At 40.3% G+C, this 72,089-nt stretch overlaps 2 protein-coding genes and 1 pseudogene across 6 annotated transcripts in view; 2 read left to right on the top strand and 1 right to left on the bottom strand.

The window, feature by feature from the left end:
- ZNF189 (zinc finger protein 189) overlaps positions 1-9,171 on the bottom strand; it is an 11,566-nt gene extending 2,395 nt beyond the window's left edge. Inside the window, exons 1-4 of one of the 5 annotated variants that reach the window (XM_040240758.1) lie at positions 8,811-9,162; positions 8,011-8,095; positions 4,206-4,297; positions 1-328 (exon numbers count right to left, since the gene is read on the bottom strand). The exon at positions 1-328 is cut by the window's left edge and continues 2,395 nt beyond it. In XM_040240758.1, the coding sequence (XP_040096692.1) occupies positions 1-328; positions 4,206-4,233 (356 nt within the window). In that variant the 5' untranslated portion in view covers positions 4,234-4,297; positions 8,011-8,095; positions 8,811-9,162. Of the gene's footprint in view, positions 329-1,094; positions 3,419-4,193; positions 4,298-8,010; positions 8,138-8,810 lie in introns of those variants that run through there. The other 4 variants (XM_040240742.1, XM_040240734.1, XM_040240750.1 and 1 more) reach the window with 4 other exon arrangements.
- A 179-nt stretch (positions 9,172-9,350) lies between these two features.
- MRPL50 (mitochondrial ribosomal protein L50) lies at positions 9,351-17,065 on the top strand. Its single transcript, XM_040240713.1, has 2 exons — positions 9,351-9,494; positions 16,276-17,065. The coding sequence occupies exons 1-2, from the start codon at positions 9,403-9,405 to the stop codon at positions 16,661-16,663; spliced, it is 480 nt and encodes a 159-aa protein (XP_040096647.1). The 5' UTR covers positions 9,351-9,402; the 3' UTR covers positions 16,664-17,065.
- A 14,203-nt stretch (positions 17,066-31,268) lies between these two features.
- On the top strand, positions 31,269-60,954 carry LOC120861536 (annotated as a pseudogene).
- Positions 60,955-72,089: the final 11,135 nt, after the last annotated feature.

The raw sequence follows: 72,089 nt of genomic DNA, 5'->3' as shown, positions 1-72,089 counted from the left end.
AAATGAGCCTTGCGGACAAAACCCTTTCCACATTCTTCACATTTATGACATTTCTCTTCTGAATTTGGTCTCTTACGGATAATGTTAGTGTTTCCTCTGAACATTCTTTGTTCCTGGGTCAAAGATTCCCTTGGTATTTCCCATAAGAAGATTCCTCTTTGTTTATCTAACCTACCAACAAGTTCAAAGGTTTCTCTATGCATGGGATCCTGGTCAATTTCACTTTTGATTCTTGTAACTATTATACCCTGTGGTTCCATTTCTTCCCCAATTTCCTCAATTTCTTGTTTCACAGTTGGCTCCTCATCCTTATCTCTGTTCAAAACATCTGGAATAAATGGAAAACAGAAATGTCAGCCTAGTTCTTTGCCAGCAAGGAGAAACTGTCATAAAAATAAGATAATTAAAATAATCTACCATGTGCATAAAATGTCGTTCACTATATCACAGCACCCTTGTGATGATTACATTAGTTCAAATACATAAAGCATTTAAAACTACCTGGCAAACAGTACAAGCTATATAAATATTATTTAGTATTAGTTTTCTAATAAAATGAAATGTTTTCCTCAAAGAAAGGGTAACAAAAATTAAGTAACAGTAGGATAAACTAGCTATCAGGAAAGAAAGGACAATGTGGAAAAAAACAGTAGGTTCAGAAAAACTTAGGATGAAGTAGCATTATTGTAATGTGAATAAGCCAAATAACTGACGGAAAAGAACACATAAAATGATGCTGAGAAGGAAAACAGACAAAAACCAGAGGAAACAACAATTCATTCATTAATAAGAATTTATTGTGAACAAAAGCATTCCAGGCATTGTATTAATATAATGAATTAGAATTTAGAGATAAGGCAAGAAGCCTCTTAACAAGTGGAATAGATGACAAGTACAAATAGGGAAAGAGTAGAATATGACAAAGAAAATACTAAGTAAAATAGTTCCTATATGGAGATAAATGGCTTTAAAAAACTGAGTTGAAGTGATATGGATTCTATTATATAGAAAAACAGGAAAAAAAGAACATGTTTAGAGCTAATGGAAGAAACTAGGAAAAAGAATAGTCTGTGGTAGTTTATGACTTCACCTACCACAGATACCACATTCTTCATGTATAGATGAGTCTCGTTCCTCTAAAGATATAAGACCCACATTGGAACTATCCATTTCTAACTGGGAGTCTGCATGACATCTGAGAAATGATAATCTTGCATGCATTGGAAGAAAGATAACATAATGGTCTATAATAAAACAGAGTAGCATATGGTCTGCCTCTGACTTCTTTTCTGATTTTCTATCTTTTGCTGCCTGGTGAATAACTCCATGAGAAGATTCAATCACCACTAAATTCTTATTTGACCCTAACAATTTCTCCTTTTTTATACCTCCTTTTTTCTTTCAATTTTATAATCTTCTAACTGTGGAGTCATCTTTGAATTTTCTTTTCACTTACTTCAAACCAATCATTATTTAATTCCAAAAAAACCCCTCTTCTGTTATTGCCCTAAGAAACTTTATTTTTACTTAAGGCTACTTACAGTACTGTCTCTCAAATTCATTTTCAGTAGAGACTGTTTTCTTTCACTCAAAGAAAAAGGATGAGAACTGCCTCACCAATCTGCCTCCTACCTAAAATTACCTGCACTGCTACATGAAGATATATCCCATTCTGATCCAAGGCTAAGTCATCTACTCTCTCGATCCCACTTGCCTCTGGGAACTTGTTCAATTATTACCATTTTTTCCTCTTTCTTCAATCTGTATTCTCCATAGAATTCTACATACACCTTCAGTTCAGTTCAGTCTCTCAGTCGTGTACACCTTCTTACCAACATACAAAATATATCCAACTTTATCTTGAACCTGAAATCCTTTTCTAGATGAAAGCCAAGCTTTGAAAAAAAAATCTTAACACTGTACCTCTCCATTTTCTAACTATGTTTTCCACACTCAATCTCTTCCCATTCAATCTACTTGATAATCTACTATAAAATCTGGTTTCTGTTTCTAGTATCTAGAGAAACTTCTCATTAAATCACCAATGACTTTCAAGAAATAAATGCAATGGACATTTATTAGTCCTTATTTTACTTGCAGCATGTGATATTCTTGACTACGGCCATTCCTTTACACTGTGTTTGGTTTCTATGCTATTGTATTCTAGTTCTCTTCGTACTTCTTATTTGGCCTTTTCTAATACATTTCCCTCATGCATTTCTCTTCTCCTCAATTGTTTAAGGATATTACTATCCATGTTTATATCCTCATCGTGCTCTATATACACACATTCTCTGAATGTTGCCACTTAACTGTCTCAAGAAGGTCTCACAAATAACATGACCATCATCACTTGTTGTCATGTCCATCTCCATCTTTAATCATGTTCCTTTCAGAAGCATTAACTGTCCATCACAGCAGGAAATCATTCTAGATTTCTGCCTTTTTCTTACTATTAATCACTCACCAAAATCAATGATTCTACTCTTTAGCATTTGCCCTCTCTGTTTTCCATAGATTACCGCAAAAGCCAATTAATAATCTTTGGCTCTGGTCTTTAGGCTGCATCTACTTCATTAAATCCAGAGAGATTTTCATGAAATGGAATTCTAATCATGTAACTACCTACAGATCCTATTATCTCTAAAATCAAACCAAATCTCTCTATATTATGAGGTCTCTAAGCTTCAACTCACTCTCCTTCCCATGCTCTCATACTTTAAGTGTGTAAATTGCTTATGCTTTAGTCATTTATGGTATTTCTTTGCATATCTCTTTTATGAACTATCCACTAGCATTGTTTACTTGAGGATCTCTTGGTTTAAGATTCAATGCAATGCAATAGTTCCTCTATAAAGTTCCTTCACTTAATCCACTAGATGATTTAAGTGTTCTGTTTTTGATGACCATCCCTTGTCTATAACTGCATTATAGCTATTATTACACTGTACTTCAGTTTGTATTTTCCATTGGATTACAAGTTCTTTCTGAGACTTTGTATTAAAGTCTCTTCATAACATTTACTCAGTGGATATTTTTCCAGGGTTTTACTCAAAGCAGTAGTACAAAATTACGTTATTTGCAGATGGTATGACTGCCTCCCCTTCATGGATCGCACCTATGTCATGGCAAAGGGGTTTGCATAACTCAATGCAGCTGGAGCTATGCCATGCAGTGCCACCCAAGACAGACAAGTCATAGTGGAGAATTCTGAGAAAATGGGTGGCAGAGGACGAAATGGTTAGATGACATCACCAACTCAATGCACATGAATCTGAGCAAATTTTGGGAGACAGTGAAGGAAAGGGAAGCCTGGCATGCTGCAGTCCACAGGGTTGCAGAGTCAGACACAACTTAACAACTAAACAACAATGACCACCTACCCAAAATTCCCAGAAGAATTAAATGAAACATAATAGCTATGAAAGGATTAAGATATAAAACAAATAATGGTTCTTACCAAGAATAGCTAGTTAATAAATATTATAGGAAAAGAAATATGCTCTTCATGATATTAAAAACCATAAGGCCTAGGGATATATCTAACAAGAAATGCAAGATCCATAAAAGAATCCATTCAATTTTTCTGAAGGACATAAGACAGTTAACTAGAATCAACCAATTGCCAAAGAGAGTCAATATTATAAAGCTCTTACTTCTTCCCAAACCAACTAACAACTTAACTATTCAAACCAAAATCCCATGAACCAATTAAAAAAACCCAATGAATCTAAATTTCAACTGGAAGAATGTAGAAAACTAGTTAAGCACAACTGACCCTTGGACAACATGAAGGTTAGGGGCACTGATCCTCCACTCTGTTGAAGATGTACATATAACTTTAAAGTTGGCCCTCTATATCAATGGTTTTGCACCTACAGATTCAGTCAGTTGCAGACTGTATAGTACTATAGTATGTATTTAGTGAAAAAAAATCACAAACAAGTAGACGCTCACATTTCAAACCCATATGGTTCAAGGGTCAACTGTATAACCTGAAAGAGAATATGAGTGACTTTATCTTACTAGACGTGAAATATAATATATTGCTAAAGTAAATAAAACACAGAGGCACTAGCATGAAAACAAATAGGTCAAATAGAGAGACATGTAAAACAAGTGAATCTAGGCTTCCAAACAGAGCAGCCTGGAAATGACTAGCCATTAGACCTGGGCTTGGTAGCTATAACCACCTTCTGAGGTACCTGCCATGCTTGTACTGTATGTTCCCATCCTCTGGTCAAAGCTAATTTTTCTAGAGTAAACAGGTGCCTCAAAGTGCAGTTCTCTCAGTTTTCTAGGAAAAAAAACAAAACAAAACAATGAGAGAATGGGGAAGGACTTGCATTTTTAGGCCAACCACAGTGCTTTATAATTATTTATTGAATGAATGAGCAGTTGAATAAATATTTGGAAAGAGACTAAGGTCCAATCTGGCTCTAGCAGTCTGGAGAGAAGTTATCAAAACTGAAGAAGTCTATTTTAATTGAAAGAACTGAAAGGTCAAGAACTGAGAGATCAAACTGTCATCAATGTAGTTATTGCAGGTTTTAAAGAAAAATCAACATGGAAGAGGCAAAATTACAAAGCTAGACGAGTTGTGTTAAGTAAGTAACAGGACGAAATGCCAGAAAACACTACACTGGAATAGTTGAGTAACTGTAATCTCTCATCAAGGGAGCACAAATCAAGGGGTGGATACAGAATTTATACAGGAAGATGAAAAGATTGTGGAGGAAGAAATAGTAACTCATGAAAAGCTGTATTTCAGCTACAATAAAGAGAGCCTGAATGCAGGAGTTCACAGATAGGCTCACTGCTATTTTACAGTACTAGGCACAGGCAAGGCTGGGCATTCACCTGATATTATCAATCAGGACACTACATGGGTGGAAAAAGCTGTCAGTGACTCAGAGATACCATAGCATAATGGAAAAAAAACCTAGCATCTGATATGGCTGGAGACTGAAGTCGTATACTGAAAACAACAGATGAGGCTAGAAAGCTACATGGGAGCTATATACGGTGGTTCCAGTATACAGGACAAGAAATTAAGATTTTTTTTTTTATCCTTTAAGGTGTCAGAAATCACAGAAGTTGTAAGCAGTTAACTAACACAAAATCACTTTGGTAGCAATAAAGAGAATATATTAGAAAAAAGGGAGACTGGAGGCAAGGAGCTAGATTACAAGCTAGTGCAATAATCTTGTCAAAAGATACTGAGTCTTAAGTATACTCACTCAGTCACCCAAATATTTAAGAAGCATATAATATATGCCTGGCTCTGTGCTAAGTGCTGGAGAAATCAAATGAAAGAATACAGTTACTATCCTCTTGAAGATCAGTCTCCCTAGAGAAATAACATGATTATGGTACACTATAATAATTCAACAATGGAAGTGTATAAAAGACAGCACAGAGAATGGAGTACTGAATTCTCAAGAGGAGGCCCTGCTATCTTGGTAGATAACTTGAGATCTGCCAGATGTGAGTTACTTATGTGGTCTTCAAAAGGAGATGACTAAGAAGTTGGAGTTCAACAGAGAAGATAATGACAATGATGATGAAGGTAACAACTGACATTTATACATTGTACTTAATACATGTTTGTCAGTGTCCTAAATGCTTTACATGTATTAACTGAGTTAATGCTCACAATAACCCTAACATTATTATTATTTCCATTTTTATATAAAAAAAGAAAACAGGTACAGAAAGGTTAAGTAATTCACCCATGGTCACAAGTCTTGTAAGTAGTGGAATTGGGATTTTTATTTAGGCAGTTAGGCTCCATATTTTCTCTCTACTTAAGTAGAGATAAAGATTTGGAACTTATCATGACATACTTGATTACCTGAGTGTAAATAAGATCTGTCAAAGTAGGTTTATAGACTGAGAGAAAGTCTGGGAATGCAAAGAAATAGAAGGAAGCAATAAAGAGTTTCAAATATCTATAAAGAAATGGAAGTCCCAGAAGAATCTACTGTATTTGACAACTGGGTCATTACTGATGAACGTTAAACAACTGAAAGTAAGTGGCAGAGGTACAAAAAGAGGCTTAGAGATAATCGGAAGTAAAGAAGTAGAGAATACACATTAACTACTCTTACAAAAATCTGGCTGTGAAGCAAACAAGTAGGACGTTACAGGAGCAGCAAGAAAGACTGTGGCTCAAAGGAGAGCTCTGGCGCCATGAACATACCTATCATCAAATTACACGGGGTGGGAGCGGCGGGGCGGGGGGGCCGGAGAAAAGACTGATATGTTCTTGGAGAATGTGCAACCTTATGTGTGCAATGAGGCGTAGAAAACTTGAGAGTTCATGTGTGGTGGTCTCTGTCTTCTCTGTGAAATAGAAGGTGAGGTCCACCACTGAGTGATGAACCCAAGGAAAACTCAAAGTTTCTGAAACAGTCACTAAAAGAAGCAGGGGTAGGAGCAACTCAATGATAAAAAAATTTGCTGAGATATAAAAAGTGGTTTTTATTAAAAAAAATCCTGGGTTTTTATATCCAGAAGAAGGAAACCACCTGTATATATGCAGGGCATCAATTCTTTCAGTTACAGAACTTCTCTTGCTGTGTTCAGCAAATCAGGTAAGAGAAAAAGGCAGATTTTATAACCAGTACAGGACTTCAAGTTTGCAGAATGGGTAGAACATAATGACAAAGTGGCAAGAGAGCATGCTGGTGATCACTTTATATATAGGTCTATGGGTTAGCGGAGAAGGCAACGGCAACCCACTCCAGTACTCTTGCCTGGAAAATCCCATGGACGGAGGAGCCTGGTAGGCTGCAGTTCATGGGGTTGCTAGGAGTTGGACACAACTGAGCAACTTCACTTTCACTTTTCATTTTCATGCATTGGAGAGGGAAATGGAAACCCACTCCAGTATTCTTGCCTGGAGAATCCCAGGAATGGGGGAGCCTGGTGGGCTACCGTCTACAGAGTTGCACAGAGTCGGACACAACTGCAGCAACTTAGCAGCAGCAGCTATGGGTTAGATGAGAAGGTGAAGCAAGAGGGAACTAAGAGCCTGGGGGGAAAGAAGGAAGTCAAGGAACAGGAAAGATTAAGAATAAACAGGTTCAGTAGGAAAGGAGAAGAGGTAGACAGGTAGGAAGTTACAGTAAGCTCCACATGGGCAGAGATCATGTCTGTTTCGTCGATTTGTTTACTTATAGTCAATAAACATCTACTACTGAGAAAGAATAAGGTATTAGTCAAAATACAAGATACTGGGGTTTAAAATTTGCCTGTTATAACAAAATTAAGGGTGTGATCATTGATGTGAGGTGCTTAATAGGAATGGAAAAGCAGGGTCCTTGAAGATACAGTGAGGCAGAAGTAATACCGCATGATGGATGGTGTGGCTTAACAAAGAGGAGATTCCAAAATGTGACAAAATCTATGTGTGAGACACCAACAACAACAAAAAAAAAATTGCCAGATGATAGTGTAAAGAAATTAAGAGGGTAGAGCAAGATAGCTGAGACCTCAAAAGAGAAATTACGTTTAAAGGTGGAAAACGAATGCTTTGGGAACAGTACTGAAAAGTTAGGAGAACAATTATTTTTCCCTTTCAGCCCTGAGACAAAGGATGGGGAAGGAAGAGGATGTGGGAGAATAAGCCGCCCCTGCCAGAGAAGTAGTGTCCTTGGGAAAGTGCCAGGTTTCAGTTAAGGCCAGGAGGGGTAGGGAACACCATGTGAAGAGAAACAGGGGCTCCAGAAGGCAGAGTGAAAAGAGGTGGGAGGAAAGCAGTGGGAGGATGAGCTAGGAGGGAAAGTACAGAGCAATATGGGAATGAGATTAAGAGGATGGAAGCCAGAAAAGCTTGTATTTTGGTCACTGCAAGGACGGTAGGGATGAGAGCCATGGAAACAATTCATGGCTGAAAGGTCTGAATTGGAGCCTTGAAACAAAGCCATTTGGTATGGTACTAGTTCATGTGTTCTGCTTTCTTACAGTTTCTTAGCTATTCTGATCCAAGAAACAGCAGATTCTTACCCAGTGAGACCAGGTTTCCATAATTCTCCATCATGACATCTTTATACAGGCTTCTCTGAGCTGGATCCAGATAATCCCACTCCTCCTGGGTAAAAAACACAGCCACATCCTCAAATGTCAGCAAGCCCTGAAATAGTATGATTTCTGCAGTCAGTTTTGTTGTCTCAAGGACAATTCTACCGCTGAAAGTAGCAGAAACAACCACTTATCAGGGCCGGGTAGGCTAGGAAGAACATGATAACTAAGAGTTACAAATGAGGCTCAATTCTGGGACCAGACAGAATTCGGACACCTCAAATTAGAGGAAAACACAGCTGGATCTCTGTCCTCTGTAGTGAGGAGCTTAAGGATAAGTTCTACCCAGTATGCCCTAATAATTTAATTTTAGTAAGCTGCACTAAGGCCTTCCCAAGTTTCCTGCACCTCATCGCCCCGTTCCAACTCAATTACGACCCTTTTCAATTCAATTAGGTTAATTTTTCTAAGCGTCTACTTTGGGTCCAGGCATGGGGCAGGTGTAGCAGACACAAGGGAGGATGAAAAAAGCTAACCTCACCTGGAAGAACTCATAAATGAAAACGCTAGTTTGGAGCATTACTAATTTTCTTTAGATTTAGCAAGTCGCTCTTGAAAAAAGGAGCCACTGAGCAGTGTGATCGCGAGGGGCTCCCCAGTACATTAGGGGGTACTTCATTGCACCGCGCTGGCCTTAAAGACCCGAAAAGGGGGTGGGGGCGGTGGCGCGGCCTGGCGAGCTAGGTAAAGGCGAGAGAACGGGGATACTCCGAGGGGCGACTTACCTTTGGCTGTGGCGGGGGACTCGGCGAGGCCATCTCTCAGACAGAATATCAGGGCAGGAATCCCGGGTGGCCGCACGAAAAGGAGGCTCTGGCAAGGCCTACCCGGCTGCTGAATATTAGGCCCGAAGAAAGCGAGGCCTCTAGGCTGGATCTGGCCAGGTCTTGCCCCGAACGGTCACGACCCCAGCAGCAGGTCAGAAGCGTTACTTGGCCGCCCCCACCCCTCACCCCCTCCCCTGCCTGGCTGTGCAGCCTTCCAGGCCTCGCTAGAGCCTCCTCTCGGTCTCCACTTCCTGCTGCTTTCAGCCAAAGAGCTCTGTGACCGCCCGCCCCCGGACCAGAAGGCGTCACCGGGAACCTTCCCGGGACGCCCCTCAACTACAACTCCCGTCATGCTCTGAGAGAGCGCTGGGGTCCAGCCTGCTACGACCATGGCGACCGAACTACGCTTCCCGGAGTGCAAAAAGCGAGGGAGCCTGGGTTAGTCTCAACCGGAAAAGGACACTTGCCACTAAGCTTACATTTTATTGGCTGATCTTCGCGGGCCGCTGCCGCCTGGGGGTGGAGCTCTGTCACCAAGGTCTCCCCGAAGATGGCGGCGCTCTGGGTGGCCGGCGTTGGCAGAAAAAGCTTCACAGGGGTAGCTTCAGGGGCGCCACGCAGAGCATTTTGGTCTCGACTCAGGTAAAGCGGAAGGTTAGACCGTGGGTCATGTTCACAGAAAGTAAGGAGAGGAACTGAGAATGATGAACGTAAGACGGGACCGTGGTCCTGCGCCTTACCAGGGAAAGGACGAGAAAGTGCGTGAGGGTTCTGAGTTCAGAAGCTTCAGCTCGTTTCCGCGAGTGGTGGGGTCCACTTACTTCGTGTGCCCTCCGTTTACTCGTCTTAGAACAGAAATACCGCCCCCTTCTCCTTCCGTTTCACCTGTTAATTTATTAGGTAAACCATACTTACTGACCACGTGTTCCAGACGCGGAGTATAGTGTGGTGTCGGGAAACAAATGACTGTTTTAGGACAGGCAACTTAGAACATGAATGTGAAAGTGTTCGCTGAACTAAATTTATTTGGGGTGTATTTATTCCCAAGAAAGATTCAGGGTGCAGCGTCCTCTTTTTGTCCGCTCATTGATTTACTCAAATAGCTATTAAACAACTGCCCTGGCCCAGCATTTCTTTATATAGGATGCAGCCGTGAAACAGAGTCCCTTCACGGAGCGTGAGTACTCTGGCGAGAGAAAACCGAGCCAGCACCGGAAGGAAATAGCAATATTTTGCTAAAAGTCAGAAAGCAAGTTAATGACAGGGCTGGATCTGGAATCCCGGTCTCTTAACTCTCCCATCTGCTGCTTTTTCTGCAGGGCCAAGTGAAATTTTGTGGCTTAGTGTTAGGACTTGACTTAGACAAGTGAGTTAGGACATGACTTAAGACATGTGACTTAGACAAGTGAAATGTCTGTGACAGTGTTAGGAGATGAAGATTTGTAGGAACCTCAAGAAACAGTGTAAACGCTCTTAAGTTTCCAGGAAAAACTTCTTCAACCCAAAGGGATTTTTCTCATCGGCTCATGTTTTATTAGCTTTCCTTCTGTTCCATTTTGTTTTGATTCTTTTTTTATATGTGATTTGTTTATTTAATTTTTGGTTGCACTAGATCTTCCTTGCTGCTTTCAGACTTCTGTAGTCACAGCGAGTCGGGGCAGCTCTTCACTCCCTTGTGTGGGCTTCTCATTGTGGTGGCTTCTGTCTTGTGGGAGCACAGACTAGGTGCCGGGGTTTCAGGAGTTATAGCATGTAGGCTCGGAAGTTGTAACTCCTGGGTTCTACAGCATAGGCTCAATAATTGTGGCGCATGGGTTTAGTTGCTCCTTGGCATGTGGAATATTTCCATAGCAAGGATCTAACCCATGTCACCTGCATTGGCAGGTGGATTCCTATCCACTGCACCACCAAGGAAGTCCTTGTTTTCCCTATATTTTGGTTAGTATTTATTATTATCTCTTAAATCTCCTTCAAGTTTGTTTCACTGACTCATTTAACAAGTATTTTTAGAGTGTCTACTATCTAAATGTGAGGAATGCAGTTGTAATAAGATAAACCAAATCTTTGTCCTCATAAAGCATGTTTTGGTGGAGGAAAAAGTGAACAAGTATAATTTCAAAAAGTGGTAAATTATGAAGAAAACTAGAGCAGTATAGGCATACCTTGGAGTTGCTGAAGTTTGTTTCCAGATTGCTGTGATAAAGCAAGTATCTCAGCATGTTATACAGATTTTGGGGTTTCCCAGTACATTTAAAGTTATGCTTACACCATACTGTAGTGTTTAATGTGCAATAGCATATTGTCTAAGAAAACAATAAACATATCTTAGTTAAAAAATAGTTCATTGCTAAAAATTGCTAACTATCATCTGAGCCTTCAGAGAGTTATAATCTTTTTGATAGTGGAGGGTCTTGCTTTGATGTTAATGGCAAAGGATAGTTCAGGGTATTGGTTGCTGAAGGGTGGGGTGTCTGGTAATTTCTTAATGTAACACAAAAAGGAAGTTTGCAGCATTGATTGACTCTTCCTCTCATGAGTGATTTCTCTGTAGCATGTAATGCTGTTTGATAGCATTTTACCCACAGTAGAACTTCTTTCAGTATTAAAATCAATTCTCTCAAGCTCTGCCCCTTTATCAACTAAGTTGGTGTAATGTTCTCAGTCCTTTGTTGTCTTTTCAACAGTCCTCACAGTATCTTTTCCAGGAGTAGATTCTATCTCAAGAAACTATTTTCTTCACTCGTTCCTAAGGAACAACTCTTCAGTGATGAGGTTTTATCCTGAAACTGAACGTGTTAGTTCCTCAGTTGTGTCCGACTCTCTGCAACCCAATGGACTGTAGCCTGCCAGGCTCCTCTGTCCATGGAATTCTCCAGGCGAGAATATTGGAGTGGCTAGCCATTCCCTTCTCGGGGGAATCTTCCCAACTCAGGGATGGAATCTGTGTCTCCCGCATTGCAGGCAAATTCCTTACCGTCTGAGCCACCAGAGATTGCAGCAATTCAGTTATGTCTGAGGATTCACTTCTAATTCTAGTTCTCTTGCTATTCCTTCTATATTTGCAATTACTTCTTCACCGATATCTTGAACCCCTAAAAATCATTCATGAGGGTTAGAATTGGTTTCTTCCAAATTTCTGTTTCTGTTGCTCTTTTGATCTCTTCTCATGAATCATGAATGGGCTTCTCTAGTGGCTCAGCTGGTTAAGAGTCTGCCTGCAATGCCAGAGACCTGGTTTCGATCCCTGGCTTGGAAAGATACCCTGGAGAAGGGAACGACTACCCACTCCAGTATTCTGGCCTGGAGAATTCCATGGACTGTATAGTCTGGGGTTGCAGAGTTGGACACAACTGAGCAACTTTCGCTTTCGTGAATCATGAATATTCTCAATGGCATCTAGATTGATGAATTATTTGTAGAACATTTTCAGCTGATTTTGCCCAGATTCATCAGAGGAATCATTGTCTATGGCAGCTATAGCCTTAAAAAATGTGTTTCTTAAATGATAAAACTTGAAAGTAAAGCTCATTCCTTTCTCCATGGACTGCAGAGTGGAAGTTGTGTTGGCATGCATGAAAACATTAATCTTGTATATCTCCATCAGGGAGCTTACTTAGGTGACCAGGTGTGTTATTAAATGAGCAGTAATATTTTGAAAGGAGTCTTTTTCTGAGTGATAAGTCTCAACTGTGGGCTTTAGATATACAATAAAACTTGTAAGCAGATGTTCTGTCTTCCAGGCTTTGTTGTTGGATTTATAGAACACAAGCCTGGTAGATTTAGCATAATTCTTAAGGGCCCTTGGATTTTCACAATGGTAAATGAGCATAGATTTTAACTTCAAGTCACCAGCTATGTTAGCCTCTAGCAGCGTAAGCCTGTTCTTTGAAGTCAGGCATTGATTTTCTTCTGTCTATAAAAGTTCTAGATGGCATTTTTCAATAGAAGGCTGTTTTGTCTGCATGGAAAATCAATTGTTTAGTGTAGCCACCTTTGTTACCTTAGCTAAATTTTCTGGATAACTTGGTGCAACTTGTAGTTGCTGTGTCACCCTGCACTTTTATGTTACAGGGACAGCTTCTTTCCTTAAACCTCGTGAACCAACCTCTCCTGTTGTTCAGTCACTAAGTCCTGTCCGACTCTTTGCTACCCCATGGACTGCAGCATGCAGACTCCCCCATCCTTTACTTTGTCTCAGAGTTTGCTCAGATTCATGTCCATTGAGTCGGTGATACTATCTAACCATCTCATCCTCTGCCACCGCCTTCGCCTTTTGCCTTCAATCTTCCCCAGGATCAGGGTCTTTTCCAGTGAGGCAGCTCTTTGCATCAGGTGGCCAAAGTACTGAAGCTTTAGCTTCGGCAGCAGTCCTTCCAATGAATATTCAAGGTTGATTTCCTTTAGGATTAATTAGTTTGATCTCTTTGCAGTCCAAGGGACTCTCAAGACTCTCCTCCAAAACCACCATTTGAAAGCATCAGTTCTTCAGTGCTCAGCCTTCTTTATGGTCCAGCTCTCACATCCATACATGACTACTGGAAAAACTATAGCTTTGTCAGCATAGTGTCTCTGCTTTTTAATATGCTGTCTAGCTTTGTCATAGCTTTCCTTTCAAGGAGCAAGTGTCTTAACTTTCATGGCTGCAGTCACCATCCACAGTGATTTTGGAGCCCAGGAAAATGAAATCTGTCACTGCTTCCACTTACAGCTTTCTCACCTTTTCAGCCTTCATTGAATTGAATAGCGTTGGGGGCCCTGATCTGGACTAGACTTTGACTTAAGGAAATATTGTGGCTGGTTTGATCTTCTGTTCAGACCATTAAAACTTTTTCCACATCAGGAATAAAACTGTTTTGCTTTTTAATGTTTGTGTGTGCATTGGAGTCATGCTTTTAATTTTCTTCAGGAACTTTTTCTTTGCATTCACGACTTGGCTAACTGTTTAGCTGGAAGTCCTAGTTTTCAGCCTAATTTGGCTTTTGATATGCCTTCACTCAGCTTAATCATTCTAGCTTTTGATTTAAAGTAAAAGATGGGCAATTCTTCCATTCACTTGAACACATAATTATAGGCTCTTGTGGGGTTAATTGACCTAATTTCAGTATTGTTGTATCTCAGGGAATAGGGTGGTCCAAGAAGAGGGGGAGAGCATTTGGTGGAGCAGTGAGAACACGCACAATATTTGTCAGTTAAGTTTTGTCTGTAGGAGCATGGTTTGTGACACTTCAAAACAATTACAATAGTAAATCAAAGATCACTGGTCATCACCATAACAAATAAAATATTGAAAAAGTTTGAAGTCTTGTGAGAATTCTGAAGATGTCACAGACACTAAGTGAGCAAATGCTGTTGGAATCATGGTGCGCATAGACTTGCTGGTTGCAGGGTTGCCACAGACCTTCAATTTGTAAAAAAAACACAGTATCTATGAAGTGCTATAAGATGAAGTATGCCTGTATAAGTGATTACTGAGATGAAGGGAATAGACTACATTTCATTGCGATGAGTTGTGAAACAAGTAGTTTCAAGAGAAAATGGGAGGTCAGGAGGTACAGAAGTTGTGTAGGCAACTCTTGAGAAGTTTGTTGTAAAGGCAGCTGGAGTGGAACATGGAATCTGGAGGTTATTTCCTTTAAAGATGGGAAATACTACAGCATATTTGTGTGTCATGAGAATAGTAGATAGGGAGAAATGATAAAGAATTGACGTAGAAAGAGGGATCGGTAACTAGAAGAGTCTTTGAATAGACATAGAGGAATAGCATTACAAATCATTTCCTTGACTAATGTCCATTTCTGATACCCTCCAATTTCTGTTGGGATGACTGATCCCAATCAGATGACAGCTCCATAGGAAGCAGGAGTTAGTTTATGAACAGATATTAAGCACTGAAATAATATGTAAAGACAGACTCCCTCACATTGGCCCATGTGTAATAGTTATACAAGCTGTTTTAAAGGACTCCTAAACACATCTCTGTATTCAAGTTTATAATCTGACACAGTGATTCTTAACTGGGGACAGTTTTGTCCACCAGGGACATTTGACAATGTCTTTTGGTTATTATGACTGGAGGACAGGAGTGCTACTGGAATTTAGTGGGGAGAGGCCAGGGGTGCTGCTGAGCAACCTATAGTGAACACGACAGCTTCCCACAATAAAAAATTACCTAGTTCAAAATGTCAGTAGTGTTTGTGCTGAAAAATCCTGATCTAGTAAGAGAAGTAGAATGTAAATAAAATTAAAACTCGGGTGGAATGAGGTGTGCTCTGAGAACAATATTAAGTGGTGTGATATATGTGGAATCTTAAAAAAAAAAAAAAGATGAACTTATTTACAAAGCAGATAACAGACTCACAGACATAGAAAGCAAACTTATGGTTACCAAAGGGGAAAGGAGGGGAGGGATAAATTAGGAGTTTGAGATTAATGTACACACACTACAATATACACATGAATGAATGAAATTGCTCAGTCGTGTCCAACTCTGCAACCCCATGGACAGTAGCCTACCAGGCTCTGCTGTCCATGGGATTTTCTAGGCAAGAATACTGGAGTGGGCTGCCATTTCCTTCTCCAGGGGATTTTCCTGACCCAGGGATCAAACCCAGGTCTCCTGCATTGCAGACAGACGCTTTACCATCTGAGCCACCAGGGAAGCCCTACACACATATATATTCAAAACTGAATCACTGCTGTACACTTGAAACTAACACAACATGTAAATCAATTATACTTCACTTTTTTTTTTCTTTTATAATTTATTTTTTATTTTACTTTACAATTCTGTATTGGTTTTGCCATACATTGACATGAATCCACCATGGGTGTACATGCTTACTTCACTTTTTTAAAAAGTGCTATGAGAATCAGAGGAGCTTACAGTTACATTTGATTGAGGAAATCAAGTAAAGCTTGAGAGAAGAGTTTTGTCCTAAAACTTAAAGGATGGATTAAGAATTCTGTAATTGGAGGTGAAAAATAGATACTTCAGGTAGGATGTAACTTGAGCTAATGTGATATCAGAAGAGTGGGAAACAGAAGGTAATTCAGTTTGAGTAGGGCATAGAATGTATATAAGATATTAGTGGGAAATGAGGTTAGGTAGATTGGGTTTGGATCTGGGAGGACCAGAAACTCCAGAGGATTTACCGTCTTCATCCATTCCTGGAAATTCTTAGGGCATGTAAAATCTGAAATTAGCTTTTATTTTCTCTTTGTGCCAGTTGAGTTCAACTATGAATTTATAAGGGCAGAGACCTATTTAATTCTTCTCTCAACAGTACCCAGAAAGAGTTAAGTAATAAGTGTGCAGTATATTGATTTAGATTGTTGGGCAAAATTAGGTCTGGTGTTGGTCAACTCGTCAACTTCGTTCATGCAGTGAACTGAAGATTCACTTATTTGTTTTTGATCCCTCCAGAAAAAAGAAACAGCCAATGGTAGCTGAGACAGTAGAAGAGGTGAAGAAAGAACCTATCTTGGTGTGTCCGCCCTCACGAAGCCAAGCATACATACCACCTAAAGATCTCCAGAGTCGTTTGGAATCTCATGTCAAAGAAGTTTTTGGTTCATCTGTTCCTACCAGTTGGCAGGAGATCTCCCTGGAAGATGTTCATATGAAGTTCAGCTTCTTAGCACGTTTAGCTGATGACTTGGGCCATGCAGTGCCTAACTCCAGGCTTCACCAGATGTGCAGGGTTAGAGATGTTCTTGATTTCTATACTGTGCCTGTTCAGGATAAATCTAAATTTGATGAACTTATTGCCAGTAATCTGCCTCCCAACTTAAAAATCACCTGGGGTTACTGAACAGTTCAAAGGAAGATCACATTGAAATTTTTTTTTTCCCTGGAAAGGGGGCTGTTTATTAGACTTTTTGAATCTTTACCATGTGAAATGCTGTCAGAACTGGTCTCTACACCCACTTTTCTCTGTGGAAGAAAGTTAATCTTTTTTTTTTTTTTAATTGTCATGAATTGACAAATAAGATTTTTTCACATTTGCGGAAACTTTTAATGGAATCAGGTCATTCATAATTTATGAAAATATATATTACTATACAGATAAAATAACATTTGTAAAAGAAATAAAAATCTGTGTAGTATATTATGAAAGTTGTTTCACTACTTGCTTTACTGTACAACTAGAAATAGAAAATAATACTGTTCAATCTAGATAAATCTCTTGGAATTAAAGTAGATTTGGAGCATGTTTTTATTTTTTTTTAAGGTGAAATTTGCTTTCCTGCCTCATCATTTTCTTGTTGTTATTGTTTAGTTGCTAAGTTGTGTCCTACTCTTGTGACCCTATGGACTGTGACCCACCAGGCTCCTCTGTCCATGGGATTTCCCAGGCAAGAACACTGGAGTGGTTTGCCATTTCCTTCTCCAGGGGTCTTCCGGATCCAAGGATCAAACTCAGATCTCCTGCATTGCAAGTAGATTCTTTACCACTGTGCCATCTAGGAATCCTGTCATTTTCTTCAGTATTGTAAATGGAGAAGAATTCAGTTCAGTTCAGTTCAGTCGCTCAGTCGTGTCCGACTCTTTGCGACCCCATGAAATCGCAGCATGCCAGGCCTCCCTGTTCATCACCATCTCCCAGAGTTCACTCAGACTCATGTCCGTCGAGTAAGTGATGCCATCCAGCCATCTCATCCTCGGTCGTCCCTTTCTCCTCCTGCCCCCAATCCCTCCCAGCATCAGAGTCTTTTCCAATGAGTCAACTCTTTGCATGAGGTGGCCTAAGTACTGGAGTTTCAGCTTCAGCATCATTCCTTCCAAAGAAATCCCAGGGTTGATCTCCTTCAGAATGGACTGATTGGATCTCCTTGCAGTCCAAGGGACTCTCAAGAGTCTTCTCCAACACCACAGTTCACAAGCATCAATTCTTTGGCACTCAGCCTTCTTCACAGTCCAACTCTCACATCCATACATGACCACAGGAAAAACCATAGCCTTGACTAGACGGACCTTTGTTGGCAAAGTAACGTCTCTGCTTTTGAATATGCTATCTAGGTTGGTCATAACTTTTCTTCCAAGGAGTAAGCATCTTTTAATTTCCTGGCTGCAATCACCATCTGTGGTGATTTTGGAGCCCCCCAAAATAAAGTCTGACACTGTTTCCACTGTTTCCCCATGTATTTCCCATGAAGTGATGGGACCGGATGCCATGATCTTAGTTTTCTGAATATTGAGCTTTAAGCCAAATTTTTCATTCTCTTTCACTTTCATCAAGAGGCTTTTTAGCTCCTCTTCACTTTCTGCCATAAGAGTGGTGTCATCTGCATATCTGAGGTTATTGATATTTCTCCCAGCAATCTTGATTCCAGCTTGTGTTTCTTCCAGTCCAGCGTTTCTCATGATGTACTCTGCATATAAGTTAAATAAGCAGGGTGACAATAGCCTTGACGTACTCCTTTTCCTATTTGGAACCAGTCTGTTGTTCCATGTCCAGTTCTAACTGTTGCTTCCTGACCTGCATACAGATTTCTCTAGAGGCAAGTTAGGTGGTCTGGTTTTCCCATCTCTTGAAGAATTTTCCACAGTTTATTGTGATCCACACAGTCCAAAGGCTTTGGCATAGTCAAGCAGAAATAGATGTGTTTCTGGAACTCTCTTGCTTTTTCCATGATCCAGCGGATGTTGGCAGTTTGATCTCTGGTTCCTCTGCCTTTTCTAAAACCAGCTTGAACATCAGGGAGTTTACGGTTCACGTATTGCTGAAGCCTGGCTTGGAGAATTTTGAGCATTACTTTACTAGCATGTGAGATGAGTGCAATTGTGTGGTAATTTGAGCATTCTTTGTCATTGCCTTTCTTTGGGATTGGAATGAAAATTGACCTTTTCCAGTCCTCTGGCCACTGCTGAGTTTTCCAAATTTGCTGGCATATTGAGTGCAGCACTTTCACAGCATCATCCCTCAGGACTTGAAACAGCTCAACTAGAATTCCATCACCTCCACTAGCTTTGTTCGTAGTGATGCTTTCTAAGGCCCATTTGACTTCACATTCCAAGATGTCTGGCTCTAGATTAATGATCACATCATCATGATTATCTGGGTCGTGAAGATCTTTTTTGTATAGTTCTGTGTATTCTTGCCACCTCTTCTTCATATCTTCTGCTTCTGTTAGGTCCATATCATTTCTGTCCTTTATCAAGCCCATCTTTGCATGAAATGTTCCCTTGATATCTCTAATTTTCTTGAAGAGATCTCTAGTCTTTCCCATTCTGTTGTTTTTTCCTCGATTTCTTTGCATTGATTGCTGAAGAAGGCTTTCTTATCTCTTCTTGCTGTTCTTTGGAATTCTGCATTCAGATGCTTATATCTTTCCTTTTCTCCTTTGCTTTTTGCCTCTCTCCTTTTCACAGCTATTTGTAAGGCCTCCCGAGATAGCCATTTTAGGAAGTCAAGAAACACCTGGAGTAACAGGCAAATTTGGCCTAGGAATGCAGAATGAAGCAGGGCAAAGACTAATGGAGTTTTGCCAAGAAAAGTCACTGGTCATAGCAAACACCCTCTTCCAGCAACACAAGAGAAGACTCTACACATGGACATCACCAGACAGTCAACACCGAAATCAGATTGATTATATTTTTTGCAGTCAAAGATGGAGAAGCTGTGTACAATCAACAAAAACAAGACCAGGAGCTGACTGTGGCTCAGATCATGAACTCCTTATTACCAAATTCAGACTCAAATTGAAGAAAGTAGGGAAAATCACTAGACCATTCAGGTATGACCTAAATCAAATCCCTTATGATTATACAGTGGAAGTGAGAAATAGATTTAAGGGCCTAGATCTGATAGATGGAGTGCCTGATGAACTATGGAATGAGGTTCGTGACATTGTACAGGAGATGGGGATCAAGATATCCCCATGGAAAAGAAATGCAAAAAAGCAAAATGGCTGTCTGGGGAGGACTTACAAATAAATGGAGAAGAATACTTGCCAACTATTAAGAGCTATGGGCTTCCCTTGTAGCTTTGCTGGCAAAGAATCTGCCTGAAATGAGGGAGACCTGGGTTGGTTGAATTTCTGGTTAGGGAAAATCCACTGGACAAGGGATAGGTTACCCACTCCAGTATTCTTGGGCTTCCCTGCTGGCTCAGCTGATAAAAGAATCCGCCTGCAATGCAGAAGACCTGGGTTTGATTCCTGGGTTGGGAAGATCCCCTGGAGAAGGGAAAGGCTGTCGACTCCAGTATTCTGGCCTGGAGAATTCCATGGACTATACAGTCCATGCGGAGAAGGCAATGGCACCCCATTCCAGTACTCTTGGCTGGAAAAATCCCATGGGCGGAGGAGCCTGGTGGGCTACAGTCCATGGGGTCGTGAAGAGTTGGACACAACTGAGCGACTTCACTTTCACTTTTCACTTTCATGCATTGGAAAAGGAAATGGCAACCCACTCCAGTGTTCCTGCCTGGGGAATCCCAGGGACAGGGGAGCCTTGTGGGCTGCCGTCTATGGGGTTGCACAGAGTCGGACACGACTGAAGCGACTTAGCAGCAGCATACAGTCCATGCAGCTGCAAAGAGTCGGACATGGCTGAGTGACTTTCACTTTTGTTAAGAGATATAATCTTTTGGTCAGATATATACCAGATTTTATATCAGAATGGTTATTCTCTTTAAAGGAGATGATGTTTATTTCAAACCTTGTGGCCTTGAATGCTCTATGAGTATCCACTAGAGTGATAAATCTTTGCAGACTCATGGACTTTTAATTTGTGGAAATTATATAGCTAACCAGATGATTCTGAATGATAATGATAAAATGATTAGGAATTATTGTTCAGACTTGAGAGGTGGCTAGAGAGTAATCACACGAGAAGAAGGAATTTCTTGTATTTTGTCTAATAATTCTGAAAGAAAAGTGACAAGTTTTTAAACGAAATTTACATTTATTTTTTTCCTAGGGTGACTCCTTTGAAGAGGGCAAAAATTAGTTGGTTATATAAATTCTGGCATGTTTATTAGAAAAATAGGTTACAGTACAGTCATGCCCTGTAAATACCATCAGTGGGTAATCAAATTTTCAGTAACCTCTACACTGAAGATTCCCTGGTGGCTCAGACAGTCAAGAATCTGCCTGCAATGCAGGAGAACCAGGCTCAATCCCCAGGTCGGGAAGATCCCCTGGAGAAGGTAATGGCTACCCACTCTAGTATTCTTGTCTGGTGAATTCCATGGACAGAGGAGCCTGGCGGGGTACAGTCCATGGGATTGAAAAGAGACACAACTGAGTGACTTTCACACTACATTGAATAACTTCAGAAGTTTCTACAGTGCCAAAATGTCTAGAGCCCTGGAACTTAAACATTAGAGCTGTTGTATCCCTTCTGCTTTGTGGAATGGGTTCAGGGTGGAAACATTTGGATTCTGTGTACAGGATTTGATTATCTCATTTCCCACACAACTTTTATGTCTGATCTGGAGATAAAAACGTGCAGAGGCAAGATGGAAGCAAGGAATGAGCAGTGTGGAAAACACTTGGTTTCAGCTTTGTTGTTGCTCAGTTGTGTCCAACTCTTTGCGACCCCATGAACTGCCAGACTTCATGCAAATATGGCTAGAGAAATTACTCTTGTAGCCTGGAGTAGTTTCTCAAACTTTAATGTGCTTATGAATCAGTTGGCATCTTTTTAAAATACAGATTCTGATTCTCTAGGACGATAGCGGGTCCTGAGCTTGTTTAAAAAAGTAGGTAATTCTTAGTTTTGAGTACCATGACCCTGTGTGTGCTGTGTTGTGCTAAGTCACTTCAGTTGTGTCTGACTCTTTGCGACCCCATGGACAGTAGCCTGCCAGCCGCCTCTGTCTGTGGGATTCTCCAGACAAGAATACTGGAGTGGGTTGCTGTTTCCTGTTCCAGGAAATCTTCCTGACCCAGGGATCGAACCCGTGTTTCTTAGGTCTCCTGCATTGGCAGCCGAGTCTTTTCTTTTCTTTACCACTAGCGCCATCCTAGACACTGGTATTGAAGTGGGAGACAAGTTGTGTTGCAGGGAGGAAGCCAATTCTGACTCCATGTTGGAACTGTTTCTTTGACTTGCTTTTCATTGCTTTTGTTATTATAATCATACAGAATGGTTTGCCTCGGAGAATCCTGACCCTCTGCCTGACCATTAAACTAAAGTGCGTTTGTTCAGAACCCTGTCCACCTATGGATGGTAGGAAGGAAGAAATGAACACATCCCCTGCCTGAGGAGATGTTTGCAAGATTAATGGCCTTTTTACTTTGCTTCCTCATTTCTGATCTATAAAAGAACCTGGCCTCCAGACCCCATAAAATGGTTATTTTGAGGCACTAGCCTGCCATCTTCTCAGTCTGCTGGCTCCCCAATTAAAGTCTCTCTTCCTTGCCTCAATACCTCATCTCTCGGATTTATTGGCCTATCATGTGGCAAGCAGAGCGAGCTTGGACTTGGTAACAGTTGTCGTTCAGTCACTTAGTCCTTTTGCACTCTTAGTGACCCCATGGACTGCATGCAATATGCCAGGCTTCCCTGTTCTTCACTCTTCGAAGTTTACTCAAATTCATGTCCATTGAGTCAAGTAATGCTATCTAACCATCTCATCCTCTGTTGCCCTCTTCTTTGCCTTCAATCTTTGCCAGCATCGGGGTCTTTTCCAGTGAGTCGGCTCTTTGCATCAAGTGGCCAAAGCATTGGAGCTTAAGCATCAGTCCTTCCAGTGAAACTCTAAGAATATTCACAGTTTTATTCAGTGAAGCAGAAATAGATGTTTCTTTTGGAATTCCTTTGCTTCCTCTTATGATCCAACAAATGTTGGCAATTTGGTCTCTGGTTCCTCTGCCTTTTCTAAACCCAGCTTGTACATCTGGAAAATCTTGGTTTTATACTGCTGAAACCTAGCTTGTAGGATTTTGAGCGTAACCTTACTAGCATGTGAAATGACTGCAATTGTATGGTAGTTTGAACATTCTTCGGCACTGCCCTTTAGTATTGGAATGAAAACACCTTTACCAGTCCTGTGGTCACTGCTGAGCTTTCCAAATTTGCTGACATTGAGTGTAGCACTTTAACAGCATCATCTGTTAGGATTTGAAATAACTCTGCTGGAGTTCTATCACCTCCACTAGCTTTATTTGTGTTAATGTTTCATAAGGTCCACTTGACTTCAGACTCAAGATATCTGGCTCTAGGTGAGTGATAACCACACTTCGTGGCTATCCTGGTTATTAAGATCTTTTTTGTATAGTTCTTCGGTGTATTCTTGCCATGTCTTAATCTCTCTGCCTCTGTTGGGTACTTCCCATTTCTATCCCTTATCGTGCCTATCCTTGCAGGAAATGTTCCATATCAGCTCCAGTTTTCTTGAAGAGATCTCTAGTCTTTCCCATTCTGTTGTTTTCCTCTACTTTTTTGCATTGTTCATTGAAGAAGGCCTTCAATTACAAATTTTGCCCCCTGAAACAGTAGTCCTGGAATTTTTAGCTAACCAGGAAGGATAAACTGCACATTCACCAATAACTCTAGAGGGCATCCCTGATTTATTGCCCAATATAATATACCAGAATAATGACCTTTAGTTTCATGGAAAGATTAAATTAGGTTTGCTAACTTAACTAGTTCACTAAAATAAAGACATGCTATAATTATAAAAGGTTTACATTTTTAAAAATTAAATGATGGCTATATAAAAGTGTTAGCAATTTTATTTTGTTGGGCTGTTGAGCTCACTATGAATGTTTATATAAAAACTATAAGATTCAGGATTAATAGAATGATCTTACATAAACAGTGCCAGTGCTAAATAACAAAGATTCAATGGATTAGTGGTTCTAATTGGCTTTATTAAATGATTTAGGAATCAGGCAGTATCCCATCCAGCAATAGAGATGTACTCTGTTGAGCTTCAAAAAGGGAAAGGTTTTTAAGGCAGAGAGGGAGCAGAAAAAAGGAAATTACTAGCAATAAGTGTATTATTTTAGGCATTCTCCTTAAGGGGAATGGATAGGGTCTATCAAGCTGGTTAAAGGTCACATTCCTGGGGAAGTCAGATCAGTCACTCAGTCATGTCTGACTCTTTGTGACCTATGGACTGCAGCACGCCAGGGTTCCCTGTCCACCAACTCCCAGAGCTTGCTCAACTCATGTCCATTGAGTCAGTTATGCCATCCAACCATTTCATCCTCTGTCATCCCCTCGTGCCTTTAGTCTTTCCCAGCATCAAGGTCTTTTCCAAAGAGTCAGTTTTCATCAGGTGGCCCAAGTATTGGAGCTTCAGCTTCAGCATCAGTCCTTCCAGTGAATGTTCAGGACTGATTTCCTTTAGGATTGACTGGTAGGATCTCCTTGCAGTCCAAGGGACTTTCAAGAGTCTTCTCCAACACCACAGTTCAAAAGCATTAATTCTTCATCACGTTTTTTTTATAGTCCAACTCTTACATCCATACATGACTACTGGAAAAACCATAGCTTTGATTAGATGGACCTTTGTTGGCAGAGTAATATCTCTGCTTTTTAATATGCTGTCTAGGTTGGTCATAGCTCTTCCAAGGAGCAAGCATATTTTAATCTCGTGGCTGCAGTCACTATCTGCAGTGATTTTGGAGTCCCCAAAAGTAAACTTTGTCACTGTTTCCATTGTTTTCCCATCTATTTGCCATGAAGTGATGGGACCAGATGCCATGATCTTAGTTTTCGGAATGTTGAGTTTTAAGCCTACTTTTTCACTCTCCTCTTTCACTTTCATCAAGAGGCTCTTTAGTTCTTCTTCACTTTCTGCCATAAGGATGGTGTTACCTGTATATCTGAAGTTACTGATATTTCTCCCGGCAATCTTAATTCCAGTTCGTGCTTCATCCAGCCCGGCATTTCATGTGATGTACTCTGCATGTAAATTAAACAAGCAGGGTGAAAACGTACAACCTTGATGTACTCCTTTCCCAATTTGGAAACATCTGTTGTTCCATGTCTGGTTCTAACTGTTGCTTCTTGACCTACATACAGATTTTTCAGGTGGCAGGTCAGGTGGTCTGGTATTCCCATCTCTTGAAGAATTTTCCACAGTTTGTTGTGATCCATGCAGTCAAAGGCTTTGGTGTAGTCAGTAAAACAGAAGTAGAAGTTTTTCTGGAACTCTCTTGCTTTTTCAGTGATCCAATGGTTGTTGGCAATTTGAACTCTGATTCCTCTGCCTTTTTAAAATCCAGCCAGAACATCTGGAAGTTCATGGTTCATGTACTATTGAATCCTGGCTTGGAGAATTTTGAGCATTACTTTGGTGGCATGTGAGATGAGTGCAATTGTGTGGTAGTTTGAACATTCTTTGGCATTGCCTTTCTTTGGAACTGGAATGAAAACTGAACTTTTCCAGTCCTGTGGCCTTCCTGGGGAAGGTTGAATCTATAACGAGATTAGATAATGTCTTGGTTTGCTGGCCTGGGGCCTAGCACAAATGACTTCATTTTGAGCCTGTCTCCTTTTTAACAGTAGTATATATTTGAAGAAGCATTAAAAGAAACTTCTCCCTTGCTTCTTTTTGCTTTTTTTTGACTGCACTGGGTCTTCATTGTGGTGCACAGGCTTAGTTGCCCCTGGGCACTTGGGAACTTAGCTCCCAGACTGGGGATCAAACCACTGGTTGAGCTCCTGGCATCCCCTCCATTGGAAGGCAGATTCTTAACCACTGGACCACCAGGGAAGTCCCCCCTTAACCACTGTTGAAATGCTTTGTTCATCACCTCAAATAAATAAGGGCTCATAGTTTTGTGGAAATAGTGCTTTTATTTTCTTGTCATGTAGAATCCCACTAACGCACCATTCTGTAGCTATTTCAAGAACCCCTATGACTTGGTTGAGAGGGGAAGGGAATTGATGGGAAATTTGGTGTTGGCCATGTTCTGAAAATAGAAATTGTGCCCATGAAAAGTATTTTGTTGGTTACTGTGACCACATTTGTAATTTTTGGCTAGTTCAGAATGCTTTAGTAGCAGGTCAAAGCCTTTGAATTCTTTCTTTATAAAAGAAAGATATGTCCAGTGGAAATCACATTTGTTAATTTAAAAAAATTAGTAAAATATATAAGCAAAGATTTGAAAGCAAATCTTTCCCTGTTCTTAAGAGGGAAATATTTAGAAAGCATAGAGAAGGAAAAGAGAGAAATGAGGGGACCGCATTTCTTATGTTTCAAAAGTTAATAGGAAATCAGAGCAAGAAGAGGGCAGTAGTCTGCTATTTCACTAATACTACCTCAGTTAATCTCAAAAGACATATTTGAGGTTTTGACCAGGACAGCTCTAGGTATGTCATTCTTCCTTTGCTGCTAGAAAGAAGGGCTCAAGAAGAAGTCAGGTACTTTGTCCTATACTCTGAGCTGTCTCTTTTGGGCTGATTGGAGATGGGTTAAAATTGGCTCTTGAATGAGAAGTAAGTCTGATTATTGACGCTTGGAATTCAGTAGTTCATGAGGACAAATAATCCTTTTACTTAGAGAGCTGTGGAATTCAAGAGCCTTCAGATAAAGGTATATCTTTTTAGTTAGATTTTGTTCAGAAAGGGTATCAGTAGAGACTTGTAATTATGAGGACATCAAGCCAGAATTTATATTTCTCAGGGAAAATGAAAGGCTATCTGAAATTATTAACTTTTCTTTATTCTATCCCCACCACTGGGATTTATACTTCTCCCTTATTTTAAAGACTATTTCCTAGAAAATTACAGAAGAAACTGTCCTATTTTTATTTTGTTTGAAGGATGATTTTCTTTTAATTAAGACTAATAATATGTTAGAGTTACATTCTGTGAAAATATTTCTTGAAGGTTGACTATGTGTCATATTTATGCAATTCAGAAATGGGGGGTAAGTGATGACATTTGAAAAGAAGTGTTATTTTAACTAAAGTTAATGACTTTCATTTCTTAATGGGTATACTGGTTGATGCATGTGATACTTAAATAGATGCTTAATTGATAATGTGTGGAAGGAATAATACACCTTTAGATCTATTTAGGGCAAAGAATGTATGTAATTTCCTAGTGAATATCACATATAGACCCTTGATAAATTCTTAATGAACTTCTAATCAGTTATGACTCAAAGTTGGAGATATGAGTTCTGTTCCTAGCTCTGCCACATATCTCTGACTTTAAATACTCAGTTTCTTGAATATTTTTGCAAGTAAAGAATTACACTTCAGGGCTATAAATTACTTGTTTTTAAGCTTCTGATGAAACATTATGTTATTTACCATCACATTCTCATTCTCCATGCTTTTCTCTCTCTAGGCTGATTCTCATCAGCATGTATTCATGCCTGTTTCTACCTCATCTCATAACTACCCTTCTCTGTCTCTGTCTCTCTGAATACACACCCAGACACATTGACTAAAAACAAAATACAAAGTTAGCAGATACTTTTATTGCCTTACCCTACATGTATTTGTGATTAGTGCAGAGGTCTGACTCAGAACATTCAAAACTTGGATTTAGAGTTTTACCTTCCCACATGTCAGGTTAGAAGTGGTAAGAAATTAATGCACACCTTCCACCAGCTCTACCAGGAGCAACCCTCAACCAACCATTTACTGGATATTTCTCATTGCTCTTCTCCACCCATGTTTCCTAGAACCTCCTCAAAATAAACTACTTTCTCCTGAATTCTTGCCTCAGTTTGGCTTCTGGAGGAACCCAAAGTAGGACACAAAGCAGACTCCTCCTTACCCCTTTCAGCTACCACCCTGTTTTTCTCCTCATTCTTGAGTAATTAAGCTATCCTATTCAGAGCTAGATCTCCAAGAGAATGACTTCGTTGAACTTGCTGCTGTGCGTCAGGAGTTTATTAATGAAGACCTGTTGAAATTGGAGGCCCAGAGAAAGGACAAAGAGAGACAAGAGGAAGAAGAAGTAACTGAAGAACCAAAGAGGTTCACAATGCAGGAAATGGCAAGGGGATTTCCTTTGAGGAGGCACAGGACCTGACCAGTACGTGAAGGTTGCAGCAGTCATTCCAGTGTTAACTATGTCATCTGTGACAGGAAAAATAGAGCTGCTACCCAGACATCACTGTATCATTTTTTTCAAGAGGGTAGATAGAATTGAATTCAGCAAGGAACCAGAAACTGTGCAATCAATGGCAGGCGTAAGTGACGTTGAAGCTTGTCTTCCATCTCCCATTGCTGATGATCCTTCAGCTGACGATCCTTCTGCCACTCCCACTTCCTCTCCCTCCTCTAGGTGGTAGCTCTTCTTGCTTATTCACTCAGTGCTAGCCCCTGTGTGCCACCTGTTGTACAGTACTACTGTGTTTTTCCAGATTCTTTATTGTAAGATTAAACATGTTTATGATTTATGTTTTTTATGTATTTTTGTGAAAAGTATTATAAACCTATTACAGCACAGTACAATATAGCCAATTGTATTAGTTGGGTACCTAGGCTAACTTTGCTGGACTTATGAACAAATTGGACTTACAAACATGCTCTTGGAACAGAACTTGTTCACATGTAGGGCCTTAATGTATGAGTATCTACATCTTAAACGAGAAATACCCCTTCTGCTGGTCTGTTAGTGGAGTAAATATAGTCAAGGGTTGAGCTCATTGTTGCTGTTGTCATTGCTATGGCTTTGTTCACTATAATCACCAACTTCAAAATCTTTTGGTGTTACTTTGTGTTTGGAAAGAAGGTAGGTTTGCTAGAGGATTTTTTTTTTCAACTTTCAATTTCCACCCTCAACTTTGGGACTTCTCTGTGTGCCTGCACGTTAGAAAGTGTCTCTTTCCATGTTTTTGCACACCCTAAATGATAGATTTGTTGCTTGTTACTTGGTGCCCACTAGCCTGGTGGTGGGGAAGCCATGATGGTTTTCTGTTACCCTAAAGAAGCCTTGGTCTTTGACAAGCTTATCCTAGATAAGCCTTGGTCCTTGACAGAGAGGCTGTGCCCCTCTCTCTGGGGATGGAGATTACTCAGTGATCCTGCCCTCTCCCAGCAATGGGAAGACCTCTAATTATTTGAGTCCAGGATAGTTTCCCCTCCTCCCATGGTAGAGGTTTTTAGTTTTTGTTTTTTTCCTGCCCCCAGCAATAATAGTTCTCCTAAGCCTCTCACCTTGTTATATTTTTTATTCATCCTATTTATTATTTACTTAGTTATTCCTTGTTTCATGTTGTGATAGATTGTATTTCTCAAAGGTAGCTATACAAATACACATGTACACACACACATGCCCCATCTCACATGTTATTTGTTTCTAACAACATGACAATATTTATCCCACTGTGAGGAATGGTCTGTGTTCTTTCCACTTGAATTCTCATGAGGACTTGTGTGTTGCTACAACAATATAAAATGCCAGAAATGTATGACTTCCAAGGCTAGGATATAAAAAGGATATAGCTTCTACCTGGCTCTATCCCTCTTGGAATGCTCATGCTTAGAATCTAGCCATCATGCTGTTAGGAAACCCATACTAGCCCATGCAGAAAGACCACAGAGGCCCACATGCAGAGAAAGTGATGCCCCCAGTATGAGCCAGCATCAACTCTCAGATGTGTGAAAGAATAAGGCTTCAGATGATTTCATCCTCCTGCCTTTGATCTTCCATTTGAGATACCAGACATCATGGTTTGGAGACAAGATGACCTTATTGAGCCCTGTCTTGATTCCTGGCCCATAGGATATATGAGCATAATAAATAACTGTTGCATACCTCTAAATTTTGGAGTAATTTGTTACACAGTCATAGTAATTGGAACATATGTCTCTTTGGGGTTTAAGCCAACATCTGTTGGATCATAGAAAAAACAAGGGAAATCCAAAAAAAAAATCTATTTCTGCTTCATTGACTACACTAAAGCCTTTGACTGTGGATCAAAACAAACTGGGAAATTCTTAAAGAGTTGGGAATACCAGACCATTTTACCTGCCTCCTGAGAAATCTATATGCAGGTCAAGAAGCAACAGTTAGAAACAGACATGGAACAACAGACTGGTTCCAAATTGGGAAAGAAGTATGTCAAGGCTGTACTTTGTCACTCTGCTTATTTAACTTATATGCAGAGTACATTGGGTGAAATGCTGGACTGGTTGGCTCACAAGCTGGAATCAAGATTGCTGGGAGAAATATCAATAACCTAAGATATGCAGATGACATATCCTAATATCAGAAAGTGAAGAGGAACTAAAGAGCCTCTTGATGAAGGTGAAAGAGGAGAGTGAAAAAGCTGGCTTAAAACTCAACATTCAAAAACTAAGATCATGGCATCTGGTCCCATCACTTCATGACAAAAAGATGGGGAAAAAGTGGAAACTGACTTATTTTTGAGGGGGCTACAAGTCACTACAGATGGTGACTTCAGCCACAAAATTAGAAGATGCTTGCTCCTTGAAAGAAAAGCTATGACAAACCTAGACAGCATATTAAAAAGTAGAGATGTCATTTGCCACCAAAGGTCCATCTAATCAAAGCTATGGTTTTTCCATTAGTCATGTATGGATGTCAGAGTTGGACCATAAAGAAGGCGGAGCACTGAAGAATTGACGCTTTTGAACTGTGCTGCTGGCGAAGACTCTTGAGAGTTCCTTGGACTTCAAGGAGATCCAACCAGTCCATCCTAAAGGAAATCAGTCCTGAATATTCACCAGAAGGACTGATGCGGAAGCTGAAGTTCCAATACTTTGGCCACCTGATCCGAAGAGCTAACTCATTGGAAAAGACCCTGATGCTGGGAAAGATTGAGGGCAGGAGGAGATGTGGGTGACAGAGGGTGAGATGGTTGGATGGGATCACCAACTCAATGAACATGAGTTTGAGCAAACTTCAGAAGATAGCAAGCAAAGGACAGGGAAGCCTAGTGTGCTGCAGTTCATGGGGTTGCAAAGAGTTGAACACAACTTAGTGACTGAATGACAATCAGTGTGTGCATGTGTTTGTGTATGTGTGCATGCACGTACTTTCTTTAGAGATTACAATAAGTATCAGAGGAGTCCAGCTCCTGGTTAAAAACCTATGTGTGATTTTTCAGGCTTGACCACAGGCAATTACAAAGTCTTTAACTGGCAGTCTTCATGGAGGAAAGCTGCTCTCCCCACATCAGATTTGAGGTACAGCAGTACATGACCATCTCTGAAGAAAGTTGCAGTTGAGGACTCAAATCGCTCTGATTCATCCTACTCTTCTCATATTTGCCTTCCTTGACCAGGAGTCATCTTTTTTTTTTTTTCCTTTGATTTTTGCAGTAGAGTATAGTTGATTAACAATGTTATGTTAGCTTCAGGTGTCCAGCAAAGTGGTTTAGTTATATATATACACACATATGTTTACTGTTTTTCACATTCATTTCCCATTTACATTATTACAGAATATACAGTTGGCCCTTGTTGGTGTTTTATTTTACATTTTATTTCTGAAGAATTCATTCATTCACACCCACATCAAACACCATGGATGTAGAGAAGGGAGAGTCCAACTCCATCATCACTGCTCCAGCCAACAGAGGCAAAAGTTCACAGACTAGATACAGGATCAGCAGATAAACTGGGCATGGAAAATGGTTCAGTATTTGCATGGCTCTGTTTTAAATATCATAGTGTGTATATATCAATTCCAAACCCCCAGTTTATCCCTGCCCCCCACCAACCTGTGCCCTTTGGTAACTGTAAGTGTGCTTCCTAAGTCTTTGAGTCTGTTTCCATTTTATAAATAAGTTCATTTTTTTAGATTCCACATATAAGCAGTTGTCATATGATATTTGTCTTTTTCTTTCTGACTTCACTTATTATGATAATCTCCAGGCCCATCTATGTTGCTGCAAATGCCATTACTTCATTCTTTTTACTGGCTGAGGAAATATTCCACTGTATATGTTTACCACATTTTCTTTCAGTTCAGTTCAGTTCAGTTCAGTCACTCAGTCATGTCTAATTCTTTGCAACCCTGTGGAATGCAGCATGCCAGTCTTCCCCATCATCACCAACTCCTGGAGCCTGCTCAAACTCATGTCCATTGATTTGGTGATGCCATCCAACCATCTCATCCTCTGTCATCCCCTTCTCCCACCTTCAATCTTTCCCAGCATAAGGGTCTTTTCCAAAGGATCAGTTCTTCTTATCAGGTGGCTAAGTATTGGAGTTTCAGCTTCAGCATCAGTCCTTCCAGTGAATGGTCAGGACTGACTTCCTTTAGGATGGACTGGTTGGATCTCCTTGCAGTCTAAGGGACTCTCAACAGTCTTCTTCAATACCACAGTTCAAAAACATCAACTCTTCAGCGCTCAGCTTTCTTTATGGTCCATCTCTCATATGCTACATGACTACTGGAAAAGCCATAACTTTGACTAGACAGGCCTTTGTTGACAAAGTAATGTCTCTGCTTTTTAATATGCTATCTAGGTTTGTCATAGCTTTTTTTCCCAAGGAGCAAGCGTCTTTTAATTTCATGGTTGCAGTCACCATCTGCAGTGATTTTGAAGCCCAAGTAAAAAAAGTCTGTCACTGTTTCCATTGTTTCCCCATCTATTTGCCATGAAGTGATGGGACCGAATGCCGTAATCTTACTTTTTTGAATGTTGAGTTTTAAGCCAACTTTTTCACTCTTCTCTTTCACTTTTATCAAGAGGCTCTTTAGTTCCTCTTTGCTTTCTGCCATAATGGTGGTATAATCTGCATATCTGAAGTTATTGATATTTCTCCCGGCAATCTTTATTCCAGCTTGTGCTTCATCTAGCCTGGCATTTTGCATGATGTACTCTGCATGTAATTTAACTAAATAGGGTTGCTGCTGCTGCTGCTAAGTTGCTTCAGTCATGTCTGACTCTGTGTGACCCCATAGACGGCAGCCTACCAGGCTCCCCTGTCCCTGGGATTCTCCAGGCAAGACCACTGGAGTGGGTTGCCATTTCCTTCTCCAATGCATAAAAGTGAAAAGTGAAAGTGAAGTCGCTCAGTCATGTCCAACTCTTCGTGACCCCATGGACTGCAGCCTACCAGGCTCCTCCATCCATGGAATTTTCCAAGCAAGAGTACTGGAGTGGGGTGCAATTGCCTTCTCCAAAATAAATAGGGTTAGGAGTCATCATTTTAAAATCTTTCTCTCAGGCCTTTCTTTAAAGTCTAATGTCTTCAGGCGTCTCTACTGAGGCCTCTTTATGCATGGAGGAAGGAATTCAGTTCTTTTTTTACTTGTAGCCCTTTCCCCTGTTTTATTCTGACTCCAAATTGCTGAATTCTTTGGAGTTCCCTCAGCTATGAGATCACTTCCACATCTGGCTGATCCAACAACCCTCCTTGATCCCTGTCTTGTCTCAGGCAGTTTCTCCCATCATGGTAAGTGATCAAAGGGGTGACTCTGGTTTTTGGCTTGTCACTTTAATCAGCCACTGACAACTGGTGGCTCAGCTTTGTTTCCTCCAGTTCAGCTGACCTTCTGACAGTAACTTTAGGTTATTTTAGTGTGTTTACAAATAATCTTTTATTACTTGAAAAATAGTAATACAATAATCTTTCAACATGACATCTTGTCCCATCACTTCATGGCAAATAGATGGGGAAACAGTGGAAACAGTGTCAGACTTTATTTTGGGGGGCTCCAAAATCACGGCAGATGGTGATTGCAGCCATGAAATTAAAAGATGCTTACTCCTTGGAAGAAAAGTTATGACCAACCTAGATAGCATATTCAAAAGCAGAGACATTACTTTGCCAACAAAGCTTCGTCTAGTTAAGGCTATGGTTTTTCCAGTGGTCATGTATGGATATGAGAGTTGGACTGTGAAGAAAGCTGAGCGCCGAAGAATTGATGCTTTTGAACTGTGGTGTTGGAGAAGACTCTTGAGAGTCCCTTGGACTGCAAGGAGATCCAACCAGTCCATTCTAAACGAGATCAGTCTTGGGTGTTCTTTGGAAGGAATGATGCTAAAGCTGAAACTCCAATACTTTGGCCACATCATACGAAGAGTTGACTCACTGGAAAAGATTCTGATGCTGGGAGGGATTGGGGGCAGGAGGAGAAGGGGATGACAGAGGATGAGATGGCTGGATGGCATCACTGACTCGATGGATGTGAGTCTGAGTGAACTCCGGGAGTTGGTGATGGACAGGGAGGCCTGGCATGCTGCAGTTCATGAGGTTGCAAAGAGTCAGACATGACTGAGCGACTGAACTGTACTGACTGAATCTTTCAACAATATAATTCTATATTCCATTCCGATCTTTCTGTCACATTTTAATTTCTATGTATTCACAGGTTCCTATGGAGGGAGGAGCCTGGTAGGCTACAGTCCATGGGATCGCAAAGAGTCGGACACGACTGAGCAACTTCACTTTCACTTTCTTTCACTTTCACAGGTTCCACAATGCATTTTTATTATTTTTGTTAAACAGTCTTAATTATATTTAAATACACACATGTATATGCATACACAGTAAATATTTTTAAAAGGGCTTTTAAAATTTTCCTTTTTGTATTCTCCATCCTTTCCCACAGATCCATTTGTCCAGCTAGTATCATTTCCCTTTAACATTTCAGCATTTCTTATAATGCTGGTCTACTGCAGAGATTTCTGGAGAAGGAAATGGCAACCCACTCCAGTTTTCTTGCCTGGAAAATCCCATGGACGAAGGAGTCTGGTAGGCTACAGTCCATGGGGTCTCAGACACGACTGAGCGACTTCACTCACTCACTGCAGACATATGCCTCAGGTTTCTGTTTTTGTTATTTTTTTCCTGGAAATGTCTTTATTTTGCTTTCATTTTTGAAGTGTATTTTTATTAAAGAATTTAATTTTTTTTTCTTTAAACATTTTAGAGATTCATTTTATTGTGTTCTGGTTCCTGCTGTGTGTGATGGGAAGTCAAATGGTATTTGCATTGTTTGTTCTCCTATAAGTCATGTTTCCATTTTCCTCTGGTTGCTTTTTAAGATTTGCTCTTTATATTTTATTATTATCAGTTTGCCTATCATGCCACAGTTGTGGTTTTCTAGGGATTGTTTTCTTTGTAGTTTGCTGAGATTCTTGCAATTGTGGCATGGTGTTTTTCAATGATTTGGGCAAAATTTCAGCCATAATTTTTTTCAACATTTCTTCTGCACCTCTCTCCCTCCTCTTTCTAAGGCACCAGCTACACATATATTAGAGCATTTGCTATTGTCCTACACATCTCAAGTGCACTGTTCTTTTATACCCTTTTATCTTTTGAGGGTTTAGTTTGGGTTCTTTCTCTTAAAAAAAAAAAATTACTTATTTGGCTGTCTTGGGTCTTAGTTGTGGCACAAGGGAACTTTGTTGCATCATTCAGGATCTTTCACTGAGGTGCTCAGGCTTAGTTGTCCTGCAGTATGTGGAATCTTGGTTCCCCGACCAGGCATTAAACCTGCATTCCCTGTCCTGAAAGATGGACTCCCAACCACTGGATCACTAGGGAAGTCCAGCTTGGGTATTTTCAATGAAAATGTCCTTAAGTTTATGGTCCTTTACTCAACTGTTTCCTGTCTTCTATTAAGTCTAGTAAATTCTTCATTTCTGATGTTTTATTTTTATTTCTGACTTTACTGTTTGGTTATTTTTTGTTTATAGCTTCTGTGCCCAGATGAAATTCTCAATCTCTTCATGTTTTTTGTCTGCCTTCCCAGTAGATCCTTTAGCATTTTTAGCATAGTTATTTTTTAAATTTAGCCTCTTTCTTTGAGACAATGGTAGATTCCTATCAGTTGTAAGAAATATGGAGTGAACATATGACCCTTTACCCAGTTCCCCTGTGATAAAATCTTATAAAATTGTGGAACAATATCACATGAATATTGACATTGATACAATCAAGATATAGAATATTTGTACCACCACAGTAGTTCCTCCTAGTACCCTTTATAGCCATCTCCCCCAATCCCAGCCCCTGAACCTAGGCAACCACTAACCTGTTCTCCCTAATTCTTTCATCTCAAGAATGTCATATAAGTGAAATTATACAGTATATAACCATTTAGGATTGGGTTTTAAAAATTCATATAATTCCCTTGTAATTTCATACATGTTACATATATCAAGAATACAATCTTTTTTTTTTTTAAATCACTGAATAGCATTCTGTTATATCAAAATTCCTGCCTGATATATACACTTGTTTGTTGTTGTTCTTGTTTAGTCATTAAGTTACCTTGAGCCCCAAGGGGGCTGATATATACACTTCTATATGTAAAATATGTAGTTGATGGGCAGCTGCTGGATAGCACAGGGAGCTCAGCTCAGTAATCTCTGATGACCTGGAGGGGTGAGATGGGGCACAGGGAGGCTTAAGAGGGGGGGATATATGTATACTTATAGCTGATTCATGTTATACAGCAGAAGTTAACACAATGTGGTAAAGCAATTATGTTGTTGTAGTTTAGTTGCTAAGTTGTGTCTGACTCTTTGAGACCTGATGTACTGCAGCATGCCAATTATACTCCAATTTAAAAAAGAAAAGATCTTTTTCCATCTTTACCAAAAAAAAATTTCCTATCTGGTTATTCCAACCTTTGGAATATTTCTGTATCTCCTCCTAATGCATGTTTCCTCTCATGATCAAGGGTCAATTTTCCTGCTTCTTTTGTGCCTATAATTTTTTTTTTTTGTATACTGGATATTTTATATAAGATAAAAGCAATAGCTAAAATAAGTAATATTTGCCTCAAGAAAAGAGCATACTCCTATCAAAATGTTAGAATTAGGGGCTGAATCAATCTGATGTGTAGTTGGGCTGGATATGGGCTTTGTTGGGGCTTTATCTGATTCAGCACACCACTGGCTTCTAATATTTGGGGGATTAGTCCCTTCTCATTAGAAGAGCCTAGGGTTTCAACATCTGTGAGCTTCTGGAGATTTTTTTCTGTCTGTTATTGTCATGTTGCTAGCTTTTCCAACTGTGGAATATATCTCTCTGATTTACAATCCTTGTGGAAGGAGGGTAACTAAGGAAAAGTCTTTGCTCTGTCATTCTGCTCCTGGCTTTCTGAGCCAGGGGATATCTCTCTATTTTGCTACTCTGCCTCCATCTTTTGGAAGGCAGCTGCCTTACTTTATATAAAGGCCTGCAAAGTCCCAGGGGGATTTCTCTCAGCCAAGTCTGTGCTCTGACTCTGATGTATTGTCCCTGAGCACATTGTCAAGTCCTATAGAAAGGGTTGGCAGTTGGAGAGAGACTTACTCTGTCACTGGAGTTTCTCAGAATTCTAATCTATCAAGCCAGCCCATGCACATCCATTAAAAGGTCATTAAATTTTCTGTGGATTTCTCTATTTTTCCCCATGGGTTTTTTGTTGTTGTTGCTTTGCCGTGACTGAAAGTCTCTGTGTAGGAGTGAAAATATCTTCTAAGAGGAGCTTGTCACTTGCTAGAGTTTAATTCATTTAGATTCTTTGCATTCTTGGCAATCTAATGAGTTTAAAGAAACAAAAGAAAACAAAAAGCACTTCTGTCCACCTGAAGGGCTTGTCAGTTTCTAGTTTTGCTTAGGACTGAGTAAATCCTAACTATGAAGTAATTTTTTTTCTAGGGAGCAATATATATCAGTCTCCTTGTTCTCCCTCGGCACTTTATTCTCATTCTTTTGAAAAGATCCTTAAATTTTTTCATGTTCTTTTGAGGTAAAGTTTTAGATGCCAAAGCATTCTGTTTGCAGAACTCAGAGAGGGGATTAACAGTGAAGTTATCTTTTCCTTACAGAAAGATGTTCATCAATTCTCCCTGTTTTCATCCCCACCTCTCACCCCTCCTATTCTCCATTGCACTTGATTTTTCAAGGGCTCTGGGTGGCAGATTGTGATGTCTTCCTTAGATGTGTTAATATCATTCATGCATATTTTGACTGCTGCTTCCTCAACCTTGGTTCATTAATATGAAACTTATCACCTTGCTTTATAGTTTCTAGAGATTTGTTGAACACTCCTAGGGATCTTGAACTAGAAGATTACATCAGGATACATGCTAACTAACCAGAGTTAGGGCTGAATCCCAAGCAACCTGATTCCTGGTCCGGTTTACTTTTCATTAAGCTTATCACTGCCTTGTTTCATTCTCCCATATTTCTTTCTGTATTGAGGTTTACTGAAGGCATTACTGAAGAATCATCCAGGATGCCACACTGTAACAGTGGTTCAGCTGACAGCTACCCAAGCCAGTGCTCTTATTGATGAGCCAATACATATCCAAGATACAGGCCTGACTTCATTTCAGATAAAGCTTCTTTGAGAATCACTGGAAGATGAAAAGGGGAACCTGTTTCATTCTCAAGCCAACTATAGGGCCAATGAAGTTGGTGAGCAAGCACCTTTTCTTGGAGATTATTATGTAGGGGTCTACCCCATGCGTCTCCTTTGGTCCCTGAAACCTGAGAAGATATTAATTAGACTGTTGAAAAGAGATGTGATGAATAGCCCTTTGCAGGTCCAATTAAAACTTTATGATTCAGACGTGATGGTAACCCATGTTGCCATCACTACTCCAAATGTCAGTCTGATTTTGTAGAGGTGGTTTGTAGCACCTGGTGTCACCCGGATCCTAGTCATTGAAGGCTGCCTTCAGGGAGACTGCTTTCCCCTCCAGGCGAGTAGAAATACCATGGTTATTGTCATCTTTTCTGCCCCCTCTTTTGAATCCCTTCTCCTCCTAGAAGTTTGTCTTAAAAATGGATATATAGAGAGTATTCCTTTCCTGACTTAGAATCACAGTTAACTTTCGAACAGAACAAGAATGTGGTGATAGCTTTTGTCCAACTCAGGCTTTATCTCAGCGATTCTGGAGCCTAAGGATATGGCAGTAGTTTATTAGAGTGCCTGCATTTTGGAATTTCCATAGCTTTGGATTTCTGTGAAATTCATTCACATATCTGAAGACCCTCATCTTGATATGGAACTGTGTCCCAGGGTTTTTTTTGGGAGTTCTGTCATGTCTGAATTTTAATTTAGTCATAGGTCATTACTTGACTGCCACAATAAACTGATGATATAATGAATTGAAATGTAAAAAACACAGAGGATGCAAAGGAACTTTATACCCTTTAATTATATAAATATTGCATGTTTATAGGATATTCCATAAACCAGCAGCTAATATAACATTCTTCCTAATGGCTATAGAATTTATCATAATTTCTCATAGTAATCTCAACATATCAATAAGTGGTTCAAAACATCTGTTGCTACATTTTTCAGAGTTTATTATGGGACTGGATGAAGCAAAGTTAATTTCCTGGAAATAGCTCTCAGTAGGTCCAGGTTTCAGGTGTGTGTGAGGTGGCTTTGATCTGGAATCAGGATGTATTTACTCTATTATTTTTTTTTTCTAATAGTCACCTTCTAGAACTGAGACAAGGAGACCCGAAGTGTTAGAGGTGGTTTCTGACAACATGGAGTTTTAGGTGGCACAGAAGGGAAAAAAGCTTTCCTTTGCAAATTCACCATGATTCATGCACTCCTTTTGGGTAAATTTGAAATTTTTTATACTCAGTATTTAGAATATAGATGACTTTATTGTGTATAGGGATCAAGAAGTAAGTGACACAAACTTCCTTGCCTCTAATATTCAGTTAAGAATCTGAATATTAGTGCAGGGCTTTCGCCTTGGGATTATGTGTTGGTTTAGGTTGTGCTAAGAGGTATAAGGTCAGGAAACAACAGTTAGAACTGGACATGGAACAACAGACTCATTTCAAATAGGAAAAGAAGTACGTCAAGGCTGTATATTGTCACCCTGCTTATTTAACTTATATGCAGAGTACATCATGAGAAACGCTGGGCTGGAAGAAACACAAGCTGGAATCAAGATTGCTGGGAGAAATATCAATAACCTCAGATATGCAGATGACACCACCCTTATGGCAGAAAGTGAAGAGGAACTAAAAAGCCTCTTGATGAAAGTGAAAGTGGAGAGTGAAAAAGTTGGCTTAAAGCTCAACATTCAGAAAACTAAGATCATGGCATCCGGTCTCATCACTCCATGGGAAATAGATGGGGAAACAGTGTCAGACTTTATTTTTTGGGGCTCCAAAATCACAGCAGATGGTGACTGCAGCCATGAAATTAAAAGACACTTACTCCTTGGAAGAAAAGTTATGACCAACCTAGATAGCATATTCAAAAGCAGAGACATTACTTTGCCGACTAAGGTCTGTCTAGTCAAGGCTATGGTTTTTCCTGTGGTCATGTATGGATGTGAGAGTTGGACTGTGAAGAAGGCTGAGTGCCAAAGAATTGATGCTTTTGAACTGTGGTGTTGGAGAAGACTCTTGAGCATCCATTGGACTGCAAGGAGATCCAACCAGTCCATTCTAAAGGAGATCATCCCTGGGTGTTCTTTGGAAGGAATGATGCTAAAGCTGAAGCTCCAGTACTTTGGCCACCTCATGCGAAGATATGACTCATTAGAAAAGACTCTGATTCTGGGAGGGATTGGGGACAGGAGGAGAAGGGGACGACTGAGGATGAGATGGCTGGATGGCATCACGGACTCGATGGATGTGAGTCTGAGTGAACTCTGGGTGTTGGTGATGGACAGGGAGGCCTGGCGTGCCACGATTCATGGGGTCGCAAAGAGTCAGACATGACTGAGCGACTGAACTGAACTGAACTGAACTGAAGAGGTATAAACCCTCTTAGACACTGTGTGTGCTGGGTCTCCTGATTTGGGTGCTTATTTTGTTGGGATACAAAAAAGGGTTGTGTTGTGTGGGGCCCAAAGAGTTAAGTCTCAAAGAAGTTCTCAAACAACATTTTTCCAGAATAAGATGCTCAGCATTCTTAAGTACTGTCAATCAGAAGATGCAAAAACATCCCTATTCATGTATTAAAATAGTATTTTTAAACCAAGATATATTCAATATCACTTTATTTCTTCTTTTCTCAAGGTGAGAAAATATAGCAGTATTTTGTTTTGAAAATTCCCAATATTCCTTTAAACCAAGTCCCTCTTCTCATATATGGATAGGATGAGGCTTTCTTAGCTAAAATCACTTATACCATAATAGAATATCCCCAATAAGGGCATAATAAAGTACTTTCAATATGTAGGCTCTAGTGTATTTTGGAAGCAAGCTGCCTACACTGTAAGTATAGAATGATACCCTGACCATCCCCATTTTGGTGTAAAATGTCATCACTGTATAGTCAGATGAGTATAACAGAGCTATGTTAGGTCAGTATTTTAGATAAGATAATCATTTCAATACATTTTTTCTTTGAAAAGCCATATACTTCTTTGAGAACCCAATTAAATCTGTGGGCATGCTCATCAGTAAAATGTACATATAAACATACATAGTCTTGCACATAATTTCAGGACCTTCACTGATTTCCTGATGCCTATTTGTGTATCTCTTTATAGGTTAAGAAGCCATAGCCTAATTTCTATGGCTTTCTTTACTCCAACACTATAGAAATGACTCATTATGAGTCCTCAGGTCTCTGATTCTAGAGACTGAACATTGTCAGTGAACATGGTTTCCAATGAAACTTCTGAATATTATGCTTCATTATATATTCAGTCAGTTTTAATTCTGCCCCAGATACAAGGCTGAAAATGTGGCGATTCTATAGGAAATTTATACCTAACTCTAAAATTTGTGGTGCATTTCTCCTTTTTGTTATCAGTATTCTATTTTTCTCACCTTCCCTTCATACTCAGTTCTGTGGGTTATGTTTAGTCTTCTTCCCAGAAGAGGGTTATTTCCCAGGTGTAATTGATTGGTTTGGTGGTATTGGTGGGGTGATTGAATTCCAGGCCAGTCTCCTGGCCAGTCATGGCCTTGGTGCCGTGGCCTTGGCCTATTATAATTATGAAGACCTGACTTTTCGAGTGGAGAAGTAGATTTGGAATATTTTGAGGAAGCTGTCAACTTTGTCCTGAGACATCCTAAGGTAAATTTTGTCTTTTTAGTCAGTTTCAGTCCCTAGTTTTCAATTATCATGATATTCTATGACTTCTTTTAACTTCCAAGTGTGATTCACCCTCCATGAACTTGAAATTCTATTCACATGATTTATTTTGCATCCTATGTCTTAGCTCAGAATGATGAAATACATGGTTAGTCTGTGTCCTTCATGGAATCAAAGGCATTGGCTTTGCATTCAGACATAAATGGCTTTCACTTCTGGTTCCACACCATCTGGTTGTGGAAATTTGGGCAAGTTGCTAAGAACCTCTAATCCTCAGTTTCTTCATCTGTTAAAAAATATTGTAATGCCATTACTTCACAAGGTTATTCTGAGAATTAAAGGGAATATTAAAAGCCAAGTCTCATTAGAGTAACTGACAACACTAAACACTCAATAAATCTGGTGAATTATTATTATTATCACCTTCTCTGATAATTATTAAATCACCATACTTAATTAGATAGAAAATCTGATTTATTAGGTAGAAAGACAGATTTATTTGAATAGAGGGTCTGAATTTTTAGTTACTTGACACGTCTTAAACATAATGCTGTAGTACTTTCTAACCCATGTAACTTCTTAAAATTTTACAATGTGCTTTGCTGCTTGCTGTAAGAGAGTTGATGCATTTTAGCCCTTATTTATTGTTAATATCTTTTTCTTAATAAGAATTAATCTATGAGTTAAGACTCTGTATTACATCCTTTTTCATATAAGGATCATCAAAATATGGTCAAAATTGCCATTGCAAGATGAGCAACAATTGCTGACAATCTACTGAAGCGTTGACTTTTTAAATAGCTATTTCTGATGAATATAATGGAATTGTCCTTGAATTATCAAATAGGCATTGTTATCATTGTGCTAGTCCTCTTGTTGGCTTAAATAACAATTTAATTCTGTTTCTCACTCTTTTAACTTTGATCGGCTTGTAGGTGCTGGTGACTTTTCTATCATTGTTTCCACCAGTTTACATAGATAGCTGTTGGGGTCCTTTAATGGACCGGGACCTGGTGGTCCGGAGGTGACGATAAGAAAGTGAAAGAGAGAGACAGGCCGATACTCCCTGGTTTACGCAGAGAACCAATAAAGCCCTTGACACAGGACTTGTATCTCTCAGGAAGGCACCGGGCACCCTCTCGAAGGTGGGTGAAGGCCCAGGGCGCCTTCTCGAGAGAGTCTTAGAAGCCTGGGCAGGAGAGTGAGCAAGATGGGTCTCTGTGCTTCAAAGAATCAGCTGAGGAAAGAGAGAGAGAAAGGAAGGAAGGCAGGAAGGCAGGAAGGAAGGAAGGAAGGAAGGAAGGAAGGAAGGCAGACACAGGGACCCAAGCTCTGATGGAGCAAAGGTGCTCCAATGATTTCTCTGTGAGTATATAAAGGCTGTGGTACAAGAAGTTTCTTTGACAATGATAAAGATCAGAAAACCAAATGTACAGCAACTGTCACCAAGGGAACAAGGGATTAAGGAGACAATCCATATCTCAAGAAAGGGGAATGAGACTAAGCAGTTTTGTCATAAAGAGAATGTTTACTAAAGGAGATTCAAGCCTGTCTCACACAGTGACCTCAGTTCCTGGGAGCAGCATGCTGTTCCGCTTAAAAAGAAACAAAGGACTTGTGAGAAACAGCACGTAGGAATCCTCCTGTTAAACATTCCCTGATAGCTAGCTAGTTAGTGACTAAGCCAGGTCTGGAAACCAGATTTCTTTCCTAAGCTCTAAGTATATTTTATTAAACCTGCTTCACACTGTCTGTTCCTCAGAAGGCTAGACCTCAGATATTTCAGTTCCTTGGAAGTCTTGTTTGTCCATCTGTTGGTTTGAAGTGTCTTCCAAAGGTCTCTAAATTCCCTAATCCAAAATTTGGTGGCAGAAGTTGTAATAAGAGTTAGTGTTCTGCCAAAGGCCAGAAATAAATTAAATAAATCCTGCATATATATCTGAGTCACCTTTTTGTTGTTGTTACTCATCCATGATATACTGGCTTTACTTTATTTTCCATGGCTAAATCCATTCTGAATTCTCATCTCTCCTGCCATACCTGTGACTCTGTATATTTTATATTGACATAGAATTTCAGAACTTGAAAAGTTCTTTTAAACAAAATTAGAGGTGAGGGTGGAAGTTCAAGCTACTTCTCTTATTATGCAGGGTAGAAAATGGAGAGTACATATGACTCACTCAATTTGTTTCATTTTTTCCTTTGCTGAAGAACTTCTTACATTTCTGTCAACTAGATACAAGTGGTATATTCATTCATATTTTTCTAAATAATAAGAAAAAACCCAAACATTACTTAATAAAAAATTTTTTTCTAAGAAAATCTAGGGAATCGATATGACTTTAGAAGAGATGTGACTCCCTGAATCTATCCTTGCATGGGATCAATGCTCAAGCAGTATGAAGGCTTTATTTTGCACTATTAATTTTAAAAAAAGATCTTTAACTCCTTCTTCCTTTTTTTTTTTTTTTTGCTCTCCCATATCAACTAGGAGTTGTATATTCTACCCTCATAAATAGCTCATGGACACGTTTCCTTTTTATCACCACCAGTAATAAAAAAAAGGCACCTTCTTTCTTGCCTGTACCATTGCAGTAGGCTTGACTTTTCTGCCTCCATTTTTCAAGTCAGAGTTATAAGACTAGGTTTTTCTAGAGCACAGTTATTTTACTCATTTGCTTAACAGTCTCTCAATTTACCACAGGATAAAGGTCAAGATTCCTAGCATCTTTAATAAAGTTTTTCATAATCTGACTTATGTATGTGTGTGTATGGTTAGTTGCTCAGTCATGTCCGACTCTTTGCAACCCCTTGGACTGTAGCCCTCCAGGCTTCTCTGACCATGGGGATTCTCCAGGCAATAATACTGGAGTGAGTTGCTATGCCCTCCTCCAGGGGATCTTCCCAACCCAGGGATCGAACCCAGGTCTCCCGCCTTGCAGGCAGATTCTTTGCCACCTGAGCTACCAGGGAAGCCCATGAATACTGGAGTAGGTAGCCTATTCCTTCTCCACAGAATCTTCCCAACCCAGGAATCAACCCGGGGCCTCCTGCATTGCAAGTGGATTCTTTACCACTTGTGCCTTATCTTATGCTTCTCTTTAAAATTTCTCCTGATTCTCCACTGTGTAAGGAAGAGTCAAAGCTGCTTATTAGCATGTTCTTCCAAGCCATTCCCTGTCAAGCTGCTGTTTTCCTTTCCAGCCTTATTTTACTACTTCCTTGTTTTATACTTTAAACTCAAGTAGTAAAGAACTACTGTGGTCCCCTGAATGCACTGCTCCTGAGTTTTAGCAGGTGTTCTTCCCATGGCGAATCCACTAGGAATGCTTTGGCTATGTTTTCAGAAAAGTCACTGAGGGTGGCTTAAGCAGCATCAACATAAGGCATTTTATTTTCTCATGTAACAGACCTGGAGATAGGTGTTTCCAGCTTTAGTTTGGAGACTCAGAGGAGTTTCTGAACAAGGAGACTGGACTGACATTTCTGTGATTTCCTGACTTTCTCCTCAAGATCACAAGATGGCTGTGGCATTTCAGGCATTAAATCAATAAGCTAGCATTATAAGCTGGAAAAAAATGGTCAGGAAACTTGGCTTTCTCCTCATGATTCTATTCTATTTTTATGTTGGGGGAAAAAGCCAAGATCATAGGTAAAATTTACTGTCTTTCCAGGAGCAGCTTGAAAAGGATGTAGCAAAGGTGAATGGATTCACATCCATCAGACTTTATCTTTTGAGACTAGATACCTTGCTATGCCCTAAAAAAACAAGGCCATGTGAGCTTTAAAACTGTGGAGACTGGCCCCTGTCTAGGCAGCTAACAATGTCTACTACACTTAGCATAGAATGACATTTCTTGTTTACTCTAACTTTTTTTTAACATAAATACTCAACTTATAGCCCATTTCTTCTGAGATTCTTTTTTTTCTTAATTTTTATTGGAGTATAGTTAATTTACAGTGTTGTGTTAGTTTCAGAAAACATAGCAAAGTGAATCAGCTATGCATATACATATATGCACTTTTTTTTTTCAGATTCTTTTCCCATTTAGGCCACTATGCAGTATTGAGTAGTATTCCCTATGCTATACAACAGGTTCTTATATTAGTTACTTATTTTAAATATAGTTATGTCTGATTCTGCCTTCTGGGTTGACAGGCTTGCCTATGTGCATTATTTTATCATAGAATTTATGCTGCTGCTGCTAAGTCGCTTCAGTCGTGTCTGACTCTGTGTGACCCCATAGACAGCAGCCCACCAGGCTCCCCCGTCCCTGGGATTCTCCAGGCAAGAACACTGGAGTGGGTTGCCATTTCCTTCTCCAATGCATGAAAGTGAAAAGTGAAAATGAATAGGAGGAAAGAAGCAGACAATCTCTTCATTTGGTGGTGAGTTCCTTGATAAAAAAAAATATGCCTTTTTTTCCTCTGTGTCCCCCCAGTGCTTGTACAGGGTAGATGATCTAAAGTGTTTGTCAGGTTTGATGACTGACAATGAAAGAGGAAGCTAAGCTAAGCCTTTTTTCTGAAACCTTTTCCAGAGGAGAAACCTTTTCCGGAGGAGAAACATTTTGGGGAAATCAAAGCAAGTCTACAATCCTCTATTCAAGTTTTCATGTTCTATTCTACTAAACTCATCATTTTTACTCAGTCTTTTCCTAGAGAGCACCCTTTCCTCTGAACTTTTAGATAGCTCAGAATTAGTGCAACAAAGTTTATTAATCAATTTTATGCTGGCTAATATTATTTACAGTAAGTACATACCTTTTTTTTCTCTATTTTTTCATGTAACACACACATTTTAATTGAAGTATAGTTGATTTACAGTGCTCTGGTTTCAAGTATACTACATAGTTATTTGATATTTTTATCATGTCTTTTTCTTATTTTCCCTTCTACACTTTTTTAAGGGAATTTAAAATAGCATCTAACACAACCCATAGTATTCAGTCAGTAAGAGCCTGACATATTCTTGAAGGAGTCATCTCCTTGGACATTAGTTATGTATTCCAAAGCTCTAGAACTGGGCATGTAGGTGGGATTAGTACTTGCTTTGTTTCCACTAGCCACTGAAGTTCATTGATTGATAGAGATGGTAAGGTTTTGCTAAATGATGGATGGAATCAATATCTAATTTATATTATTTTTCAGGTCTGTTTACCTAAAACAAATAGACCTCCAGATATTTCTCTGCCAAGGTGGGTTTAATCAAGATCAGCAGAGAACTGCAATTTGGTGTTTCAACCATGAAGAGCCACATGCAAGTCTCCACACAGCAAGGGAAAGGGAGTGCTTTTATGGAGGGGAAAAGGAAGTTGGGGGTTGGGAGGGGAAGACCTATAGTAACAAGACTCTGTGGCTTTTCATTGGCTGAATCCTGGCCTAGAAAGGAGTCTTCCTCCAGCTGGACTCTGGGTATGGGAGCTCCCCTTTCTGGTCTCCCAGTTTTACTTAATTGAGGTTTCTTGTTTATTAAGTTTTTGCATTTCCCAATTTAGATCAAGATCTTTCTCTGAAAACATCACTGATTAAGAGTCAGGTTTTCTAGTTTCATCAGCCACTTGTTCTTCAGTGCCAAGAAGAACCTTTCCTGGGGGTAATGTCTCACATTGGAGGGCAGGTGTATAGACTGGAAACCAGTTGAGGTCCCATGCAAGTAACAAGGAGGGACAACTATCTAGCATTTTCATCTAAAATCCATATGTTATCGAGATCATCTAAAGCATTATGTCATCACCAAAAGTTGACAAACTTCCAGGGACTTCCCTCATGATCCAGTTAAGACTCTGCCCTTCCACTGCTGTAGGCAATGAGTTTGATCTCTAGTAGGAGAATTAAGATCCCACATACAGCACAGCACAGCCAAACAAAACAAAAAAGCAAAAACATAAAAAGAGAGTTCCTTAGATTGCAAGGAGATCCAACCGGTCATTCCTAAAGGAAATCAGTCCTGAATATTCATTGGAAGGACTGATACTGAAGCTGAAACTCCAATACTTTGACCATCTGATGTGAAGAACTGACTCATTGGAAAAGACCCTGATTCTGGGAAAGATTGAAGGCAGGAGGAGAAGGGGATGACAGAGGATAAGATGGTTGGATGGCCTACTCGATGGACATGAGTTTCAGTAAGCTCCAGGAGTTGGTGATGGGCAGGAAAGACTGGTGTGCGGTAGTCCATGGGGTCTCAGAGAGTTGGACACAACTGAGTGACTGAACTGACTGAAAAAAAGTTAGCAAACTTCCAATAGGTCTAATCTGAATATCTTGGGAAAGCTGTCTCATCAGATATCATCTGCTTCAGTTCTGGGAAATTTTTACATTCAGGTCACTAGATGATATGCAGGTCTAGTCAGGGTTTGCTACTTTCTTTATATGTGTCATGCAAATTCAAGAGTCTCTTCCTTGGAGTTTGGTGCACAAAGGCCTTCCTGTGAGGCTGAAGAGAGCTTTTTTCTGGAAGGGTCTTTATCAATAGATGAAATCTCCAGGTTGGAGAATGTGAATCGTAAAATCCTTGTGTCCTAAGAAGACACTGTGAAAAGATTACTCTACCAAAATATGATTATTGTTAATAGAAGCAATTTGTGTGCGTTAGTTGCTCAGTCGCATCTGACTCTTTGTGACCTTATGGACTCTAGCCTGCCAGGCTCCTCTGTCCATGGCATTCTCCAGGCAAGAATATTGGAGTGGGTTGACAGTTTTTTCTCCAGGGGATAGTCCCAACCCAGGGATTGAGATGTTTCTTTCTTAAGTGGCAGGAGGAAACAAACTACCAGTGTCACTCTTTTTCCCTTCTCTATACAAAATTAAAAGGAGGTTTCTCTTAAAATTCTGTGTTGCCATGATGACACCTGGTCCCACCTGAACTTTTATCAAACCTTGAGCTAACCAATGAGTTTTTCTTATAGAAATGTTTTTCTTAAGCTATGTTAAAGAACTACGTATTTACCCTAAACTGTCTTTCTCCAGGTCAATTCCGCTTAAGACTCAGAACCAACAGGGGCTCAACAAACCAGTATGTTTTACCCATACATTGTTCTCCTAATCTATGTTAATGAAACTATATATTTACTTGGAAATCTGCCTTTCTTCAAGATTCATGTCAATCATTGTATGGCCCAGGACAGCTCACCTTGTGCCAATGTTGTCTCAAAACGCATGTTGTCGGTGAGGGCCTCGTACCAGTCTTTGAGTTTTGAGAATTCCCTTTCTCTAATTAGCAGCCTGCTAGTAGCTATATAACATCTGGCTAAGGACTTGCAGGGGGGCACTCTTTCTGCTTGCTTCTGAAGTCTATGTCAGAAGCTTTCTCTATCTCTTTTATGCTTTAATAAAACTTTATTACACAAAAGCTCTGAGTGATCAAGCCTTGTCACTGGCCCTGGACTGAATTCCCTCTCTCCTGGAGGCCCAGAATCCCAGCATCTTTTATGGTTCCACAACAACCTTTCAAGGTTGAACTCAGGTCTCCTACATTGGAGTCATATTCTTTGCTCTCTGAGCCACCAGGAAAGCCCAGAAGCAATTAGGCCTTTGCAATATTGGAATATCTCTTCTTTTATTGGCTGTGGGTCAAAAGAAGCAGAAGCCAAATTCATTAAGTGTTCTTTGACTAGAGTAAGAGTTTATGGGTTCCAAAAGGTATGTATCTGAGATTTAGGACAAATGACACTGTTTTTGGTCAAAGTACTTACAGGGTTTTTACTAGTTTTGCTATTTGACTCTTAATAATGCCACTATTGTGTTCAACTAAGTCAAAGGATTGAGGGCAGAAAGTATAATCAAATGTATAAAACCAGCCAAACAGTACAGACTTATCAAAGCACCTGGCCAGTAAAATAGGTTCCTTGATCACTATGAAGTTCAGGTGGGGATAAGGTAAGGCTAATCTTTTCTGGAAGGATGTTAGCCACAGAAGAGGCAGTAGCCCATCTGTAAGGGAAGGCCACACTCCAGTGTGAAAATATACAAACAATGACTAAAACATACTTATATCCATGAGATGCAGAAAGTTCTATGAAAGCCATTTGCCAGACCTTGAATTGTCCATTAGGTAGTTAATAACGTCTGGGAGCAGTATGAATAGATTTCCACAGGTTGTGGTTTGGACAGGTGGGACAAGCGAGGTGTGCATTTTTTTGTGGCTTAGTTAATATTTTCCCACAAATATTGACTCATGAATGCTGTCATTTTGTCAGTAGATCAACAGTTTAATGCATTTACAGTGGTGAGGAGTGGGAATTTTAGAGTTTCTGGTAGGATGGGTTGTCATTTGGTCTAAACCAGAGCTTTCTCTTTTTATCAAACCAACAATTGTTGAATTTCCAATCTTGTTTTTCCTTTTCTGAGGTCAGTTGTTGGGTTTCTCTAACAAGTTTTCTGAAGTTATCATTTAGGGAAATAAAACTGGACCATAACAAAGTTTTAGCTACTGCTGGTTGCTTTAAGACTGGTTTTTGTGTATGTATGTGTGTGTATGTAAATATCACAAGGTGATTTCCTTAGCTTTCAGAGAGTAAGATTTAGAATGTTCACAGAATCTTAATAATAGCTAAGGCAGCAGGCAAAAATTCCTAAACAATGAAGCCATTGAAATTTTTGTTGTGGCTGGAAGTATGGAAGCCAGGTCTTCTACAGTGTTCCAAAATCATGAGCTTCTCCAAAAGCACATCTGCTATCAGTATAAATGTTGCCAGTTTTGCCATTGGCTAAAGTACAAGCCCACTAATAGTGTATAATTCAGCCTGTTGGGCTAAAGTAGCTGTATGTAAAGATGCTGCCTTAACATCAAAAGGAGTTGAAGTAGCTTATCCAGCACAGCACTTTTTATATGAGAACCACGAGAGTGAACCATGAGAGGTCAGTATTCCTTAGAGGATTTGCTGTAGATCATCAGGACCAGTCAGGGGGTGATCTCTCCATGTTAAGCTGTCAAAAGGGACTTCTTCAGTGATGGAGAGGTGAAGAACAGCAGGGTTGAGCTTAATACAATGTGGAAGAGTTATGTGAGGAAGAATTAACAGAAACACTTCACAGGGGGTGAGGTGGCTGACTGAGAAATGTTGAGAGTGATGAAAATTCAGGAAAGCTTCTAATGCATAAATTACAAAAACAGTTAAAGGGGATTCCATGACAATTTTCTCAATGGTCTTAACTGAAAGAGCAGGGGCCTAATGAAAGAGCAGCTCTGCCTGTCAACAGAAAATTGGATTAAAGATTTACTAAGCATGGACCTGCCCATCAGAACAAGACCCAGTTTTCCCCTCAATCAGTCTCCCCCATCAGGAAGCTTCCATAAGCCTCTTATCCTTCTCTATCAGAGGGCAGACAGACTGAAAACCACAATCACAGAAAACTAACCAATCTGATCACGTGGACCACAGCGTTGTCTAACTCAATGAAACTATGAACCATGCCGTATAGGGCCACCCAAGATGGACGGGTCATGGTGAAGAGTTCTGACAGAATGTAGTCCACTGGAGAAGGGAATGGCAAACCACTTCAGTATTCTTGCTTTGAGAACCCCATAAACAAATGAAAAGGCAACATGATAGGAAGACACTGAAAGATGAACTCCGCAGGTCGGTAGGTGCCCAATCTGCTAGTGGAGATCAGTGGAGAAATAACCCCAGAAAGAATGAAGAGACAGAGCCAAAGCAAAAACAACACCGAGTTGTGGATGAGACTGGTGATGGAAATAAAGTCTGATGCTGTAATGCACAATATTGCATAGGAACCTGGAATGTTAGGTCCATGAATCGAGGCAAACTGGAAGTGCTCAATCAGGAGCTGGCAAGAGTGAACGTTGACATTTTAGGAATCAGTGAACTAAAACGGACTGGAATGGGTGAATTTACTCAGATGACCATTATATCTACTACTGTGGGCAAAAATCCCTTAGAAGAAATGGAGTAGCCATCATAGTCAACAAAAGAGTGTGAAATGCAGTACTTGATGCAATCTCAAAAATGACAGAGTGATCTCTGTTTGTTTCCAAGGCAAACCATTCAATATCACAGCAATCCATGTCTATGCCCCAACCAGTAATGCTGAAGAAGCTGAAGTTGAACAGTTTTATGAAGACTTACAAGACCTTCTAGAACTAACACCCCCAAAAGATGTTCTTTTCATTATAGGAGACTGGAATGCAAAAGTAGGAAGTCAAGAAATACCTGGAGTAACAGGCAAATTTGGCCTTGGAATACAGAATGAAGCAGGGCAAAGTCTAATAGAGTTTTGCCAAGAGAACGCACTGGTCATAGCAAACATCCTCTTTCAACAACACAAGAGAAAACTCTACACATGAACATCACCAGATGGTCAACACCAAAATCAGATTGATTATATTATTTGTAGACAAAGATAGAGAAGCTCTATACAGTCAAAAAAAATAAGACCAGGAGCTGACTGTGGCACAGATCATGAACTCTGAATTATTGCCAAATTCAGACTTAAATTGAAGAAAGTAGGGAAAACCACTAGACCATTCAGGTATGACCTAAATCAAATCCCTTATGATTATACAGTGGAAGTGAGAAATAGATTCAAGGGATTAGATCTGATAGACAGAATGCCTGATGAACTATGGACAGAGGTTCATGACATTGTACAGGAAGCAGTGATCAAGACCATCCCCAAGAAAAAGAAATGCAAAAAGGCAAAATGGTTGTCTAAGGAGGCCTTACAAATAGCTATGAAAAAGAGAAGTGAAAAGCAAAGGAGAAAAGGGAAGATATACCCATTTGAATGCAGAGTTCTAAAGAATAGCAAGGAGAGATAAGAAAGATTTTCTCAATGATCAGTGCAATGAAATAGAGGAAAACAATAGAAAGGGAAAGACTAGAGACCTCTTCATGAAAATTAGAGATACCAAGGGAACATTCCATGCAAAGATGGGCACAATAAAGGACAGAAATGGTTTGGACCCAACAGAAGCAGAAGATATTAAGAAGAGGTGGCAAGAATACACAGAAGAACTATCCAAAAAATATCTTCACAACCCAGATAATCACAATGCTATGATCATTCACCTAGAGCCAGACATCCTGGAATGTGAAGTCAAGTGGGCCTTAGAAAGCATCACTATGAACAAAGCTAGTGGAGGTGATGGAATTCCAGTGGAGCTATTTCAAATCCTGAAAGATGATGCTGTGAAAGTGCTGCACTCAATATGCCAGCAAATTTGGAAAACTCAGCAGTGGCCACAGGACTGGAAAAGGTCAGTTTTCATTCCAATCCCAAAGAAAGGCAATGCCAAAGAATGCTCAAACTACTGCACAATTGCACTCATCTCACATGCCAGCAAAGTAATGCTCAAAATTCTCCAAGCCAATCTTCAACAGTACATGAACTATGAAATTCCAGATATTCAAGCTGGATTTAGAAAAGGCTGAGGAACCAGAGATCAAATTACTTCCATCTGTTGGATCATCAGAAAAGCAAGAGAGTTCCAGGAAAACATCTATTTCTGCTTTATTGACTATGCCAAAGCCTTTGACAGTGTGGAACACAACAAACTCTGGAAAATTATTCAAAAGATGGGAATACCAGACCACCTGACCTGCCTCCTGAGAAATCTGTATGCAGGTCAAGAAGCAACAGTTAGAAGTGGACATGGAACAACAGACTGGTTCCAAATCAGGAAAGGAGTACATCAAGACTATATATTGTCACCCTGCTTATTTAACTTATATGCAGAGTACATCATGAGAAATGTTGGACTGGATGAAACACAGGCTGGAATCAAGATTTCCAGGAGAAATATCAATAACCTCAGATATGCGGATAACACCACCCTTATGGCAGAAAGTGAAGAAGAGCTAAAGAGCCTCTTGATGAAAGTGAAAGAGGAGAGTGAAAAAGCAGGCTTAAAACTCAACATTCCAAAAACTAAGATCATGGCATCTGGTCCCATCACTTCATGGCAAATAGATGGGAAAACAATGGAAACAGTGTCAGACTTTATTTTGTGGGGCTCCAAAATCACTGCAGATGGTGACTGCAGCCATGAAATTAAAAGAACTTGCTTGCTCCTTGGGAGAAAAGTTATGACCAACCTAGACAGCATATTAAAAAACAGAGACATTACTTTGCCAACAAAGGTCTGTCTAGTCAAAGCTATGGTTTTTCCAGTAATGATATATGGATGTTAGAGTTGTACTGTAAAGAAGGCCAAGTGCTGAAGAATTGATGCTTTTGAATTACAGTGTTGGAGAAGACTCTTGAGAGTCCCTTGGACAGCAGAGAGATCCAACCAGTCCATCCTAAAGGAAATCAGTCCTGAATATTCATTGGAAGGACTGATGCTGAAGCTGAAACGCCAATACTTTGGCTACCTATGTGAAGAATTGACTCATTTGAAAAGACCCTGATGCTGAGAAGGATTGAAAGCGGGAAGAGAAGGTGACGACAGAGAATGAGATGGTTGGTGGCATCACCGACTCAAGTGATGTGAGTTTGTGTAAACTCCAGGAGTTGGTGATGGACAGGGAAGCCTGGAGTGCTGCAGTTCATGGGGTTGCAAAAAGTCGGACACGACTGAGTGACTGAAGTGCACTGAATCACTCTAAGGCAAGGCTGGTGTCCCTATGTCACAGGATCCAGCTGCTGGCTAGCATACCCTATGGGTCAGTGGTGGTCCTTGTGGTTTGGGGTGAGTACCCCAAGGGCATCTCCTTCCTTTTCAGAAAAGGTAAAAGGGAATCTGATCATTGGAATGCCCCAGGGGAGGTGAGTTCATCAAGCTCTCTTTTAAGGTCTTAGAAGTTATGTCCTCTGGTTTTTTCTCTTAAATTGGACTGGGGTTATTATTCTTGAATAAAACACAAAGATATTCGGCCACAAGAAAGAAATTTGGAATCTAATTTCAGCATAACCAACTATCGCAAGAAAATGTCACAGATGGTGTTTAGTTTTGGGTTTGGGGAAACTCTGGACACTATAAAGTCTATCTGGATCTAGGTATAGTCCCTGTTCTGATATCAGATGCCCTAAATATCAACCTGGGTTTGGACAAACTGCAATTTTCCTTTGAAATTTTGGTGGCTTTGCGTCCCTTTGAAGCTAATACTTTAGCTAGTGTATGCTGTCTTTCTCTGAGGAGGCTTGAGAAGAAGAGCAAAGAAGCAAATCATCCACACATTCTGTCATCCAGATCAGCCTTCAGTAATTGAGAAATAAGGACTCTTAGTGAAACCTGAGGCATTAGTGTCCAGGTGAATTCTTTTTCTTTCCAAATAAAGGCAACATTTAATGGCTGGCTTCATCAACTGGAGTACTAGAGAATGCAGTGCATAAATAAATTATGGTAAAGAGTTTACTTCTAGTGACAGTGGATATTAGTAACATATGAGTTAGGAACAACAAGGCATCGAGGGATGTGTTGTTTATTACCTGGAGATTCTGGGTGAACATCCATCCTGGGTCCTAGGTTTTCTCACAGGTCAAGTAGAAATATTAGAAAGATTAGTACAAGGGATAGTGAGGTCTTAAGACTTGTAGTCTTCCATTAAGGGCTTCTTTGCTTAAAAGGTATTAATTAATTGCAGAAAGAGGTTTTGAGAGACCTATCTGAGTCATGATGGGAGGTGTGCTGTAAATTTTGCCAGGGTCAGTTACAGATTTTTGTCCGTAGGAAAGTGGTAGCTAATTCAACAGAACAAATAATCGGTGTTTTGAAGATCAGCTCTAGGACTCAGAGCTGAAGCAATGAAAAGATGTCAAAGGGTCATTTAATTTATGTGATTGGTTACTTTGATGACTACTGTCAAATGCTAGAATTATTTTCCCTTTTGGGGATAAAGAAATTCTGGCATGATACTTATCTAAGAAGTCTCAACCTAATAAATGGATAAGGGCAGAGGAGCTAAGGAGAAAAGGGTGTGTATCTCTCAAAGGGCCTAAACAAAAGGGAATAGGTTCAGAGACAGGAAGCTCTTTGGGGTTCACTAGAGATCCCATATTTGAATTGTTTTAGTACTCCGAGGCAGGGGCTGCTTTATAGTAGTGGTGCTGAGCACCGAGATTGTGGTTCTGGTGTTACTTAGAACATGAAGAGACCCATCCCCAATCTGAGGAAATGTTTCTCCCATTCTATTAAGAGGGAAGGTGGGAAAGAGCCCCTGTAGTCCCCCCCAAACCCTGTTATTGAGAACTGGGAGAACATTCAAAAGGCTGGCTAGAGGGCAGATGGTGTTTAAAACTAGGAGGGTTTTGGTTTTCATTTAGGGACTGTCATTTGCTGGAGTTTAAGAATTTAGGTGGTCTTTCATTTTGGTGACTCATTTAGAGTGTGAGAGAGAGAGTTTGCCAGATTAACTAAACTCTGGAGTGGAAAATTCTAGCTTCCCATTCCATCTTGGTTCTTTTTACTAGAAAGGAAATGTTCTGGTTTAGTCCACTAATAAACATAAAGTTAAAAGCTATCTGGGTGGAATCAACCTTTAAAAGATCAGAATTTTCTTTTAAAATAATCTGAAGTTGATTGGAATAGTCATGAGCAGATTCATCAGGTTTTCATGTAAAATGTCTGAATTTTGCTCCAATCAACAGGCTTTGAAAAAGTCACCTAGCACTTGCCCAAACTTGATCATCTAAGTTAGTAGGTTGGTCTCTGTGTTGTAATCTTAGGTGTTGATGGAAATAATCAATAAACTACTTGTAATAGGAATAGAAAAGAGTTTTGTTTGAGCCAAACTGAGGACTATAACCCAGGAGACAATCTCTCAGATTATTCTGAGAAAATGCTTGGTTAAAAAATGGTTTTTAGCATAGCTATATACTTTATCAGAACAAAGAACATACATCAAACATGACAGGGGTATATTCCTTCAAGTTTCCAAAATAGACAGATTTAGTAAATATAGAGTGAGACAGTGAGACCTGGTGTCTGGGAAGGGAAACATCTTCCAAGGAGTGTTAATACGGATGTCCTAAGAAGGAAGTTTTTCCCCTTACCTTCAAAACACACATTCTTTATCTTGATGGTTAAAGCAGATGTGCTGTGTGTGTATAACAAGCTATTTTAATTCACACAAAGTTCAGGCTGCTGTGTATAAGCCAAAATTACTTCCACATGCCTCAATGTTTGAAAATTGTCTCCATCAGAGGGAAATTTCAGGATTTTCCCATTTGGGGGTTTTCATCTAATCCTGGGCTTGTCCTTTACTGACAAGCATATGAAACTAGCAGGTGTAAGTTATAAAAACAAGATTGATAAGTTTGAATAATGATGTTAAATTTTTCAAAAAATTTGTGAGGATCTTTGGTTATTTTGGGAAAATCTTTGACTATGGCTCACAGTTCAGCTTTAGTTCAGGAAATATAAATGAAGGCTCTGCATCCTCAGAAGGCTTAGTTTTAAAGGGACTAGCTTTAATAAAAGACTCCCTTCTTACGACATCCATATTAACCCACCCTGGAAGATGTTTCCCTTCCCAAACACCAGGTCCTTGAACAGCAAGGAGATCAAACCAGTCCATCCTAAAGGAAATCTGTACTGAATATTCATTGGATGGACTGATGCTGAAGCTGAAACTCCAATACTTTGGCCACCGGATGTGAAGAACTGTCTCATTGGAAAAGACACTGATGCTGGGAAAGATTGAAGGCAGGAGGAAAAGGGGACGACAGAGGATGAGATGGTTGGATGGCTTCACCAACTTGATGGACATGAGTTTGAGCAAGCTCTGGGAATCAGTGATAGACAGGAATGGCATGTTGCAGTCCATGGGGTCGCAAACACAACTGAGCGACTGAACTGAACTAAGCTTTGATAAGTTTAGAGGGAAAAGGTGGGGAGGGATTCAGGCAAAAAGAAAATTAAGTGAGAGAATTAGTATAGAAAAATTGAGGGTATAGAGGCAATGTGGGTGGCATCGAAGGAAAGAAGGAAGATGGTGCCTAGGGCAGAGCCTGGGCATGAGGAGGGGAGGGAGGGAGACAAGATGGCATCAGAGGCAGCTTCTGTGCATGCTACATCGCTTTAGTCAAGCCTGATTCTTTGTGACCTTATGGGCAATTGGCCCGCCACGCTCCTCTGTCCATGGGATTCGCCAGGCAAGAATACTGGACAGGGTTGCTGTACCCTCCTCCAGGGGATCTTACCAACTCAGGGATCGAACCTGTGTGTTTACATCTCCTGAATTGGCAAGCAGGTTCTTTACCACTAGCGCCTCCTGGGAAGGCCCCATCAGAGTCAGAGCTCAGACAAAGAAGTCAATGAAGAACCTGAGGTTTCAGGCATCATTTTATATTTTTAAAATAGTTCATTTGCCTTGGTTAAAGTCTTATTTTGCAGAAAGGCAGTTTTAGACTTCTGATAATGTTGGAAAGTCTCTGTGGATGAAAAATTAATCAACAGTTGGTCTTTAGGAGAAATAGAAAATTTTACTGAAGCCCAACCTGAGGATTATAACCCAGGAGACAGTCTTTTTGAGGACTGTTCTTCTTGTTTAGAAGTCAAAGGCCCAGTTACATACATTCTTGAAACAAAGGATCATACATCAAAATGGCACATTGATGTTTTATGTAAAATTCATCAGAGATACACAGTCCCAACAAGCACTATACAAAGCCAGCAATGGGTCATCACGATCTCTTCCAGGATTAGGAAAGGAATGTTATCTTTTAAGGAGTAACATTACTGGTATATGAAGAAGGGAAAAGGTTAATTTTTACAGTCGAGTGGATATTCCTGCCTTGAGGCGGTCTGGTTAATGGATAATACAGATGCAGACTGCACATGGGGAGGGCCCAGCTCTGACAGGGAGTATGTTATGCTTTAATTTTCTTGTCTGGACACAATATCTAACATTTATGCCATCATCCCAAAATACCAATCAAAATAGGCATTTCATTCAGTTCTGAAGATTTTTGCACTGTGGTATTCCAGTTTGGTTTTAAGAAAGGAATTTCAAAAGTTATCCATAATGGCCACTGATATTCTGAATTGCCTTTGGTTAGGTCAGTCCATTAGCATGAGGAAAAATAAAGATTTTAAACATAAAACTGACTAGAATCTCAGTGTGTGTGTGTGTGGGGGGGGGGTGTGCCCTCAAGATATATAGATAACTAGGATACCATTTCTCAGACTTTTTCTCTAGAATAAAAGAATAATTTTCCAACAGCTTAAACAATTTATATCTTAAACAGCTCAGTTTTAACAGCTTGCAGCTCAAACTGTCTGCAGGCCTAATACCCACCAGTCCTGAGGGAACAGCTTGGTCCTGGAGGAGCCAGGCCGAAGGCTCCCCAGCTAGTTCCTATGAAACCGCGCCCATTCCAAAGGTACAGGCTGATGACTCCATTTCAGTGAAGTGACTCAGTTTCAGTGAAACAACCCCTGTACCTGAAGGAACTGGGCTGACAGCTTCTCAGCCAATTTCAGGTGAAGCAGTCTGATCTCAGAATAAGACTGAACTGCCAAAAGAGTACTTGCATACAGAACAAGGCTTCAACCAGAAAGAGTGAAACCTAAAAACAGATCCCTGATACAACCTGAAGAGCTTTAAGTACAAAGAGGGGTCAACTGAAAAAAAGAAAGAAAACAACCTGGAAGTTGAGAATTATGTTTTATTTGGTGGACAAACTGAGGACCTTTAAGCCGAGGGGGCAGCTTCTCAGATAGTTCTGAGGGACTGCTCTCTAGAGGTAAGGGAGAAGCCAGGGTATGTAAGAGTTCTTCAACAAAAACCAGGTTTTACTGATCAAAAGATTACTATTTATTAAAGAAAACCAGTCATCTCAAATTAATGAATTTGTACTTTTCTACATATAGGAAGATACAAGAATCTGGGTTCACTGAAATCATTCCTTTGATATACACATCAGCTATCTAGGACCAGCATCCTGTTTGTTTCCATCCTGAGTTCCCTCAGGGTTCTCTGTCGGAGGAGGGGCTGTAGTGGCTAATGGCTTAATGGCCACCACATCCTTTTTCTACTGATGTGGCAGACAGCATTTTTAGTCCACAGACTATAAAGGCTTGAATCAGAAGAAAGATGTACAGGGTCAGTGAGAAAAGGAATGAGCAATAAAGGGCGCAACTGTGGATACCTCACCTCTTTGCTCATTAGCCCGAGAGTCTTTGGGGGTTTCCTCTGGTCCTTGTAGTGGTGGATTAGTCACTAAGTTGTGTTCCTGTGGACTGTATTTCCCACATTGCCATTTTCTTCTCTAGGGGATCTTTCTGACCCAGAGTTGGAACCTAGGTCTCTTGCATTGCAGGCAGATTCTTTACCACTGAGCCACCAGGGAAGCTCTCTGGTCCTTGTATGGGCCACCAAATGTTGACCTAAAACAAATAGGATGCCAGATGCTTTTCTAGCAAAGATGAGGTTATTTAGGATCAGCAGAAATTGCAAGCTGAGATCTAGAAGCATGGTGAACCACACACAAGTCCCTGCACAGCAAGGAAAGGATTTCCTGGAGGGGAAAAGGAAGATGAGAGAGCTTACAGTGAGCAAAGAACCCAAGACTTGTCATTGACTGAGTCCTTGCTGGAAAGAAGAGGAGCCTTTCTACCTGTTGGGCTTTGCCATTGTTGCAGAAATGAGAGCTCCTCCCTCTGGTCTCCAGGCTGTATTAATATTTACTTGAGGTTTCTGTATTAATTTTTTTACAGGTCCTTGGGCCAAGCACTGGGGTAGTCTCCATATGAAAGGAGCAGAGATTGGCTTCTCCATGGCTATTCACCTAAAAGAAGTCACAGCCACTGTGCTTATTAATGAGCCCAACTTTACTCTTGACATTCCACAGATATATCATGATCAGATAAATCAGCCGTTGCCATTCTCTCCTCCTCTACTATCCATCAGTGCCTTAGGGTTAGTAAGGTTATAGCACATATTTGAGGAAACTAGAGCTGAAGCCAGTGAGACTTCTTTTCTCCCTGTTGAAAAGACCCAGGGACATTTTCTCTTCATTGTGGGAGAAGAAGATAAGAATGTCAGTAGGGAAAGCATATGCAGAGCAAGCACAGAACATCTGAGGAGACGTGGGAGGAACAACTGGACTCTGCTGTCTTACTTTGGAGTAGGCCACCTGATACAGCCTCCCCCCAGCCCCAACCCCAGTGCTGTGCCTCCAGGATCTCTAATCTCCACTTCTCCATGCACTGAGGAGGAGATTCCTTTTCCCACACAAAGCAGACATGAACATTCTTGGAAGGAAATCCAGAAGTTTCTCAGGAAACACCCTATTCCGGTTGTGACTAGTCATCTCTGAGAAGAGCAAATATTCCTAGAAATAGAGAAGAAATAGGATGCAGACCTTTACTTGATTTTCATGGAACAGTAGAACCAGGTGCTGACAAATGGATTTCTTAAAACCCAAATTAATATGCTTTTTAACACAACATTGTAAATCAACTATATTTAAATAAAATAAATTTTAAAATATGCTTAGTTTTCTCATATTTGAAAATATGACCATGGGACTTTGCTGGTGGTCCAGTGACTAAGACTCCATGCTCCCAATGCAAGGTGCCTGCATTCATTGCCTGGTGAGGGAACTAGATCCTACATGCTGCAACTAAGAGCTTGCATGCTGCAAGTAGAAAGATCGTATATGCCACAGCAAAGACTGAAGATCCCACATGCTGCAACTAAGTCCCAGAGCTGCCAAATAAATAAATATTTTAAAAAAGAAAGAAAAAAATATGCTCATGGTTACTTCATTGGTTTGGAAAACTAGACGTGGGTAAAAAATATATTAAGACAATATGGAAGCAATTACGGAGGTAACATTGAATCAGCCTACAATCAATAATTCAACAAAAGCTAGCTAAAGAAAATATTTTTATGTGTCTAAACATGTACAGCATTTTTCAAGAGAAACAATCTAAGATTCACAGGATTTCAGTTTAGGAAAGTAGTTTTGATGGTTATGATGGTGTAGATTATGTGCTTCCAGATTGGGGGCCAGCAGAGAAGGGGGCAACAGAGGATGATATGATTGGATGGCATCACTGAATCAATGAACATGAGTTTAAGCAGACTCCAGGAGACAGTGAAGGACAGGGAAGCCTGGTGTGCTGCAGTTCATGGGGTTGCAAAGAGTTGGACACGACTATGCAACTGAACAGCAAGACTCTAGCAAAATACTAGATAGTAAATATTTTTGACTGTATAGTCCATAAGGTCTCTGTCACTATTATTCAGTCCTGCTGTTATAGCACAAAAGCAGCCTTAGATAGGATATAATGAATGATTGTTTTCATGTTCCAATTAAATTTTATTTATGAACACTGAAATTCAGATTTCATATAATTTTTACATGATGGATAATCAAGGTGAAGATGAATCAGTAGGAAAGTATTCTGAATCATTTTGTAGGTATGATGGGGAGCCAATATAGACCAATAGAAGTAACATGAGGCCACTTCAGTTTTGTCTGCCTAACCTCTTTATTTTCTTTACTTTTGATACCTTCTGCTTAAAGTAAAAGTATTCCATTCAGTATGAGTGGGGTTGTTAGCCTCCTTCCTCTTTCACTCATAGAATTTTTCACATTTCCCGGACCTGGCCAGTCAGTGTACTTCTCTAGGAACTTTCCTGGTGGTCCTGTGGTTAAGACTCTATGCTTTTACTGCAGAAGATGCAGGTTTGATCCCTGGTGAGGAACTAAGATCTAACCCCAATTCTAGCATTAAATAAGATCAAACATTTTTTTGTGGGTTCTTTTGGGGGATCAGGTATTATGTCAATTTTGTACTTGTTTCATAAAAAGAATTCAAAAGTTTTCCTTCTTTCCTACAGTAGTTTAATTAGAACAGAAATTACCTCTTTTTAAAAGCTCATTGCTCTATCCACAGTATTACATTTTTCCTAGTAATTTTTAAAATACATCCTGGATTTTTATTGATGCTTAGTATATTGTATCTTGTCTATATTATGGTAGATATTTTCAGTCCAGACAAGTTCTATATACATATATGTATATAAATATATAAAGGGCTTCCCTGGTGGCTCTGTTGGTAAAGAGTCCACCTGCAATACAGGAGACCTGGGTTCGATCCGTGGGTTGGGAAGTGCCTGTGGAAAAGAGAATGGCTCCCCACGCCAGTATTCTGGCCTGGAGAATTCCATGGACTCTATAGTCCTTGTGCTCACAAAGAGTCAGACATGACTGACTGTGCTCGCAAAGAGTCAGATGTGACTGACTTTCACTTTCACTTTCATATATATATATATATATATACAAACACACACACACACACATATATTTGGCATTTTACATATCAGAAGAACTAGACACATTTAAGACTAAATTAAACTATATGGTAAAATCTAAAAAATACAGTAAAACAAAAAATCTCTCCAATTCTGGCATATTAATGTTGCTAGAGTTAAAACAGAAATTAATTCCATATTAATTTCATTTAATTTTTTAAATTATATGAATAAAACTTTATAGAAGATCCTGGCTTTTTTCTTATTGTGGCAAATAGATAAAACATAAAATTTACCATTTTAAGCATTTTTAGATGAATATATGCCGAATTATACCATGACTTTAAGCGTATTCACACTGTTGTGCTACCATCACCACTAGCCATCTCCAGACCTGCAATAACCCAATCTCTGGTTCACTTCATGGATCATAGCCATGTGGTGGTGAAGGGGCTTGTATAACTCTGAAGCTATGAGTCATGCCATGTAGGGTCAACCAAGACAGACAGGTCACAGTGGAGAGTTCTGAAAACATGTGGTCCAATGAAGGATGGAATGGCAAACCACTCCAGTATTCTTGCCTTGAGAACCCCATAAACAATATGATAAGGCAGAAAGATATGATACCGGAAGATGAGCCCCCCAGGTCAGAAGGTGTCCAATAAACTACTGGGAATAGTGCAGGGCAATTACTAATAGTTCCAGAAAGAATGAAGTGGCTGGGCCAAAATGGAAAGAATGCTCAGTTATGGATGTGTCTGGTGGTGAAAGGAAAGTACCATGTGGTAAAGAACAATATTGTATAGGAACCTGGAATGTTAGGTTCATGAATCAATGTAAATTGGACATAGTCAAGCAGATGGTATGATTGAACACTGATATCTTAGGAATCAGTGAACTAAAATGGATGAATTTAATTCAGAAGACCATTATATCTACTTCTGTGAGCAAGAATCCTTAGAAGAAATATTCAGTTCAGTTCAGTTTAGTCACTCAGTTGTGTCTGACTCTTTGCAACCCCATGAACTGCAGCACGCCAGGCTTCCCTGTCCATCACCAACTCCCAGGGCTTACTCAAACTCATGTCCATAGAGTCGGTGATGCTTTCCAACCATCTCATCCTCTGTTGTCCCCTTTTCTTCCTGCTTTAGATTATTCCCAGCATCAGCGTTTAAAATGAATCAGTTCTTCACATCAGGTGGCCAAAGTATTGGAGTTTCAGCTTCAGCATCAGTCCTTCCAATGAATATTCCTTTAGGATGGACTGGTTGGATCTCCTTGCTGTCCAAGGGACTCTCAAGAGTCTTCTCCAACACCACAGTTCAACAGCATCAATTCTTTGGCACTCACCTTTCTTTATAGTCCAACTCTCACATCCATACACGACTACTGGAAAAATCAAAACTTTGACTAGATAGGCCTTTGTTGGGTAGCCCTCATAGTCAAAAAGAGTCCAAAATGCAGTACTTGGGTGCAACTTCAAAAACGACAGAATGATCTCAGTTTGTTTCCAGGCAAACCATTCATCATCACAGTAATACGCATCTATGCCCCAACTGATCAGAGAAGGCAGTGGCACCCCACTCCAGTACTCTTGCCTGGAAAATCCCACGGAAAGAGGAGCCTGGTGGGCTGCAGTCCATGGGGTCGCTGAGAGTTGGACACGACTCAGTGACTTCACTTTCACTTTTCACTTTCATGCAATGGAGAAGGAAATGGCAACCCACTCCAGTGTTCTTGCCTGGGGAATCCCAGGGACGGTGGAGCCTGGTGGACTGCCATCTATGGGGTCGCACAGAGTTGGACATGACTGAAGCGACTTAGCAGCAGTAGCAGCAGCAGCAGCAGCAGCAGCCCCAACTGGTGCCAAAGAACCTGAACCTGAGTGGTTCAATGAAGACCTATGACACCTTGTAGAAAAGGAAAGGAAAGTGAAGTTGCTCAGTTGTGTCCAACTCTTTGTGACCCCATGGACTGTAGCCTACCAGGCTCCTTTGTCCATGGGATTTTCCAGGCAATAGTACTGGAGTGGATTGCTATTTCCTTCTCCAGCAGATCTTCCTGACCCAGGGATGGAACCCAGGTCTCCCGCATTGTAGACAGACGCTTTACCATCTGAGCCACCAGGGAAGTCACTAACATTAAAAAAAAATGTCATTTTCATTGTAGGGGATTGGAATGCAAAAGTAGAAAGTCAAGGGATACCTGGAATAACAGGTAAGTTTGGCCATGCTTATAAAATGAAGCAAGGCAAAGGATAACAGAGTTTTGTCAAGAGAATGCAAACACCCTCTTCCAAAAACATGAGAAATGAGTCTACATTGAGACATCACCAGATGGTCAATACTGAAATCAGATTTATTATATCAGCTGAAGATGGATAAACTCTATACAGTCAGCAAAAACAAAGACCTGGAGCTGACTGTGGCTCAGATTATGAGCTCCTTATTGCAAAATTCAGGCTTAAATTGAAGAAAGTAGGGAAAATCACTAGGCTATTCAGCTATGACCTAAATCAAATCTCTTATGATTATACAGTGAAGGTGATGAATAGATTCAAGGGATTAGATCTGGTAGACAGAACTATGGATGGAGGTTCATAACATTGTACAGGAGGCAGTGACCAAAACCATCTCAAAGAAAAAGAAATGCAAGAGGGCAAAGTGGTTGTCTGAAGAGGCCTTACAAGTAGCTGAGGAAAGAAGAGACGTGAAAGACAGGGAAAAATATACTCAACTGAAGGCAGAGTTCCAGAGAATAGCAAGGAGAGATAAAAGAAGGTTTTCTTAATGAACAATGCAAAGAAATAGAGGAAAACAATAGAATAGGAAAGACTAGAAATCTCTTCAAGAAAACCAGAGCTATCAAGGGAATATTTCATGCAAGTATGGGCAATATAAAGGACAGAAACAGCAAAGACCTTAACAGAAGCAGAAGATATTAAAAAGAGGTGGCAAGAATACACAGAAGAACTAAACAAAAGGTCTTAATGATCTGGATGATAACCATGATGGTGTGGTCACTCACATAGAGCCAGACATCCTGGAGTGTGAAGTCAAATGGGCCTTAGGAAGTATCACTATGAATAAAGCTAATGGAAGTGATGGAATTCCAGTTGAGCTATTTCAAATCCTAAAAGACGATGTTGTTCAAGTGTTGCACTCAATATACCAGCAAATTTGGAAAACTCAGCAGTGGCACAGGACTGGAAAAGGTGTTTTTATTCCAGTGCCAAAGAAGGGCAATGCCAAATGAATGTTCAAACTAGCATTACACTTATTTCACATGCTAGCAAAGTATGAAAGTGAAGTCACTCAGTCGTGTCCAACTCTTTGTGACCCCGTGGACTATAGCCTACAGGACTGTAGGCCCCTCTCTCCAAGGGATTCTCCAGGCAAGAATACTGGAATGGGTTGCCATTTCCTTCTCCAGGGGAGCTTTCCAACCCAGGGATCGAACCCAGGTCTGCTACATTGCAGGTAGATGCTTTAACCTCTGAGCCACGAGGGTAGCAACGTTATATTCAAAATCCTTCAAGCTAGGCTTCAGCAGTACACGAACCAAGAACTTCCAAATGTACAGTCTGGGTTTAAAAAAGGCAGAAGAAGCAGAGATCAAATTGCCAACATTCATTGGAACATAGAGAAAGCAAGGAAATTCCAGAAAAACATCTACTTCTGCTTCATTGACTATGCTCAAGCCCTTGATTGTGTGGATCACAACAAACTGTGGAAAATTCTTAAAGAGATGGAAGTAGCAGACCAACTTACCTGCCTCCTGAGACGCCTGTATGCAGGTCAATAGAACTGGACATGAAACAGTTGTCTGGTTCAAAATTTGTAAAGGAGTACGTCAAGTATGTCATCCTGCTTATTTAACTTATATGCAGAGTACATCATGCAAAATGCCAGACTAGATGAATCACAAGCTGGAATCAAGATTGCTGGGAGAAATATAAACAACTTAGATATGCAGATGAAACCACTCTAATGGCAGGAATTGAAGGGGAACTAAAGAGCCTCTTAATATGGGTTTGGAAGTAGCGAGTGAAAAAGCTGGCTTAAAACTCAACATTCAAAAAACTAAGATCATGGCAATTGCTCTCATCACTTCATGGCAAATAGATGGGAAAAAGTGGAAGCAATGACAGATTTTATTTTCTTTGGCTCCAAAATCACTGGGGATGGTGACTGCAGCCATGAAATTAGAAGATGCTTGCTGCTTGGAAGGAAAGCTATGACCCACCTAGACAGCATATTAAAAAGTAGAGACATCACTTTGCTGACAAAGGTCCATATAGTCAGAGCTGATTTTTCCAGTAGTCATGTATGGATGTGAGAGTTGAACTATAAAGAAAGCTGAGCACTGAAGAATTGATGCTTTTGAACTGTGGTGTTGGAGAAGACCCTTGAGAGTCCCTTGGACTACAAAGAGATCAAAGCAGTCAATCCTAAAGGAAATCAGCCTTGAATATTCATTGGAAGGACTGATGCTGAAGCTCCAATACTTTGGCCTAATGCAAAGAGCTGATTCCTTAGAAAAGACTCTTTTATTGGAAAAGATTGAAGGTCAAAGTAGAAGGGGGCAGCAGAGGATGAGATGGTTAGATGACATTACCAACCCAATGGACATGAATCTGAGCAAACTCCGGGAGACAGTGAAGGACAGGGGAGCCTGGCATGGTGCAGTCATGGGGTCACAAAGAGTTGGATTCGAATTGGTGACTGAACAACAACAAGAAGAACTGGAGCCCTGTTTCTCATGCTTCTCTTATTTATTTATTTATTTTTGGCCATACTCTAAGGCATGTGGGATCGTCATTCCCGGACCAGGGATCAAACCAGCATACCCTACATTGGAAGTCTGAGTCTTAGCCACTGGACTACCAGGGAAGTCTCTGTGCTTCTCTTGGAGTTTGAGTAAAAACAGCACTCTATTTCTGTGTGTTTCTCCCCAGTCAACCCCCATCCTTGGATCTAGTCCTGGGAATTAGTCACTCAGCTGGGAGCTTTGCTGTCCTACCAAGGTACCTCTCATCCAGTGTAAGAGCTGTATGCTGAAACAGCCTCCTCTTGTTCCAGATGTTCCAATTTGCTCATGACTCCCAATATTGGCCCCTTCTCCTCAAGGCTTACATTTCACTTTTAATATATTTTATCGTACCATTCACATTTCACAAGTTAGAAAGCTGAAGTCTAAGGAAAGGTCAGTAATTTGTCTGAGGCCAATCACAATGACAGATGTAAAGGAATCAGGGTTCCTATCATGGTTCTCTGATTCCAGAGGCTAGCTACACTTCACTGGCTGCAAGAGATGCAAAAATTAGAAGATGTGGTACCCTCTCTCAAGGAACTCACAACCTGCAGGTGCAGTCTGCAGTTTGGTTCACTTGTACATTTTGACAATAGACATTGACTGATAGGAATAACAGTGAAATGGATATCGGGGATTTTTGTACTGAGGAGGCATTTTTGCATGGAGAGGGCTTCAGCCCTCCATTGGAAGAGTGGTTTGCAAACTGGGCTATGTTTTAGAATCTGTTGTTAAAAGTACAGATCCCAGAAACTTAACAAAAACCTATCAAGTCAGAATCTGCAGGTAAAGGGCCCTGAGTCTGTGTTTAACTGACTCTCCAGATGAGTCTGAAAACAACACCACTCTGAAGATGGATCTTTGGGACTCATCTTCTTAGAAACCAACAAAAACATGCTGCCTAAGAGACTACTGACTTAGGGGAGGAGATAGGGAAGGAATTGAAGCAAAGGAGAAGAGAGCTAGGAGTTGAGAGAAGTTCAGGGAAGAGGCATAGAAACCAGACCTATGTGATGAAATGAAAGACTCCACTATGAAACATTTGGATTGAAAGGCAAGCCAGCTAAACTGAGCCTTTGCCCAGAGCCTATAGCAGCATGTGCTGATAACCCTGCCCCTGAGAACTTTAAAAAAAAAAAGGATCAGCTGATTGTTTTTATGGAGACAGTTTCAACTTTGACCAGTAGGCTGAGGTATTTTGAAGGATCTAAATTAGCAAGCAACAGGCAAGTGTCTAGTGCTCTTAGCTGGCTCCGTAAGGCACCTTGCTCCAGACTGCTCTCTGCAGCTGAATTCAGGGTAAGTCAAGCCCCTCACGGTCAAGTAGAAAATATCTGCTTTCTGATTTCAGCCCGAGGGCACCCGGGAAGGCTGTTTGCATCCTGCTGTGTGTATTTTGCTCACTTTAGTGGGTAGCTCAGTTCTCTGAAAAACCAGCAATTACTATCCCAGGTGGTTTATTGTTCAAATGCAGATTTATGCTAGCTGCATCAAGCTATCTGGAAGACTATTTAGGAGACTGCTGCTGCTGCTGCTGCTGCTAAGTCTATTTGGAAGCAAAAGGGCTTCCCTGGTGGCTCAGACAGTAAAGAATCTGCTTGCAATGCAGAAGACCCAGGTTCAATCCCTGGATTGGAAAGATACCCTGGAGAGGGGAATGGCAGCCCACTTTGCTATTCTTGCCTGGAGAATCTCATGGACAGAGGAACTCGCAAAGAGTTGGACACAACTGACCGACTAACGCTTTCACTTTTACTTTGGAGGCAAAATGCACACTTGCCTGCAAAAGTCAAGATCCAGCCTAATGTGACTACTGGAGAGATGTTTCTTGACTCAAGGAATATTTTTCTGGGATTTATTAGGAGGAAGAAGTGCTGGGGTGAAGAAAGAAAAGCCATAGGCTTCTGAAGGGAATGGAATCTGTTTCTTGATTTGTGACGGTAATTTTAAGTTCCATGGGAACTTTGCTCTCTTTTACCCTTTTCTTCCTGCTTCTGATGTGTTGATGTCCTGCCAGTTGTTGACTTCCCTTCCTCTAACAGGTCAAGGTCTCGAATAGTGCAGGCTTGATCCCCACCCTTCACCCTGGGACTCTGGGGGGTCTGAAACCTGCTCAGCAATGTGGGTTTCAGCTTTCAACCCTATCAGGTTGCTTCCATTTTGCTGAGGGCTCCCTCTCCACCACCACATGTGAGGCAGCTGAGTTCTTGTTTCTTGCCCTCTGGTTGCTTTCTACGTTTGGTTTCTTTGACAGTTGCTGGTGTACGGGGTCCTCCCTTCTGCTGCAAGGAATTATGCCATTGAATTTTTGAGGAATTTTGCATCTTAAGTAGCCCATAAAAATTCACCTGGTCTTCTGTTCTACCTTCACACTCTCTCTGAGATATGTCACTCATATTCTCGTATTTCTATTTTACCTTGTTTTCCTTCTTCCTCCAGAGGGAGGTCAGTTGATACTTTTTGCCTCAGAAAAGGACAGTACACCAGGAAGAGAAGACAAAAATCTTTACTTGGACTTTATGGTACAAAATCCTAATGGATGACGTGAATTCCAAAAGTCATAAATGGGTGTGTTTCATTCAGTCCACACCTTGGATTGATTTTTGTTTGTTTGGTGATTGTTGGGTGGTTTTGTATGTATTTTTTTTTCTTTTTAATATAATAACATTTGAGTGCCTGTAGATGGGCTGGTAGTCTTAGGTTCACTACAGTCTTATATTTTGTTCATCTCTGGTCTTTATCTATAAATTTATATTACCTGTCTGACCCCAATAGGTATCTGAATTTGCAACCACTGGCATCCACTGTAAAATGGGTTTAGAAGAATGCATCAGCAAGGAAGCACATCATCAGGCATGCTCAGTCACTGAGTGGTGTCCAACTCTTTGAGGCCCCATGGACAATAGCCCGCATTTTCCAGGCAAGAATACTGGAGTGGGTTTTCATTTCCTACTCCAGGGGATCTTCCTGACTCAGGGATCGAATCCACGCCTCTTTGAGTCTCCTGCATTGGCAGGCAGGTTCTCTACCACTAGCACGCCCATTGGGCCTGCATTGGTTCAGACAGGAAAGAATCTGTCTGCAATGCAGGAGACCCGGGTTTGATCCCTGGGTCAGGAATAGAAATTACTCTGAATTTAGAAAAATAGAAAAATTTATATTTCCTACATATGTGGGTTTGTGGACTATAAAGTTTAATTCTACTGTTCCATTACTAGTTCTGCCACACCAGGGTATATATTAATACTTAACCAAAGGGCTTTAGAGTTAAAGAAAGAAAGAAAGAAAGAAAGTGAAGTCGCTCAGTTGTGTCCGACTCTTTGCAACCCCATGGGCTGTAGCCTACCAGGCTCCTCTGTCCATGGGATTTTCCAGGCAATAGTACTAGAGTGGATTGCCATTTCCTTCTCCAGGGGATCTTCCCAACCCAGGGATTGAACCCAGGTCTCCCACATTGTAGACAGACGCTTTACCATCTGAGCCACCAGGGAAGTTTAGAGTTAAGGAACAGGAAAGATAAAGGTATAATCAAGAAAGACGGTATTCCAGGATATATATTAATATTTAACATAAGTCTTCAGAGTTGGGGAAAGGGAAAGATGAAGTTAAAATCAAGAAAGAAGTAGGAAAGATAAGCAAGAGGCAGGGGCCAGGAAAAGAATGAGCTTTCACCCTCATTTGGAGAAGATAAGTAAGGTGTGTAAGTAGGGTGAGATGGCACTGGTTAAAGTTCTCACTTCATCATTAACAACATAGGCAAGTTTGGGTAAGTCATTTAACTAACTGAGCTCAGTTTTCTCATATACAATGTAAGGATAATAATGATTTTATTTTATTCCCATAGATTTTTTGTGAGGGTCAAGAGAAATAATAAACATAAAAGGGTCTTGAAAAGTGAAAAGGCTTTACTATGCAGATTCCTATTACCCAGCCTTTAGTAAGATGAGCCTTTAGTAAGTGCTCAGTAATTGTTTCCTATTTACAGAAAAAAGGGAAATGAGGGGAGAATTGAATTCCAAAGGCCACTTAAAATAACCAGCCCCATTACTTGTCAAGTAATTGTGATATTTGATTTGTCTTTACCCTTTTCCTGGAGCCACTGCTGTATTTTTCAGTTGTTAAAGATCATGCCCAGTGAAACAGGACCACTTGTATTACCAGCAAGTTTCCCTCTATATTACACCGATAGACTTCGTTTTCTTTTATACCTCAGTCCACAGAGCAGAGTGGGATTTGGAGGAGGTAATTCAGGGAGGAGAGGCACTCATTAGCACCATGTCCTCCTCTCCACAGAACATTGAGCTCACTAGCTATCAAAAGCCTCCGCTAGTTTGCATCTCAAACTGAGAATGGTCTCTGGCTATGGTCCTTTCACAC

Source organism: Oryx dammah, unplaced genomic scaffold, assembly GCF_014754425.2.
Source record: "Oryx dammah isolate SB20612 unplaced genomic scaffold, SCBI_Odam_1.1 HiC_scaffold_1, whole genome shotgun sequence".
NCBI lineage: Eukaryota > Metazoa > Chordata > Mammalia > Artiodactyla > Bovidae > Oryx > Oryx dammah.
The sequence above is the reverse complement of the archived record's forward strand: the minus strand, read 5'-3'. Positions and strand labels throughout refer to the sequence as shown.

Excerpts from the sequence above, each read along its gene's own strand:
- MRPL50 (XM_040240713.1), top strand. The coding sequence starts at position 9,403 with ATGGCGGCGCTCTGGGTGGCCGGCGTTGGCAGAAAAAGCTTCACAGGG. Across the intron at positions 9,495-16,275 it reads GCATTTTGGTCTCGACTCAG|AAAAAAGAAACAGCCAATGG; the intron begins GTAAAGCGGAAG and ends TGATCCCTCCAG.